The 72089-nt window shown below is 41.4% G+C and overlaps 1 protein-coding gene across 2 annotated transcripts; it reads right to left on the bottom strand.

The window, feature by feature from the left end:
* Positions 1-26139: 26139 nt before the first annotated feature.
* Positions 26140-48482, bottom strand: VRK1 (VRK serine/threonine kinase 1). Of its 2 annotated transcripts, none has more exons than XM_063440399.1 (13): positions 48381-48482; positions 45705-45878; positions 42654-42709; positions 40677-40746; positions 39709-39796; positions 38421-38529; positions 37541-37633; positions 33000-33132; positions 31920-32040; positions 31549-31607; positions 30453-30628; positions 27900-27993; positions 26140-26321 (listed from the first exon to the last, which is right to left on the bottom strand). In XM_063440399.1, the coding sequence occupies exons 2-13, from the start codon at positions 45865-45867 to the stop codon at positions 26239-26241; spliced, it is 1245 nt and encodes a 414-aa protein (XP_063296469.1). In that variant the 5' UTR covers positions 45868-45878; positions 48381-48482; the 3' UTR covers positions 26140-26238. The 2 variants fall into 2 exon arrangements, with proteins under 2 accessions (XP_063296469.1, XP_063296468.1); XM_063440398.1 differs by having other exon boundaries at positions 48357-48465.
* Positions 48483-72089: the final 23607 nt, after the last annotated feature.

Genomic DNA, 72089 nt, shown 5'->3' with positions numbered 1-72089 from the left:
CCAACAATATAATCATTCATAAACTACCCTGAAATATAAAGAAGAGGCAAGCATTGTCCGTGCTAATTATTAAACATAAATCTTAGAAGATTTCCCTATTATACCTTTTGGTCTGAAATTCAACTTGACCTAATCCCATATCACATAATAAGCTTACCATCTGTCTGTTGTGAGACCACTGGAGTACTTCAAATGATAGAGTTAATGAGTAGATACTTGACCTTGGCATACACACTATCTGTTCTTAATTATAGAACAAAACAACTTTTTATTTTCTGGATGCATGACTGGTGTCTTATTACAGACTTACACCACCATTTGAAGATACAGAATTGTTTTGTACAGATGGAACCAGAGAAGACCAGTGCTAAAGTTTTCATGAAAGGGGGTGAGAGAACATTATGGAATATTCGTGAAAAATCTGTAAAGTATATAATATTTATAGATCTTTATATTAGTTGATAGCAATTTTTCATTGTTCTAAAGCAAATATATTGACATTTGGACAACAAGGTGATGCTGTTTTATATTTCACAGAATTTGTCTTTCAACCAGTAGAAATGCAGTGCAAAATACACTGTACAGATAGCAAAGGATGGAGGTATATTTTAAGTATAACAATAACGCTTCCTAATACAATCAGTCTATATTCCTTTTCCCCCAATTTCTGATAATAAGGAACTTCTCTCTGGTCTTACAGTCACTTATTTAATAGGAAGCTAAGAATATTGGCTGCAGAGCTTCCCCTCAGTTACACAGAGCAGAGAAGAGCACCAAAATTGGTGATGCTTCATGGAGGCTAAAACCTATCTCCTTTTTCTCTCTCCAGTCCATTTTAAATTAGAAGATAGGACGAATATACTTATTAAGAGCTTTCTCTAAACAATACTAAAAAGGAAAGAGTTCTTGACCTTCTAAAAGAGGCATTTTTAAAAATATATATTTTCACATTTCAGGGTTTCCAAAACCTTTTGCCACTGTCACAGTGCCTGATCGGCACCTCAGTGTGACTCCTCCTGATCAGTATGGTCACACTATCACAGTGCCCGATTGGCACCACAGTGTGTCTGTGCCTGATTGGCGCGATCGCACTAAAGGAGGGAGAGGTTACTCACCTCACCCCCAGAGCCTCTCCCTTCATGCTGTTTGTGGATCAGCGGCCAGGTCCAGCGTTGGGAGGGACCCCGGCCACTGCAAAACAATGCTTATTAATAACGCCGCCCACAATGACATCACCAGTGACATGAAAGTGCGTGCATTGTCTCGTTTTCCAAGAGCGCGTTCCTGATTCTGATTATTGGTTTTTGATCTTGGCTTGACTTCCCGTATTGACTTCCCGTATTTCTGGTATCCCTGACCCTTTGGCTTTGTTCTTTCCATATTTTTTCCATTCTAAGGCCCGGTAATTAGTGATGTCCCGAACTGTTCATTGGCGAATAGTTCCTGGCGAACATCGCTTGTTCGCGTTCGCCCCGGATGGCGAACACATGCGCGGTTCGGTCCGCCCCCTATTCGTCATCATTGAGTAAACTTTGACCCTGCCTGTACCTCACAGTCAGCAGACACATTCCAGGCAATCAGCAGCAGACCCTGCCTCCCAGACCCTCCCACCTCCTGGACAGCATCCATTTTACATTTATTGTGAAGCTGCATTCTTAGTGAGAGTAGGGACAGTGTAGCTGCTGCTGATTTGATAGGGAAATTGATAGCTAGGCTAGTGTATTCAGTGTCCACTACAGCCCTGAAGGACTCATCTGATCCCTTTTTAGGGCTAGAACATCAGTCTGCTTTTTTTTATTTATTTTTCTGTGTAATATAATTGCAGTTGCCTGCCTGCCAATCTGTGTGTCAGGCTCACAGCATATACTGTGCCCACTTGCCCAGTGCCACCACTCACTCACTGGTGTCACAATAGCTTGCATTTAAAAAAAACAAAAACTTTTTTGACTGTAATATAATAGCAGTCAGTTTCCTTCACTAGTGTGCGTTTCAGGGCCTGCCTAGTGCCACTACTCACTCACTCGTGTCACAATAGCTTGCATTTAACAAAAAAAACCTTTTTGGACTGTAATATAATAGCAATCAGTTCCCTTCACGAGTGTGCATTTCAGGGCCTGCCAGGGCACAGTGTCACACCAGTGCAACTCATATCTGGTGTAACAGTAGTTTACATTTAAAAAAAATAAAAAATGTTTTGACTGTAATAGATTGAATAGCAGTTAGTTGTCTGCCAGCGTGTGTGTCAGGCTCACAGCGTACACTGTGCCCACTTGCCCAGTGCCACCACTCATATCTGGTGTCACAATAGCTTTCATTTAAAAAAAAAAAAAAACATTTTTGGGCTGTAATATAGTAGCAGTCAGTTTCCTTCACAAGTGTGCATTTCAGGGCCTGCCCAGTGCCACCACTCACTCATATCTGGTGTCCCAATAGCTTGCATTTAAAAAAAACTAAACTTTTTGGACTGTAATATAATAGCAGTCAGTTTCCTTCACGAGTGTGTGTTTCAGGGCCTGCCAGGGCACAGTGTCACACCAGTGCCACTCATATCTGTTGTCACAGTTGCTTGCATGCATAGTACCACTAATCGGAAAAAAAATGACAGGCAGAGGCAGGCCACCCTGCAGGGGCCGTCGTGGGCGTGGTGCTGTGATTCCCTTTGGCCCTAGAATAATGCCCAGTGTTCAGAGGACACGTACCCTGAACTTGAAAAGTTCTGAGGACATAGTTGACTGGCTAACACAGGACACCCAATCTTCTACAGCCGCTTCACTTGATCTATCAGAGGAGTTATTTACACATCAGTTGGAAGAAATGAGTGATGCGCAACCATTATTGCCAGAGGATGTAGATAACAGGGATATGTCTCAGTCAGGCAGCATTACACAGGTACGATGTGATGATGATGATGTTGTACCCGCTGCTGCTTCCTTTGCTGAGTTGTCAGATACAAGTGAAGCGGTTGATGATGACGATGCATCCGTGGATGTCATGTGGGTGCCCGCTAGAAGAGAAGAAGAACAGGGGGAAAGTTCAGATGGGGAGACAGAGAGGAGGAGGAGGAGATTAGTTGAAAGCAGGGGGAGGTCATGGCAAGGAGCTAGTGGCATAGTCAGACAGCATGCATCGGCACCCGGGGTCAACCAGACAGCATGCCAATCAACGCATGCTGTTGCCACCATCAGAATGCCGTCATTGCGGAGCTCAGCAGTGTGGCATTTTTTTTGTGTTTCTGCCTCTGACAACAGCGATGCCATTTGCAACCTGTGCCAAAAGAAACTGAGTTGTGGGAAGTCCAACACCCACCTAGGTACAACTGCTTTGCGAAGGCACATGATCGCACATCATAAATGCCTATGGGATCAATACATGAGTACAAGCAGCACACAAACTCAAAGCCGCCATCCTCCTCCTGGTCCAGCATCTTCAGCCACGTTAACCACTGCTGTCCTCCTTGCCCCCTCTCAACCATCCGCCCCTCCGTCTCTCGCCTTGAGCAGTTCCTGCTCATCTGCCCACAGTCAGGTGTCTGTCAAGGACATGTTTGAGCGTAAGAAGCCAATGTCACAAAGTCACCCCCTTGCCCGGCGTCTGACAGCTGGCTTGACTGAACTCTTATACAACAAGGGGTGTGCACAACGTGGAGGTGGATGTAGTACAATAGACTTTGGACTTGGGACTATTGAGTCTATCCAGTATTATCTGGTACAAGTACTTTTACTATTTACACTTTGTTTTTATTATCTTTGGAGTAATAAATCGTTTTCAAGATTCCTGATGCACTGGGCATTTATTTTCACTTGGAAACACCCAGCAAGCTGCTAAAGAAGGGTCTGGACAACCCCCAAATGGTCCAGAGGCTTATACTACTAGAGTCATATGAGGGTATGACTCCAGGCTTGTGAGTTTGATATATCTCTTATCCTCTATAATACAGTGTGTTATAGGCATATTGCACTATTTTCTGTATGTACTTTTTCTTACAGAACGTCAGTTGAAATTCGAAAGCTCCACTTGTTATTTGTATGTATGACTGAACTCTTAGCCCGCCAGCTTTTACTATACAAGCTGGTGGAGTCTGAGGCGTTCACAAAATTTGTAGCTATTGGGACACCGCAGTGGAAGGTACCAGGCTGAAATTTCTTTGCACAAAAGGCAATCCCCAACCTGTACTCGATTGTACAAAAGGAAGTAATGGCATGTCTGGCACACAGTGTTGCGGCAAGGGTCCATCGGACCACTGATACCTGGTCTGCAAAGCATGGTCAGGGCAGGTATATCACCTACACTGCGCATTGGGTAAACCTGCTGATAGCTGCCAAGCATGGAATGCGTGGCTCTGCAGAGGAGTTGGTGACACCGCCACGACTTGCAGGCAGGCCTGCTGCCACCTCCTCTACTCCTCCTACTCCATCCTCTTCCATAAACTCATCGGCTGAGTCCTCTTCTGCTGCTGCGTCTTGCTCCACATCAACGGCACCCCCCCAGCTCCCCAGGTACTGTTCCACATCCCGGATACGGCAGTGTCACGCCATCTTGGGGTTGACTTGCCTGAAAGCAGAGAGTCACACCGGACCAGCACTCCTGTCTGCCCTGAATGCACAGGTGGATCAGTGGCTGACTCTGCACCAACTGGAGATCGGCAAAGTGGTTTGTGACAACGGAAGAAATTTGTTGGCGGCATTGCATTTGGGCAAGTTGACACATGTGCCGTGCATGGCACATGTGTGTAATCTGATCATACAACACTTTGTACATAAGTACACAGGCTTACAGGATGTCCTTAAGCAGGCAAGGAAGGTGTGTCGCCATTTCAGACGTTCCTACACGACCATGGCGCACGTTTCCGATATCCAGTGGCGAAACAACATGCCAGTGAGGCGCTTGATTTGCGACAGCCCGACACATTGGAATTCAACACTCCTAATGTTCGACCGCCTGCTCCAACAGGAAAAAGCTGTTAATGAATATTTGTATGACTGGGGTGCTAGGACAGCCTCTGCGGAGCTGGGAATTTTTTTGACACGTTACTGGACGCTCATGCGCAATGCCTGTAGGCTCATGCGTCCTTTTGAGGAGGTGACAAACCTAGTCAGTCGCACCGAAGGCACAATCAGCGACATCATACCATTTGTTTTCTTCCTGGAGCGTGCCCTTCGAAGAGTGTTGGATCAGGCCGTAGATGAGCGTGAAGAGGAAGAGTTGTGGTCACCATCACCACCATAAACAGCCTTATCAGCATCGCTTGCTGGACCTGCGGCAACGCTGGAAGAGGATTGTGAGGAAGAGGAGTCAGAGGAGGAATGTGGCTTTTAAGGAGGAGGAGGAAGACCAACCACAACAGGCATCCCAGGGTGCTCGTTGTCACCTATCTGGTTCCCATGGTGTTGTACGTGGCTGGGAAGAAGAACATACCTTCAGAGAGATCACTGAGGATGAGGAACAGGACATGAGTAGCTCGGCATCCAACCTTGTGCAAATGGGGTCTTTCATGCTGTCGTGCCTGTTGAGGGACCCTCGTATAAAAAGGCTGAAGGAGAACGACCTGTACTGGGTGTCCACGCTACTAGACCCTCGGTATAAGCAGAAAGTGCCTGAAATGATACCGAATTACGGCAAGTCGGAAAGGATGCAGCAGTTCCCAAATCAATTAAAAAGTATGCTTTACGCAGCGTATAAGGGTGATGTCACAGCACAACGGGAATCTAACAGGGGAAGAGGTGAAAGTAATCCTCCTCCTCCCACGACCACGCCGGCAAGGACAGGACGCTTTACAGACGTGTTGTTGATGGAGGACATGTGGAACTTTATAAGTCCTAGGCATCGCCACAGCCCTTCGGGGTCCACCCTCAGAGAACGACTCGACCGACAGGTAGCAGACTACCTCTCCTTAACTGCAGATATCGACACTCTGAGGAGAGATGAACCCATTTACTACTGGGTGTGCAGGCTTGACCTGTGGCCTGAGCTATCCCAATTTGCGATAGAACTTCTGGCCTGCCCCGCTTCAAGTGTCCTGTCAGAAAGGACCGTCAGTGCAGCAGGTGGTATTGTCACTGAGAAGAGAAGTCGCCTAGGTCAAAAAAGTCTAGATTACCTCACCTTTATTAAGATGAATGAGGGATGGATCCCGAAGGGACTGACAGTGGGCGATACATTCAACTAAAAAAGGCCTGATGAGGGGGACTACTTAACACACCACTCCTATCTGGTGGCACATTAGATTGCACGCGCAGTGCCCCAAATTTGAAGTAGGAGGACCGACCAAGCATCTTTTTCCATCTCCCGCTTCCTGGGTGGAGGAAGAGAGACTTTCAATGACATCAGTGAGGACAAGGAAGGGGACATGGCTAGCTTGGTATCTTGTGCAAATGGGGGTTTGCGGTTGTGCAAATGGACTGCTTGCGGTTGTTTGCGGTGCGTTAAACGGGGAGTTTGGTCTGTCACTGTGAAGCGGGCGTAACCCTTACACTACCTGATCGATACAACATCATACCTTTAGTTTGGAAAAACGGCGCCTGAGAGGGGATATGATAACATTATACAAATATATTCGGGGCCAGTACAAACCATTATCTGGAAATCTATTCATAAACAGGGCTATACATAGGACACGAGGTCACACATTTAGGCTTGAAGAAAGGAGATTTCATCTAAGGCAAAGTATGAGCAATAAGGATATGGAATTCTTTGCCTGAAGAGGTGGTTTTGTCAGAGTCTAAACAGATGTTTAAACTGCAATTGGATAAATACTTGCAAAAACATAACATACAGGGATATCATTTCTAATTAGTGGGGTAATAGCTGCTTGATCCAAGGAGACATCTGACTGCTATTTTGGGGTCAAGAAGGAATTTTTTCATAGTTAGTTGCAAAATTGGAAGCGCTTCAGACTGGGTTTTTTGCCTTCTTTTGGATCAACAGCAAAAGCATATGTGAGGAAGGCTGAACTTGATGGACGCAAGTCTCTTTTCAGCTATGTAACTATGTAACTATGTAACTATAATGTTTTAAAGCACATTATTCCAAACAATTTAGGAATGTTAGGTGATTTATGCCCTTTATGGATTAAAACCAGACTCTGCATCAACTATGTAATTTTCCATGGGAGTTTTGCCATGGATCCCCCTCCGACATGCCACAGTCCAGGTGTTAGTCCCCTTGAAACAACATTTCCATCACTATTGTGGGCAGAAAGAGTCCCTGTGTGTTTTAAAATTCGCCTGCCCATTGAAGTCTATGGCGGTTCGCCCGGTTCACCCGTTCGCGAACATTTGTGGAAGTTTGCGTTCGCCCTTCGCGAACCGAAAATGTTATGTTCGCGACATCACTACCAGTAATATGTTTTTACTTTTTGTATTTGTTACATGTTTTACTTAATTCTGTGTGTTGGGCCACTGGTATGTCCTGACATTATGACAGGGACATGGACACATGTTGGCTTGCGAAAGAAGGCTGGAAGATAATGATCACCGTATGGATCAATTCGCCCAGGCCTTTCAGACATTGTTGACCCGTACTGCTCACCTCCAACCGGAGGATTAACAACCTCTTCCAGCCCCACCTGTTGCTGTTGTACCCATAGTATACAAGGCTCCATCTATATCCCTCTCACCGCCCCCTAATTTCTGTGGTAATGCTCAGGTTTTCTTAACCAAATTGAGTACCACTTTGAGGCCTCCCCCGGCTCCTTTCCTTTTGATAGATCCAATATTGGTTATCTCATTAATCAATTGATAGGTAAGGCATTAACCTGGGCAGATCCTTTACGAGAGAGCAACAAGTCTATCGCATATGATTATGCGGAATTCCTAGCTGAGTTCAAGCTAACTTTTGAACCATTAGGTAAAGAAAAGCATGGGGAAAAGGCCTCATGCGCATAAGACAAGGCATTCGCTCTGTTGCTTATTATGCAATTGAGTTCCGTAACCTCGCCTCAGAGGTGGATTGGACAAACAGTGGCCTCGTCACAGCTTTCACTGAAGGAGTGTCCAATACCATTCTAGATGAGGTTGCTGCCAGAGACTTGCCAGAAAAACTTAATGAGTATATAACTTATATGATACAGATAGATAACAGGCTAAGAGAAAGGGAAAGGATCAGAAACAAACCTAGAAGAAATAGCACTTTTCTAGCACCACGCTTCTCCAACCCTGTTGTACCCAAACCCCCTATTGTAGCTGCTGAACCTGAACCTATGCAGTTGGGAGTTATGAGGTTATCTGAAGCGGAGAGACAATTCAGGAGGAGTGGGGGTCTGTGTATGTATTGTGGCAAGAAGGGACATATAAGGGTAAATTGCCCGATTCATCTGGAAAACTCTTGCACCTAAGTACCATTAGGGGACCGGTCTTAGGTGTTATGTATATGTACCCCACTATGCCTCTTTCAAGACTTCTTTCTGTTACCATTCTGTTACACAACCTTGAGGTCAATTGCAAAGCCCTATTAGACTCCGGAGCACCAGAAAGCTTTATTGATGCTAACTTTGTGTCCACACACAAAATACTTTTAAGGGAGAGGTCAACACCTTTGGCCATTGAGGCCATAGATGGTAGACCTCTTAGGAATCTGCTCATTACCCATGAAACCTTACCTGTTTCATTGCAAGTAGGGTCCTTGCTTAAGGAACAAATTACTTTTCAGGTTATCTCCTCACCCTCTTGTCCGATTGTACTTGGTTTTCCATGGCTAATCAAATGTGATCCACATATAGATTGGAGGAAAGGGCAGATACTAAATGGGTGATGGATGTTGTAACAGATGTTTAAAACCTATAACAAAATAATTGGGTGCAATCAATGTTCCTACTGCCTCTCCATTGTCCACTACGGTTCCCACCCAATATGGGGAGGTAATGGAGGTGTTTAACAAAGTATATGCCGATACACTTCCACCGCATAGATCTTATGATTGTCCGATAAATCTATTACCAGGTACTATACCTACCCCCAAAGGGAGAGTTTATATCCTGTCTCCCCTGGAAAGTAAAATCATGGAGGAATAAATACAGTATGCGTTAACTAAAGGTCAAATACGCAGATCCTCTTCCCCAGCAGGGTTTTCTTTGTTTCTATAAAAAGAGGGTGATCAGCGGCCTTGTATTGATGACAGGGTGCTTAATAAAATCACCATAAGGAACGCTTACCCTATACCACTTATTTCAGAACTTTTTGACAGGTTAAAAGGGGCTAAGATATTTACTAAACTAGATTTAAGGAGAACTTATTAGTAAGAATCAAGGAAGGACGTGAATGGAAAACAGCCAGGGCCAGATTAACATAGGGGCTGATGGAGCTGCAGCTCCAGGCCCAGGCCCATTAAAAAAAAAAAAAGTTGTTTGTTTTTCCTTTTTTTCCTTTCCTTTCCTTTCCTTTTTTTTTTTTTTTTTTTTTTTTTTTTTACACACTACTCTTAGGTTTGCCACTTGACTTGTATTTTAAGGCACAGACGGTATTTAAGGCTGCCTGGAAGTGATGGTATTGCAGTAATACAGGAAATACAAATGCAAATATTTTTCTCAGTATAAACGGAGATTACTCTGCAATACCGGCACCAGCCAGTAGGGGTCACTGTGTATGGAGAGAGGCAGGGATAGGAAGTTACAGCATCTCCCTGCCTCTCTCTACTCACTGATCCGCGAGGGAGCAGCTACACAGCACAGAGAGTCCAGACAGCAGCTCCCAGCCTGCAGAGACAGACTACAGCTCAGTTAAGTGAAGGATGGAGGGAAAGGCAGCAGGAAGACATGGGGACACTGAGACACTAGGGGACACTAAGACACTAGGGGACACTGAGAGATGTGGGGACACTGGGAGACACTTGGGGACACTGGGAAACATAGAGACACTGGGAAACATGGAGACACTGGGAGACATGGGGATACTGAGACACTAGGGAACACTGTGAGACATGAGGACACTGAGACACATGGGGACGCTGTGAGACATAGGGAGACATATTGGGATATGGAGACACTAGGGACACAGTGTCTCCATGTCTCCCAGTGTCCCCATGTGTCCCTAGTGTCCCTAGTGTCTGTGTCCCCATGTCTCCCAGTGTCCCTTAGTCTCCCAGTGTCTCTGTCCCCATGTCTCTCAGTGTCCCCATGTCTCCCCATGTCTCCCAGTGTCCCAAGATGTCTATGAAACCATGTCTACCAGTGTCTACATGTCTCCCAGCCATTGTCCATAGTGTCTCAGTGTCCCCAAATGTCTCAGTGTCCCCATATCTCTCAGTGTCCCCATGTCTCTTTGTGTCTCCATGTCTCCCAGTGCCCCCTTGTCTATGTCCACAAGTGCCCCCATGCCTCCCAGTGTCCCCAAGTGTCTGTGTCCCCATGCCTCCCAGCCAGTGTCCCTAGTGTCTCAGTGTCCCCATGTCTCCCAGTGTCCCCTGGTCTCCCAGTGTCTGTGTTCCCATGTCTCTCAGTGTCCCTAGTGTCTTAGTTTCCCCAAATGTCTGTGTCTCCCAGTGTCTGTGTCCCCATGTATCTGTGTCCCTAGTGTCTGTGACCCCATTTCTCCCAGTGTCCCCAAATGTCTCAGTGTCCCCATGTCTCCCAGTGTCCCAAGGCTCCCAATGTCCCCAGGTCTGTATCCGCAAGTGCCCCCATGTCTCCCAGTGTCCCCAAGTGTCTCAGTGTCCCCGGGTCTCTCAGTGTCCCCATGTCTCACTGTGTCCCCATGTCTCTCAGTGTCCCCTAGTATCCTAGTGACCCAGGACACACTGATACATGGGGACACTGGGAGAAATGGGGACACAGACACTGGGAGACTAGGGGACTGGGCGACATGGGGACACTGACACTGATACATAGGGACACTGATGCCAGACTGGCCTTCCAGTTCTTTGGACAGACATGCCCTTTTTTTTAGGCATGTTAGCCCCTTTTGGCAGTTCTGATCACGTGATTTGCATCAGTGGCCCACCATTTTACCTCGCCCATCGACTTCCTGCTTCACTGTACACTGCTGTTAGGGGGGTATGGATTTACTTGAAAGATGAAAGCATAAATTAGAGAGAGATTAACAGAGTATTCCCTCCAACACCAACTCAGATACATGACGCTTGAGAGCTATGACTGTTTTAGTGTTTTTGGTCGATAAGATTCTGTAATTAGGCCCCATCATAATGGGCTCTTAATCTGGCCCTGAAAACAGCGTTTAATACCCGTAATGGGCATTACGAATACCTAGTCATGCCTTTTGGGCTATGTAATGCCACCGCTGTTTTCCAGGATCTCATCAATGATGTATTGAGAGATTTTATTTATTCCTTCATGTTAGTATATGTAGATGATTTACTGATATACTCACCTGAGATAGACATTCACCATCCACAAGTGAAACTAGTTCTACAGACCTTACTCAAGAATGGTCTGTATTGTAAACTAGAAAAATGTCTATTTGATCAAAAAGAGGTACAATTTCTTGGCTATACGATATCTGCCTCAGGATTCAAGATGGATCCCAAGAAACTAGAGGCAGTGTTGCAATGGCCTCTATCTCATGGTTTAAAAGCTATCCAAAGGTTAATCAGGTTTTCAATTATTATCGTAGATTTATTAAAAACATTTCTACGATAATAGCCCCAATTACCAACTTGACATGTAAGACGGTTAAAGGTACATTATGGCCAAGAGAAGCCATTAATGCATTTGAACAACTCAAGACTTAATTTCCTTAGCCACTATACTTGCTCATCCTGAACCCAGCAGATCTTTCATATTAGAAGTGGATGCCTCTGAAACAGGGGTTGGTGTTATTTTGTCCCAGAGAGACAGTCATGACAAACCCCTGCACCCATGTGGCTTCTTTTCTAAAAAGCTATCCCCAGCAGAAAGAAATTATGACATAGGACACAGAGAGCTATTGGCTATCATATTGGCACTTAAAGAGTGGAGACATCTAGTGGAAGGATCCAAAGACATCCGTATTTGTTTCTTTCTGTATTCCTGACCTCGGCTCATGACTGTTTATTCTATTACGCTAATTCTGGCCATTCTAAGGCCTGGTAATACTGTTTTTATTTGTTACGTGTTTTACTTAATCCTGCATGTTGGGCCACTGATTCGTCCTGACAGCCACAAAACCGGTACATAAGTATGGTTGTGAGGTTGTGTTACTCGCCTATTTTTCAGCTCCCTACTGTGTCTCTCCCCTGTACACCAGTCCCCTAGTTGTCTCTCATCTTTATCCCAGTCCCCTAATAATGTTTCTCCTCTATCCTTCCCACCCTGTCCTTATCCACACACTTGTGCTTTAACTACTGGTAATGGTTAGATGCAGGTTAAATGCTGACTGGGATGCTCAGGTTTAACCTCATCTCTCAGTCAGCAAACAGGTCCCATGTGGGTTCTGTGTGGAGGGATGGGGATAGGACAACTGAACATGAACTAGTTATGAGTTAGTACAGGAACTAAAAAGGTAAGCTAAAACAAAATCCAACATTTTTACGCAGCCTGATTGGACATTTTTTTCTGACACTAAAATCTGCATTTTCTAGGATATATGACAACCCTAGTTTCTTCAAATATAACACATTGTTTAAACATAAATATGGAAATTATAGGGAAATACATGGAAACTGCCCAACAGCTGACAGTTTAGCAAATAATCTTGATGTTGTTCATTCGCTAAATCAGAAATTGTGGAGATTCGACAAGGCATTTACAAATTTTAGACCAAAATATTCAAACTGAAAATAAAATACCTAAGTTGGACATTTTTTCAGTTTAGCTATTTTGGCCCTAAATTTCCAAATCCCTTGCCAGTTTTCCACAATGACATGTTTGGTGAATAAATACAATAGTGTTTCTTTTTCTATCCAGGTACTGATTTTGTGCGCCATAGAGACGTTTTACATTTCTTTACTAGGATAATTTTTCACCCATCAAATTCACTTATCACTTTATCTATAATTTTCTCATTTCACAAAGTTATAAATAACTGACACTAATATCCCATCAATCTGTACAATATACACTACAACCCACTCATTCCCAATGGTACCAAGGAATAATGTCAAATGATTTAGTAATCTTACTAAAAAGAAAAACACATATTAACACTTAATATATTTTAAACCAGCACGTGTTTAACTATAGGAAAACACTAACCGCATAAAATGCAGTCATATTAACAACAGATCACACAAGCAAACCAAGTCTTGCATCACACTAAATAAATACATTCACAATAATTAGCCAGACAGGCAGACAAGTCACATCATTTACAAAAGCAAAAATATCTTGTTATTGGGCAGATGCACCCTTAGATGGCAGCAAGAAAGTACTCAGAAAGTAACAGATTTGTTGTTCCAGCACATCCAACAGATGTTCAATCTGATTAAGATCTGGGGGATTTGGAGGCCAGGCCAATACCTTAAACTATTCCTGAACAATTTTTGCAGTATGGTAGGGTGTATTATCCTGCTGAAAGAGGCCATCACCATTGCTCAATGGACCAGGTATGACGCTCACATCCACACTGAAGGTGCTTTCTGTGGGATACATGAGTTTTAATGGGCACTCTGACCAGTTTGCAGCAAACTGAGATGACACCTTTCTATCATGGCCAGCGTTAGGTTTTTCAGCATCTGACCTACAGTAGCTCTTCTGTGTGATCGGACCAAATGGGTTAGCCTTCATTAACTTCATGCATCAATGAACCTTGGGCTATCGTGACACTAATGTCAGCTCACCGGTTGTCCTTCCTTGCACCACGTTTGATAGGTACTAACCACTCCATACTGGGAACACCCCACAAGCATCGCGCCCAAATCCAAGATGGCGCTGACCGCGTGGTCGTGTCCATCTCAAGCTCCGCCCCCGAAAATTATACTAACGTGTGCGTGACGTCAACGCACACGCACGTTTTGGGGTCAGAGGTCGCCCTCTGACCAATCAGAGCATAGAGAGGGATATTTAAATCCCTAACTCACCCCAGTACCTTGCCCTGTCGTGGTTTCCGTTTCCTGGTTTCCTGAGAGTGCTCTATATTCGTGTATCTGATTTCCTGGTATCCTGATCTTGGCTTTTCCCTGGTTATTCTGAATTCTGGTTTCCCTGACTTGGCTTGTGTTTACGGTATTGTATATTTTCTGCCTTCCTTGACCTCGGCTTTCCCTTTGACCATTCTCTGTCTCTAGCGTATTAGTCCGGCCATTCTAAGGTCCAGTTTACGCTCTGTCCTTTTATTTTCCTTTCCTTGAATATGTATATGTTTACATAGTCGTGACAGTAGTTCAGTGCCAGAGATCGTCTCCGGTATTCCTTGGACCCTCAGGTTCTGTGCCTTGTGCCTATCTTCCATGACAGCCAATTGTGCTTTGTTGGTCGGCACATTGCTTGTGCAGGGAGTTTAGTGCAACGTTGGTGGCGTTTTGCGCCAGTGTAGTACCCCTCATGCCCTCTTCTACTGCCACCACCCTGTTAGTGAGGGTGGCAATATCTTCCCTCTTTAGTGCGTCTCCGCTTGGAACATGGACTTAATTTCTTTCACCAGGGCTTTAATATCAGCTTTGGTGGAGGGTGCAGAATCACCCAGATCGTGGGGTCTCTGAGGTGTCTGTCGCACGGTGTAAGTGCTATCCTCGTCCGAGGACTGTGAGGAATAGGTCTCAGACGCCATCTTGGTGAGTGCAGGCCATGAGGCTGCTCGGAGAAAAGCCCCTATATCTCCGGATCCCGTGCCCAGATCTGCACGCTGTTTTTTGTTCTTCTTCCCCATGGTGCAGGGAGCCTGTATTCCGTCTTTGAAGCTCGGTAAGCCAATATGTATCATCTCCGGGCGGTAGATTGCGGGTTAGCGCACGGAGCTGCAGATTTGTGCGACTCTCCCGCTCGGGTGCTGGCTCCGCCCCCATTTTCAGCAATTTTTATCTTGAGTTTGAAATTTGCTTTAAAGTCACTTCGAACTCTCACTTTTAGAAAAACATGTTTAAGTGAGAGTTTGAGGGACCTCATTCTGACCTGGAGGACCTCGATAATAAATGGTTCAAGTGATTCAGTTGTTCCATCTCATCTGAAGGCCAATGTGATTGGTTGGAACTTCTCAGCCAATGGCATTGAGATAGTTCATATCACACAATGTATTCATTTTTTAGAGATAAATAATTTTTTTAGCTTTTAATTTTAGGATTTTAACTCCTAGATGAAATACATAATCTATTACAATGTTATTTATTTATTGATTGATTTTAAGTTGGCTTTGGAAACGATGATCGTTAATATGTTATGTATTAATTTTTTTAATAAATAAATAAATAGTCCAATTTGCTTTGAATCTTCCAAATCTGGTTGCTTCACATAAATTCGCTGGCTGTCTAGCACAAACATTTTCTCCCACCGTTTACATTTTGAGAAAGACATGAAAGAAAGATTTCAGCCGTCAATGACTGTGAGAGTACAGCTGCCCATGTGCTAAACCATTTGTTAAAGCCTCATAAACGGCATGTTGGTTTTTTTAATTAAACACATGGTAACCCAAAGGGTGGATTCAATTTGAAAATTGTTTTTTTTTTGTTATTTTACAGAGTGAAGGCCTAAGGGGATCTCTGTGAGACACTGAACACACAGTTCTGTAAAATAAATAATAAAACATTATTAGCAAAATAAATCTGGATTTTCTATAAATTTTAAATATTATGTTCTTTCAAGAACATAAACTGATTTTTTTTAAACTGCAAAAAACTTGTAATTCTTTATCATTCGTGATTAACAGTCAGTACGTAGTACAAAAGTATATTTTTACATAGTATAAAACAGTATATTTGTATAGAAAGAAGGAGATATATATATATATATATATATATATATACAATGCTCAAAAAATAAAGGGAACACAAAAATAACACATCCTAGATCTGAATGAATTAAATATTCTTCTGAAATACTTTGTTCTTTACATAGTTGAATGTGCTGACAACAAAATCACACAAAAATTACAAAATGGAAATCAAATGTTTCAACCCATGGAGGTCTGGATTTGAAGTCACACTCAAAATTAAAGTGGAAAAACACACTACAGGCTGATCCAACTTTGATGTAATGTCCTTAACACAAGTCAAAATGAGGTTCAGTAGTGTGTGGCCCCCACGTGCCTGTATGACCTCCCATGCTCCTGATGAGGTGGCGGATGGTCTCCTGAGGGATCTCCTCCCAGACCTGGACATGATGTCCCAGATGTGCTCAATTGGATTTAGGTCTGGGGAATGGGCGGGCCAGTTCATTGCATCAATGCCTTCTTCTTGCAGGAACTGCTGACACACTCCAGCCACATGAGGTCTAGCATTGTCTTGCATTAGGAGGAACCCAGGGCCAACCGCACCAGCATATGGTCTCACAAGGGGTCTGAGGATCTCATCTCGGTACCTAATGGCAGTCAGGCAACCTCTGGCGAGCACATGGAGGGCTGTGCGGCCCCCCAAAGAAATGCCACCCCACACCATTACTGACCCACTGCCAAACCGGTCATGCTGGAGGGTGTTGCAGGCAGCAGAACGCTCTCCACGGCGTCTCCAGACTCTGTCACGTCTGTCACGTGCTCATTGTGAACCTGCTTTCATCTGTGAAGAGCACAGCGCGCCAGTGGCGAATTTGCCAATCTTGGTGTTCTCTGGCAAATGCCAAACATCCTGCACGGTGTTGGGCTGTAAGCACAACCCCCCACCTGTGGACGTCAGGCCCTCATGGAATCTGTTTCTTACCACTTGAGCAGACACATGCACATTTGTGGCCTGATGGAGGTCATTTTGCAGGGCCCTGGCAGTGCTCCTCCTGTCCCTCCTTGCACAAAGGCGGAGGTAGCGGTCCTGCTGATGGGTTGTTGCCCTCCTACGGCCTCCTCCACGTCTCCTGATGTACTGGCCTGTCTCTTGGTAGCGCCTCCATGCTCTGGACACTACGCTGACAGACACAGCAAACCTTCTTGCCACAGCTCGCATTGATGTGTCATCCTGGATGAGCTGCACTACCTGAGCCACTTGTGTGGGTTGTAGACTCCGTCTCATGCTACCACTAGAGTGAAAGCACCGCCAGCATTCAAAAGTGACCAAAACATCAGCCAGGAAGCATAGGAACTGAGAAGTGGTCTGTGGTCACCACCTGCAGAACCACTCCTTTATTGGGGGTGTCTTGCTAATTGCCTATAATTTCCACCTGTTGTCTATCCCATTTGCACAACAGCATGTGAAATTAATTGTCACTCAGTGTTGCTTCCTAAGTGGACAGTTTGATTTCAAAGAAGTGTGATTGAATTGGAGTTACATTGTGTTGTTTAACCCCTTAAAGACGCATGACGTGTGACATGTCATGATTCCCTTTTATTCCAGAAGTTTGGTCCTTAAGGGGTTAAGTGTTCCCTTTATTTTTTTTTAACAGTGTATATAGTGGGGTCGTAGGGGTCACAGCTGCAACCGGGCCCCTCACTCCATGTGATCCGGCTGCAGCCAGGACCCCAGCGACAGTGGGCCACCTAGATACCTTCTGGGCCGGTGCACAGCTGCACTGGCCCAGGTCTGCGGCTGTCTGGCAGGAAGGGAGAGCTGTGCTGCTCCCCTCCTGGCTGTGTGTAGCGTGGCCGAGCGGTCTGTCATGAATTCTTGCTCTGAAAATAATAAGCTATAGCTTAGATTCCATAGTGCAGGGGTAGGCAACCTTCGGCTCTACAGATGTTTTGGACTACATCTCCCATAATGCTTTTACAGCCATATTGCTGGCAAAGCATCAAGGGAGATGTAGTCCACAACATCTGTAGAGCCGCAGGTTGCCTACCCCTGCTAGTGGATGTTTTTGCTTTTAAAAACAACAACAACTATTAAAGCCATTTGGAGGCCATAATTAACAAGGCAATAGAACATTATAATTAATATTCTAAAGGATTTCAAACGGTTTTAAAATTTCCAAGATACGACAATATTTTTATGTAGTTATAGTACAGATGACCAATAGACAAAGACACCTTGCATAGGTTGTGCTGGGAGTCATGAAGATACCAGTTATTTAGATTTATAATTGATAGCTTTAGAACATTTCATTTTATGTGCATTTTTATGTTCTAGCAAGGAACAGTACAATTCTATAGACTTTAGTTCAATTTCCAATTTATAGTTATTGTTTTGACATGCTTTCACATATAAAGAAATGAACCCGAGACAAATTAATGGTATGTATTCTATTTTTTATTTCAGTGAAGTCTCATAAATTTCTTATTACGACTGTTGAATCGACTTCCTCTTGATAAGCTGCTGCTACTGCTTCAACCTTCTTTGTCTACAGAGACTGGGTTCATATGAGCGTTTACTAAATCTGGCCATGGGTATACCATATTCTCTGTCCGTACTCCCACATCTGATGCTCGCCTTCAAGACTTCTACAGGGCTGCACCTTTTCTGTGGAACTCCCTTCTCCGCTAAACTTTCACTCAGTGTCCACTCCTTCAAAAAAACATTGAAAACCCACTTCTTCAGGAAAGCATATCATTTAAACTGTTAGCAGATTTTTACCCCCCTGTCCCCAATGATTCCCCTTCTGCAACTGTCAAAATTGCCTACTAAACACTCAGTGTATACTTTTCTAACATCCTACTTCACACCCCTACTTTTACCCTTTGTGTCACTATACCCCATTCCCTCTAGCATGTAAGCTAATTGAGTAGGGCCCTTAACCCCTCTGTTCCTGTACGTCCACTTGTCTGGTTACAACTACATGTCTGTTAGTCCACCTATTGTACAGCGCTACGGATTTTAATGCCGCTATATAAATAAAATAATAATATAAGCAACGTAGTAAACTTAAGTCCTAACAAAATGTTTCCTTTGTTTTTATTTTCCATCTATGTTCATCATGTTATAAGCATCATGGGTCCCTGATTTTCCTCCAGACAGAAAAATATGGAGAAAATTTCAGAAAGATGCAACCATAGTACCCACATACCTAGCACAGGAATCATGTGACTTACTGCATCATGGTATAATATGCAGCACAATTATGATTACAATTGCCAAAGCAATGTTATACAAAAAAATATGCATTCCTACACACATATAATCATCTAGTTTGGATTGTTTGATGGTCATATTACAAAATTTGTGTAAATGTATCTGACAAGCAAAAAACATACTACCACACTGATTAAATTTTGCTGAATTTACTCAATGTTAGCATCAAATATAGTGTTCAGTGTTTATTACCAATCCAATCAAGATTATTCACTTAACCATTAAATATGAGGAATAGCAAATTTTACCCCAAACTGGCAACATTATCACAAGTCAGCTATGTATTATATAAGAAATACAATCTATAAAGAGTGTAGTGGCTAAATTGCACTCACAAGAATAAAATACATTTTAGGTGTGAAAAGGAATATTTGAAGTTGAAAACTTTTTCTTCACTTTTTATCTTTTATTTAGATTACACTCACAAGATGGATGTAATGTTCTTGCATATCATAATGTAGATCCTCTGGGGCCAATATGACAAATAGGATCCCTCAGATTTCAGGAAGAGGGATATGGACAAGATGAAAATTCACCAACAGTTAAAAACAAGAAGTCAGCTATTTTGTCAGATTAGCTGTTTGGTCACAAAATTCACAGTTTAATGAATAGCCATCTCAGGGTTTCTTAAAATAGTTACATTTTGCCGTGTCAAAGAGAACCTGCAGCAGACAACTTAATATCGCCTGAGATGGAAAATAATTAAAAATCCTGAAAATGTAGAATGCCACCTACACACTACTATCAGATTGAGATTGCCTGAGCAACTGGTGATGCAGAAGTTAAAGGAATGGCATTTTGGACAAAGACATTTAATAGTTTACCCATCCCAGTATAAAAAGCTTACTCCAAAATGTATGTACCCAATGAATGATGGTTAGGGAAGAGATGACCTTTGTCATCTTTAGTCAGTTCATTGGATTTCAAAATTATGGATGGATTAACTAAGCATCCAGTCTACATATTAATTGTTAGTGTTTCTAATCCAAAAATGGTCTCCCAAAATAGGTTAATTGTTGGTCCTAACAATTAATTAGTCCTTCCAGTTAATGTAATACACCCTTTTGTGGGGGATTTATCAATGTAGCTTAAAAAAAATGATGGGAAAAGACAACTTGGTGTGGAATTTAGAACTGAACGAACCATTGCTTCCTTTATACCCTCAAAATAACTAGTTAAATTATTTGTGCCACAAATATGTTTCTTGGGATACCATACATTTGCATCAATGCAAGCTTGGTTATAATAATTTGTTGCTTACAGGGGGTAAGAATTAAATAGTTCGAGAAGATAGTTCATGGCAGCAGTTTGTGTACTGTTAGACAGACGCATTTAGAATTCATGAGACAGATGACACTAGCTGGCACTAGAATGCACGTCTCAAAGTGCTAAAATGAAAATTCAATTAAAGATATGTTCTACTGTTGCGTTCTATGCCCATTTTATAGTACACACGCACATATACCATGTAATATAACTATACACACGCACATATACCATGTAATATAACTATATTACATGGTATATGTGCTTGTGTACTATAAAATGGGCATAGAACACAACAGTAGAACATATCTTTAATTGAATTTTCATTTTATAGTACACACGCACATATACCATGTAATATGACTATATTACATGGTATATGTGCTTGTGTACTATAAAATGGGCATAGAACGCAGTTTAAAGGGAAAACACATAGTGTTACTTTAAAAGATCACTCCAGGCACCAGTACAGCTTTAATGCATTTGATACGTTTTGGCTACACTACTGTGCTGCACTTTTGTATGCTCAAAACTTTATAGTTTGTTTTTGTTTTTTATAAGAAAAAATGCTTTGTGGCATGCTGCAATATAGGCCTGCCTCCTTTGCCACGCTTCTAACTTCAGCAAAAGACTTCCTTATCAAATGTACGTACACAGCTCAATTAATGACAGTACTAAATTATCTGTACTACAAAGTAGCCTGCATTAGAAAGAGAGGACACCTGGAGAGATACATAGTAAGGTTTGTTTCTAGTTTTTTTTTGTCTGCTGCCTGGTTGTATATTAAAAGTAGCTCACTTATTGCTGTTAGTGGCTAAACTGTGTATTACATTGAGAAGGAAGTTTTTGTCATGACAGTGACAATGTCAAGAACTGGGGCAGTGATTGTCTGAAAGCACTCAGCTCATGCTCACAGCCAATCAATTACCCCTATCCGTGTTACGGTAGGAAGCAGCATTGGAGGCAAAGCTTAAGGCTGCCAGGGCCTTAGAATCGCTACTGTGAGTAAACCATTTAGTAATGATGCAAGACCCAGCACCCATAGATCCTAGGCAGCTTAACTACTTTACACCAATGAACTGGTTATGGTGCATAGTGTTCCTTTCAATCCATATTCTTTTCTTCCACCACAGTTAAATAAGCACTATAGGGTCAGGAACACAAACATATTTCTGACCCTATAGTGTTAAAACCACCATCCCCCTGGTCCCCTCTTGCCTCCCTAAATATAGTAAAATCTGACTTGTATTCAAGTCTGCAGCTTCTAGCTTGGCCAGTTTGCCTGTGACCTGCTTCTGTCTGCTGACATCAGAAGTGGTGGTCTGAGCCAATCACAATGCTTCCCCACAGGATTAGCTGAGACTATCAATGAGGCAGATCAGGGGCAGAGCCACACAATTCAAACACAGCCATGGCCAATCAGCATGTCCTCATAGAGATCAATTGAATCAATGCATCTCTATGAGGAAAGTTCAGTGTCTGCATGCAGAGGGTGGAGACACTGAATGGCAGTGCTGCACAATAGGCAGGACTGCCCCAGGAAGCATCTCTAGCAGCCATCTAAGGAATGGCCAGTGGAGTTATCACTAGGCTGTAATGTAAACACTGCGTTTTCTCTGAAAATACTGTGTTTACAGCAAAAAGCCTGAATGGAATGATTCTACTCACCAAACAAATTCAATAAGCTGTAGTTGTTATGGTGACTATAGTGTCCCTTTAATCTGATTAACTTGATCAGATGTTAGACACTCTCAGAGTTATTTACTAAAGCGAGAATTCAAAGTAAATTTAAGATCAAAATAGCTTAAATAGAAAAATTCTTGAAGTCCACAATGCTTTCATTTTGACTTCTCTAGTCTTAAATTTGAAATTTGCTTTGAAAAACCCTGTTGAAGGTTTTTTACCAAATTAATACATTTCAGAAAAATGCAAACTAACACCATATTCACCTATGAGGGAGCCTCTCAGAGGAGGTTTGGGCATGTAAAGCATGCATCTGCTCTGCAGCTATTTGCCATTGAATCCCCTTTGATGTATGTCTGCCATTGGGTTTGCTTGGCTTTGCTTATAGCTGCAGTGATTTTTTTCCAGGATAGATCTATGAATCCAGAACAGGTTATGATGACCAGCGTGCCCCTTTATGTGCTCTGAAGAGCCCACATTCCTGAAGAATACTAAATGTTTAAAGCGTTAAAGTGTATGCAGAGAGATAATACAGATTGTGAGCCTTTAAATATACAAAGCCAAAGAGCGAAGGACATGTAGAAACACGGACAGCACACATAAGATTGGCACTTATCAAGCTGGTGAGGCTGTTTTCACTAGGAGAGCTGGTGGCTGCTGGCAGAGAGGAATAATGTTTTACAAGCTCAGCCCAGCAAGATCACTGGTATAGCAGAAGGTACCTCAGATGGTTTTGATAATTTTGATCAGCTGAAGTAGAGAAAGCATAATTTCGTTTAGATGCCTTTAAAACCTGTCAAACAAAAGCATGACTAAACATGTCACTCATTTGTAGTGTCCTCTGTTCCCTTCATGACAGTGCCTAGCTTTATGGCCAAATAATTTAACCAGAATATTCATGACAGCCTCAAAATGAATTATCCCGAACAATAAAAAATAAAATAAATGCACATTTGTAAATGTGAATGATTACATGAAACGCAGGTTACGATGCATTTTATTAGACATATGCAGCTCTGTAATATGGGCTTTGGTTTAATAGACGTAAAACCAACTTCGTTAATGGAGTGAACACAAATTAAATCTAGGACTTGGCTAAAATCTTGTTTCAATTGGCTATTACACTTTAAGAGCCCAGTAAGATAGCTAATTAGAAAACAGCTCTAGCAATAATGCTAAACAGAATTAGTAAGAGCAAATGACAGTCTGTCTACTCCTATTCCCAAAGAGAACGAGGCTTTAAACAAGTCAACGAAACGCTTTGTAAAACAAATCTAAAACAATTTTATTGGGGCATCAGTTTGCTGGGTCAATTCAAAGTGAACTCAGCCATGCTGCAACTTCTATCACACGGACTAGCCTTTTTTTTTTTTTTTTTTTTAAATGGTTACTGCTTTCTTTAACAGGATGAAAACTGAAATACAAAAGTGCTGAATATGGCTTTGCCCAATGGGATAAATAAAGTTGCAGAACTGTAAAGTCATTTACTGGATGTACATCTGCCTTTGGGTGGTTCCGAATTACACAGACTATTCTCTTCATTATCGATACCCTCATTAAGCCATCAGCTGAAAAGCAGACTAGTTCCCCTGTGAAGATTTATCATGTACAGTGGCCACTTTGAAACGCAGGTAGTAGAATCTTTAACATTCCCTAGTCAAGTATCTCCCCGCTGTGCCTGTAAATGTCAGTCCAGTTTTTTCACGGCTGTGCGCACTGATTAGAAACAGCAGGAGAGCTTGGGAGTATGACTACAATACCAGTAAGGACACTTGTCTTTGTGGCACCACTCAAGTGATTCTTAGAATGCAGGACCCTGCTGTTTTCTAATATTTACACACAACTGGAGTCATCAAGAGCTGTAAATGCATTCTAAAGGCTGCTTGCTTCTTTTGTGTTAAGGACCTACATACAAATAGAAAGGAATCGTAAAATTCCCTTACACGCGTGAGTACTGAGGCTGTATTGTATTCTAGATATATGAAGATACAATTTTCTAATGTCAAAATCCATAAATAAGAGGGTAGTATTTGCTATGTAAGGTGGGACGTCCATACTCGGCATTGCCATGCCAAGGAAGTGAACTAATCTTGTCACTGATTTGTGGAATATTTTAAAGATTTTGGAAGCTTTAGGCCAAGATCTGCTCACATGCTTCATTTCCCATTAACTCCTTCAGTACCAAAACACACACAGGTATGAGTTGGCTACACCTCATCCCCCAAGCCATGTATACACTGAGTTGGCTTCATTTTAAAGGGGAAGTGAAAAGATAATTAAACCGAAGTTATCACTGGACTAGTGCAGCTCGTGAACCCAAACAAAAATATACTCTGGTGACTCTCCTATCTCTGCAACAGGCCTTGATGGCATTTTTTTCATCTTCAGCTGGCAGCTTGGGATTCTGCATTCCCAAAAGTACCAGTAAATTAATTTCCGTTTAAGTATGATATAATCACATTCTGTGGTTTAAATCTGATTGTTGCCCGTCTATTGTAATCAAGCAATATGACATCTCAGAAAAAATACTGATCTGTAATCGGATTTTTATTTTTATTATTTCAAAAAGTTGTTTTTTTCTAATCGATATGATAATCATACATTCAATAATTAACGGCAAAGGGCGTGCTATTCTGCCCTACAATGAAGACTGCCTAACAGGGGCAGTACCCCTGCAGCAAATCCTACCCATCCGTGTAATGTGATCACGATAATGCCACAATCATATGACTTGGAGCAGCTTGATTAGCACATTAATCTCCTTGGTTGTCAGGCAAATATGCCAACCTATAATTAATAAAAAATAATGTCATACACAAAAAAATAAAATCTGTTTGGAATACATATGTATATATATTAACCCGTCTGACAACCCAGGCAGAAATTCTAGAGAAGTCCTATATTTGACCCTGTAACTTTCCAAAACCACATAAAACCTGTACATGGGGAAGGGGAGTGTACGGTTGTACTCATGAGACATCGCTGAACACAAATATAGGTGTTTTAGAGCAGCAAAACGTAGAGTTAATAACATCAGTGAAAAGGCAGTTTCTGTGTGTAAAAATGCAAAAGAAAAAGATGAACACTAACTTTGTATATATCCCATTTTGAACACCCTGGGTTGGGGGTAATTCTCATTCTTGGGCTGTGGTCTCAAAGGCAGCACAGGCACAGTAAACCTGGGAAATTTCTATGTATAATAACTAAATGGGAAAGCTCTTGACCCTGTAGCTTTCCAAAACATCATGAAATCTCTACATTCATATGTAAAATTTGATGTGAAATGAAAGCCATATGCCTCCCTAGCAGAATGATATATAATAAGTTTGGGTGCACTTAATATGAAAGAGATTAATTATGGTTGAACAGACATATAGCTCAACATTATAGGTTATGGTCAGTACTATTGCCTTAGTACTTAAGGAGTTAAAAATAAATGTTACACTACATTCCGTAAGTATGTAAACTTGAATTGAATGATTTAGGAGGTTTGTTGGGTGAGGGGGAGAGGTGGAGGGCAAAATGCTTAGATAAAAGAAGCCAATATATGGTTACAGGTTGTTCTATAGTAGAACAGCCATATCTCAGGTCAGTTCTAACAAGTATTTAATATGCTGGATATGTATTAACAGTCCACAGCTCACACAAAGCATATGGACTTCAAAATGAAATTAATAACTTACTTGCACAGAAGCATCTCGCATTTTGAAAGATTTTAGGGAGCTTTCCAAGTGATTTAATATTTTTGGATAAGCTTTTAACAAAGCTTTACAGCTGCTGGGCCCAGTAGTGAGCATTGCAAATCCAAATAGTGTTCCTGATTTGCCATTCACAATATGGACAGGTTACACTCAGTGGAACTGCAGGCACTGGCTCCCAGGAGCTAGTGCCTGCAATTTCTTCTCAGGTCAGCATGCTGTGTAAGAAATTCCTGGTTCTCTGATATTAGCAGGACAACTAGACAGATCTATGGGTTACACAAGCCTGTTTTGCAGTCTGATAAATAACTGAAAAGAGAGCAAGTGGGTAACTTAATCTGAAGTTGTTTTGGTGCCTTATGTCCCTGAAAATCTGGTTTTCCTTCCACAATGTTTTGTGTTTTATTTTTAATTATGTGTAGCTTGCAATTTTATCTTACTACTGGTGAATCACTGGTTTGTGATTCTAAAAATATGAAGTAGCTTTTTATTTTTAATAAAATGTTTATTCTAAAAATACAGAATGGAAACAGCAACTATATTTCTCTAGACAATACAAAACAAAAATGTAAATACAAGACCATAAAAGCTATTTTTTTGATGCTCTTCCTCGCCCTCTTCCCTTTGGTGGCCCTCCTTTATCAGAACATTTAGATGCGGCCGACGCACGACCTGTACAAAAAAAAAAGTACAACAATTGTATATAAGCATAGGTAATGGTGGACAGCGATGCTAATTTACTTTTTTACTAATATAGTCTTGTTCTGTTTATTTGTAAATGGATTGTAGTAAGCGATTATGGAATGCCATATCATTAACCCCTTAAGGACACATGACATGTGTGACATGTCATGATTCCCTTTTATTCCAGAAGCTTGGTCCTTAAGGGGTTAAAAAGCAAAATTAAGTTTTCAAAGCTAACAGGCAATATTGCACTATGTTCTATCCTTGTTTTTAAGTACACTAGCAGGTTCCAACTCTCAACATTGCATAAGTTTACAAAGCTACCTGATCTTACCTTTATATGAATATAAATAATATAATATTCAGACTGGAGTATCATCATAATCACCACAAAAAAAAAAAAAAAGTATTCCGTTATCATTGAGTATTCATAAAGATGACTACTTTGCCTCTGTACATTTCCTCCGCCTGACACTTCTACACACTGGGCGTTGCTACCTTTAAAGGACATTAAACACCACGGCAACGTTTGCTTTATCAACGTTTGCTGTTTTGGTGTATAGATCATGCCCAGGCTATAACCACTCAGTTATGTGGCATTTATGAGTTACGGAGGCAACCTAAGCGAAAGAACCACTACAGCTTAAAGGGACTCTCCAGTGCGAGGAAAACATATCCGTTTCCCTGTCCCTCCCACCCCCCGATCCCATGTTGCTGAATGATTTAAAACCCCTTCAGTGACTTACCTGAATGCAGCGATGTCCCTTGGCGCTGTGTCAGGCTCCGTGAGCTCGGATTACACCTCCCCATAGGAAAGCATTATTCAATTCTTTCTTATGTGGATTCCAGCGGGGCTGGAGGTCCTCATGCATTGTGTGAGGACGCCCAGCATCGTTTAAAACACTTTTCGGGTTTTAAGAACCTGGAAGTCCATCTAGTGGCTGTCTGATAGACAGCCACTCGAGGAGGACTAAACCCTACAAGGTAATTATTGCAGTTTATAAAAACTGCAATAATACTTGCAGGTTTATGGGTTATGGGAGTGGTCTGGGTGTCTGGAATGTCCCTTTAATCTGGCCTATGCAGGCGGACAATTGTAAACATTGCCTTTTATCAGAAAAGAGATTTGTCCTTGGAACCAGGTCTAGTGGATGTCAGTCAGCCAGAAGCCTGCCCTGGAACCTATGCAAGACCGACATTTAATGTATCCATGCAGCATGCTCCCCATAGAGATAAAGTAATCTAATGCATCTCTATAACGATATGCTGACTGGTGCAGCAATACCTATGCATGCACATTAGGCAACCCATTTTTCCTTACGTGTATGCATTGGAATGGTTGAGATCACCTCTAATGATGATCTCAGCCGGTTAATAATTAAAACTAACCTGCAATTAATGAGTCCTCAACAGTCATAAGAATAATCCAGTTACTAAGCACTATGTAATTCTTGCATCCCATGAACATTCTTGCCAACTTTAACATGTATGACAATATTTACGACACTTGTTTCTTATTTCATAAAATGAGTTTAAGGTCTCCAATTGTACATTTAATGCACTCACCTCTCGCAGGTCTCTTGCTCTCTACAATCTCTTCCTCATCATCATCATCATCATCATCAATCGCTGCATCTTCAGCAGGCCTGGTCTGCTTTCTCTGTAGAATAAATATCAAGAATTGTAAGTCTAACTCTTTAATGGAACCAGGATTCCAAATGAGCACATTAAGATGAGACAAGCTCCAGTATGTTACAGGGAGAAGAACAGATGCATACATCATCAGCAGATCAAGTGTCACTTGAAAGGCTGGACAAAAACAATATTCCTTCAAAAAGTATATGAACTACTTTTATATTTATCTAAAGATTGAATCATATATAATCTTTCATCATGGAAGGCATAACTTCCTCATGACTGTTTTGGTTGCTACATCAAATTACTGAAATTGCAAACTTGATTTTTCCACAAATGTATCTAGCATGTTGTATATCAAACCAACATGAAGCACGTATATAAATTAATCAGGTTTAGTACAATCCACCAATTCAAAAGCCACTAGTGATTTTACAGATAAGCAGAGTAAGGAACATGAAAGTGAAATTATACATTTTAATAACCTGGTTTGTTACTCCATTTCACTTGTTGTCTTTGCTATAACAAAATATAAATGTTATTATCCTCTTAAGAATAAATGACAAAACACTAATTTAATTTAAAAAAGTTAGAATACTGAACTAAGGTTTACGTTAAATACAGACAAAATATATTTACTATATGATACGATAATAATTTGCTTACATCTAATTAACAGCCAACAAGTCCAATAGACAATCAAGACAGACATCAGGTACATTTTTATTTCAAAGACTTCACATAAGTCTTGTTTCTTGTTTTTTTTTTTTTTTAAGTATTTTAACAGCATATATTTATAGGATGTTAATGGATTACTGAAGAATGAAGAGTTTTTTTTTGTTGTTGTTTAATAAAAAGCTGAACATTTCACATGCTCTGGCTATAATTTTGAACTACAGAAAATTGCTTGCAGAACCGTTCCTGCACGGTGCACCAAAAAGTTCAGAATCCTCAGCAATACTCAAACAATTATATAAATTATAGGAATATAACCATTGTACTTCCCATGAATGTGGCAGCATTGATGCTAAGAAAGCAGCAGTATAGATACAATGCTGATGGGGATAGTAGGTGAGGGTGAAGCAAATGCAATCCATTTCTCATCCAAAGAGCATAGCTTCCAGATTACCATCTAAACCCTGCTGGGCTGAACAGATTGGTTCGATAATTACATACAATAACTGCAATGGGCAGGTAACCCTCAGCTGGCACAGGGCAGCTCCCCCGTGGGAACTTCCATATGCAAACTGCATTGAATTAGGTAGAGCTTTTCTGCTGCTGCATAGGCCTGATTAACGCCAGCAAAGGCTTGAAGGTTAGCATGTCAGCAGATTTGTGATGCATTAGTCAGAAATACACACAGACATTTCTGTTCACTCTGACCAAATAGACAGAAAGAAGCTCTCATTGTGCAGCTTGCAGTGATGTTATGAGCAAACCACAGGCAAGACTAACAATAATTCAATGTTTCAGTTTTAATATAATAGAAGACACAATATTTTAGATAGAGGGTAAAAGGTTCTTTTGACACATTATAGCTAAAAACAAAAGCCTTGGTTTAATATATAAACATATGCCTTCACAAAAAAAAAAAAGTCTTGCATTTATTCAAAGGCAAAAAAAAAAAAAAAACAAGGACCAAAATTAAAACTGAACACCAGGTCAGTCAAATTAGTAAATACCCCCAACAGGAATCTGCACAGACCAAATTGAAGAACGTGTTTCTATATCTGCAGTTTAATGGACACTATTCTGTCTTTAGATACTATGCAACATAAAACAGGTAAAGTGTTTTAAGAAGTTTAAAAATCCATTTCTACTTATCCTCTCATACAATAAAAGGAGCGTGTACACAACAATTTTAATTTTATAAACCATTCACGTCACCATGTTTGGAAAATTCCTCTATACCATAAATGCACTGGTAAAGAGTCCTTTGGGCAAATATGCAGCAATTCTCCTTAAACTGGAGACATTTTAAATACTGAATATGTAGTTACTTACATGCCGCAAAAGTATAAAAATTAACTACTTTAACAAAATGAGAAAGTCTTCACTCACAATAATTTCAGACAAAGTGACAGGCATATTGATCTAGTATTCAATATGCAATTGTAAAAAAATCCTTTATTCTTTGAACTTTGTCTAGACTAACAGTCCCCATGCAATAGCTGTTGCTTAAATGCCAAAGTTGTTACCAAACATGGATACCCAAAAAATCTCATCAACTTGACCAAAACTCCACTGTGTGGATATTAAAGTACATTTCAGAAAACCTGCATAGCATTTTAAGCCATGTTCTACCAAAGAAGCTTAGACATTAATCATAACCCAAAAATAAACTGCAAGAAAACAATTTAACAAAAGTCAAATATCTTCTAGTAGAACACAATGAAAAGGTATCGATATGTAACTGAAATGCTGAAGAAAACTTCCATTGAAAGCATTGACTTATGGCAAATATGTAACTTTAAATGGAAATACCTTTCGCCCATTCGGAGCAACACTTCCATTCTGTGCCTGAGAGAAGTCCAGCTTCCCATCATCCTTACTGCCAAGAGCCTTCAGACCTTGTGAAAGTATATCTCTTAATCGTTGATACGGTGGTTTAGCACTATAATTCAATTCCTTAACCGCTTCCAAGTACTTTGCAATTTCGACTGCAAAGAAGCAAAATATTACAGTGAGTGAAGGAAATATGCATTACTCCATGTTAGTCCCACTAATTCCTACTGCCTGAAGGCAAGATATAGTGTGATAACAACCAGCAGGCTAGCATGGGAGGCAGGTGGAATGCAACCACTGAGCCTACTACTACTGATGAGCAACATGTGACTCCATAAAAAAAAAAAAAAAAAAAAAAATATATATATATATATATATATATATATAATATTTAGAGGCATTTTGCTCCATAAGGAACAAATATAAATTGCCATAACAATCTAGCCTCTATAGATCTTATGGCACATCATTGGGGTGTAATTGCCTGCACTTGAAAGGGACACTCTAAATGCCAAAATGTCTTATTTAATCATGGTACCTGGAGTCCCCTGGTACTGTCCCACTGTTTAGTGTTAAAACAATTTTCAGCAGTGTAACACTGAATAAGGGGACCCATGGCTCTTACACTTTGGAATAGGAATATTAAAGAACAGATGGGTGTAATGTCATAGACAGACACTGGCCTTTAAGATAAAGCTATTTAATTTTGCAGTGACAGGTTGTTTTGTACACCTATTAAAATGTTTGTATAAATACTGTAACATTATAAATACCAGGTATTACTTTTAGTGGTCTACAAACCCACAGTACACCTTGTGCATTTACTGTAATGTAACATGTAAAGGCCCGAGTACACATTGGCAGTATGCAAATATGCACACACTGTTTACCCATTGCAATTGCACTACTTATATACTTGTCAGATGTATTTCATTACACACAGTATAATAAGAAAACATTTTAAATATGCTGTAATGGATTGCCAGTTGATTTAATATGATTATATATAAGCTTCCTTTTTTTCCTGTAAAACACAAAGAGTCCCAAGAAAATCTGCTCAAAGAAGATGGCATACCTGGTTTCTTTTTCCCAGGAAAACACTTTTCAATAAATGTAGGGATTTCATCACCATAACTAAGAGAAATAATATTTGAGACAAATCAGATAAACATCAGGCAGATTTGTCACATTCAATATGCACATTTGCAATTTGGTACAAAGAAGGTGTGTGTGTGTGTGTGTGTGTTAGTATTAAAATAACTACCCCACCTCTATCTCCCATAGAGCTGGGATAACCAACCCAAAATGTTCTCACCAAATAAATGCATTCCATATTGGACAGAATTGACAATTATGCAATTCTGCATTCATGATGTGGAAGAGCAGGGTGCAGGCCTGCTAGATTTGATTACGTGAGACTGCTTGTCTAGTGAGCACTGTGCATACCTTATTTTAGAATTGGTAACATAGTTTGGGTCCGCTAAGTTGTCTTCCCAGGGTAGTGTGCCGCACAGCCACTGAACCATACAATAGCCCAGGATTTCTAAATCCCCCCTTCTTGAGGGACCTGTAAGTAAACGTTTAACATTACAATTCAACTACATACAAATATAGAAAAGTGCCAAATATTTGGTGTCAAATGTAGAGCAATTTTACTATTCAACTTACAAATTTTTCCATATGGCTCAGAGTACACATTTGAAAATAGGGGGATATCAATGTATTTTTGCTGGCAAAAGACTTGAAGTTAGTGTACTGAACACGGGGAGGGGGGTATAAAGCTTAAGACAAAACTACATGTTTTACAGGTGTACAAATCCTCCTATATTCCCAAATTGCGATTTCAGTCTAAACTTTACAAAATTGGTCTTTTTAATTCAGAATTCATGGCCTCATTATTAAGCTTACTCGATTATTTTAAGTACTGAAAGTATTTCTAGCAGGTATGGGGTTAATTAGCCAACAATTATTGCACTTCAAGTCTCCTGTTTGACTCTTCATAGCTGTTTTAGGATCCACGTTTTTGTATGAGTTTGTGCGCTGACAATGAATGATTTTTTTTTCTGTCTGGATGATATGATTTCTAAGAATTTTAGGGATGTCATATTCAAGTAGAGTGCCAAGTAAATTTGCATACTGTATGTAGGAGGCCTAGCAAGTTGTTTGGACAGAAATACAAATTACTTCTTCAATAACAGCACCTCCCCCCTCGCATACAGTAAATCAACAGCTGAGCCAAAACACTTCAGTTCGATGTTTAATAAAAAAAAAAAAGAAAGAAAATCTAGTTTTAAAGAAGACTGAAGTTATAAAATAATCATTTGAGAAAAAAAAAAAATAAGTATAAAATTGTTTAACCAAATAATATAATCCAGTGATAGATGGAGTGAATTTTAAAAAATATACACAAAACTGTTCAATGAATGCATAAGTATGTGCAGAGAGTGAAACAATACAGCCACTATTTAACAGATACATGTTCTGTCTGAATGAGATTAGGCCAAAGGAAACAGAATATGTTCTTACTGACTCCCTTGTGGGCATCAATACTTGTAAACTCTATTGTGCCATTATGACATTTCCTGGGATCTTCTTTATATTCCTTGTGTACGCCATCTGGGCAATATCTGTAGGCAAGGCCATAATCGACCAAGTATACCTATTAAAAAAAGTAGCAATGAGATGATCCAAGTAAGAGAATCAGCACACATATCGGCATCTGGCAAAATCATTAAAATAAAAGGGGAAAAAAATAATCCAACAATATAAAGTCAGTGGCAATAACTTGAGTGTAATGATTACTACTACAAAAGCCAACTCATCTGCTTTACACCATGTGGTACCACAAAAAGGTTGGGCTCCCGAGCTTAATAACCAGTGGTACCACTAAAATAGTGGTTTTAATTGATTTATATCCAATACAATATCACATATCCTCTGAAGATCTTCACATGTAAATTGAGCAAGAAGATACTTCATGCACAATGTAACAGCTGATGGAAAAAATCATCACCTACAAAGACTATTCTTCTGAAATCTTAAGAGAAATAATATAAGGCATTCACTCTACATGTAGGCAAATGCACCTATACTTATAATAGACTGTTCATAATCTTCACATTTGTAAACTTTATCCTTAAACCATAATTGTGTATGCAGAGTTATAGCTGTTGGATGTACAAGTAGGAACTACAAAATAAAAGGGAATAATGTGAAGGGACAGAAAGTACCAATAGCATTGCAACATTAAAACCATATAACTATTAAAACATTCACATAATAGAAACTATGTTAGAAATTGAATCTCACATTACGACGTTTCTCTGCTTCTCACGGACTTTGAGAAATTGGAGGGTGATAAAGACTCGTGTTGTTGCATCTCATTGGTCTGCTGCTGTCTCTTGAATCTTTCTTGATCCCGGTCTCTGTATTTGTCCTGTCTTCTATCACTGAAAAGTTCTGCCAAACGTGTTTCGTCACAGTGTGGCTTTATCAATGTCTATAATCCTAATGGCTAGTCCCTCCTTACTTAACAGGAGGGAGATTCCATAGCCTGCAGGGAACCAATGAGGTGCAAAAACTGGAGACTACCAATTACTCAAACGCACAGTTTGGTGAAAGCAGAGAATCCAAAAAGTCCTTTGAACTGTACTCATGATACAGTTATAAATGTGAGTGTCTAGATCTAATATTGTTTCTTTTATGTGAAAGTTTTAACCCCTTCAGGACCGGCCTATTTTTGCGATGTTTGTACGTTAAGGACCAGAGCAGTTTTAACACTTTTGTGGTGTTTGTGTTTAGCTGTAATTTTCCGCTCTCTCATTTACAGTTCCCATACAAGTTATATATTGTTTTTTTCAGGACAAAAGGGGCTTTCTTTACATACCATTATTTGTATTATGTCCAATATTGTATTTAAAAAAAATAAAATATGGTGAAAAATTAAAAAAAAAAAACATGTTTTTGGACTTTTACTTGAAAAATCTTTTACTTATCTACAAAAGCTAATGAAAAAAACTGCTAAATAGATTCAAAATTTTGTCCCGAGTTTAAAAACAGTGTTTACATGCTTTATTGCTTTTTTTTGCAAGTTATAGGCCTATAAATACAAGTAGGAAATTGCTGTTTCAATATATATATATTTTAAATGTATCAATAGTGACCTTGTAACACAGTTATCTGTCATAAATCCCCGAAACACACCTAACATGTACATATTTTTTTTAAAGTAGACAACCCAGGGTATTCAAAATTGGGTATGTCCAGTTTTTTTTAGTAGCCACTTAGTCACAAACACTGGCCAAAGTTAGCATTTATATTTGTTTGTGTGTTAAAAATGCAAGAAACGCTAACTTTGGCCGGTGTTTGTGACTAAGTGGCTACTAAAAAAGGATGAACATACCCCATTTGCAATACCTTGGGTTGTCTTCTTTTGCAAATGGTATGCCATCATGGGGCTAATTCTCATTCCTTGGCTACCATACGCTCTCAAAGGCAACCTAACCAATCCGACAAATTTCAATAAAAAAAAAAAGTAAAATCAAGCCTTATATTTGACCCTGTAACTTTCACAAACACTATAAAACCTCTACATGTGGGGTACTGTTATACTCAGGAGACTTCGCTGAACACAAATATTAGTGTATCAGAACAGTAAAATGTATCACAGCAATAATATCCTCAGTGAAAGTGCTGTTTGTGTATGAAAAATGCAAAAAACTTCACTTTCACTGACAATATCATCGCTGTGATATGTTTTACTGTTTTGAAACACTAATATTTGTGTTCAGCGAAGTCTCCCGAGTAAAACAGTACCCCCATGTACAGGTTTTAGGGTGTCATAGAAAGTTACAGGGTTAAACACAGTGCTAGCAAATTAAATTATCTGGACTTTCGGCCTGGGTTGGCAGGCAGGTCCCTCAAATTGCAATCATTAAAATTACTTAATTAGGTAAAAATATTACATAAATACACATGTAGAATTTTAATATATATACATATTTATATATTTGACGTCTACGTGTATATTTATGAAATTATTTATGTAATTATGTATATGGACATATGTATATTTCGTATTGTTTTTATTTATTTATTTATACATAGATATATATATATCATTACATTCTAAGTATATTTTGATATAAATATATATATATATATGTATCAAAATACTGTTAGAATAAAATTGCATATATAAATATTTTTTATAATTATTAAAAAATTTTTATTTTTTGTTATTTATTTTTATTAACATATTATTTGTATTTTATAATAATATATATATACCATATATATAGCAATTATATATATATTGTATATATTCGTGTGTAATTTAAATATAAGTGTATTTTTATATTAATATACGTATATATAAATATAAAAATACACTTAATATGACATTATATATATGATACATATACATATATTATATATAGATATAATACATGTATATATATATCTTGTATATATATACACATATTATTTATTTATTTTTACACTGATTTTACACTGTTTTTTTTTTTACTTTATTTTTTGGATTTTTCACTTGCAGGGAGACTGCCTGTCAGCACAGACAGTCTCCCTGCAGGCAGATACACAGACACCTATTGCGGTCATGTGATCGAGTGATCACATGGCCGTGGGGTCCTGATCTGCCGAGGGGGGACTGCCCGGGCAGACAGGCAGTCCCCCTGGACCGGGTGGAGCACTGATCGCCGCCGTGGGACCGACGGCGATCAGGTAAGTAGCCCCAAACCGTTATGACGGTTCAGGACCGTCAGCGGTCCAAACGCACGTTTTACCGCTGACGGTCCTGAACCGTCAGCGGTCCTGAAGGGGTTAATAATTATTAATACTTTTTAACGTTGTTATGCTATCAGCTGTACTTCCTGTCCCTCTCTCCTCAGTATTCCCTTTTACTTTGTAGTTCCTATTTGTGGATCCACCAGACATTACTCTGCACGCACAATTGTGTTTTAAGGATAAAGATAACTGTGAAAATTATGAACAGTCTATTATAAGTATAGTGACATTTTCCTGTGCAGTCCTTATTTTTATTTACATTGGTATACCTATTATGTTTAAGGCTCTCTAGCCTAGAAATAGAACTGGTGCCCCTAGAGGCTAACTGTACACAGTACAGCATGAGTAGGCAGTCTTTGGCACTTTAGTTTTTATGGGCTACATATCCCCTGATGCTTTGCAGCATTATGGCTGAAAGAATTAACGGAGATGTAGTCCACAACACCTAGAGTAACAAATGTCTATCCCTGAAATACAGTATAAATATTTTTGCACAGGAGCACATGACTCAAAGGCAATTCCATATGAGATACCAGTACAGGCGTTTATTATCCTGACGTTGGCAAATCAATAAAGGATCTCAAGTGTACGCAATGAGCTTTCAATTCAAATGATCTAGCAAAGATCTTCTTGCAGAGTTTATCAGTCACAAAATAAAAGATTAAGCTAAAGAGATTATATATTTACTATCGGCCATGCAATACTAAGGAATAATTCATAAACCCAGGCAAAGAGCAGTTCAGAACAAGGACATTGCAAGAAACATAACATATGTTTAATGAAATAAAAAACGCAAGTATTAAAGGACCACTATCTGTCCCTCTAGTGCCCTGAGGGTGCCTCCCCACCCTCAGGGCCCCCCTCCCGCCAGGCTCGGGAGGGGGGTTAAACTCACCTCTTTCTCCAGCGCCGGGCAGGGAACTCTCCACCTCCTCCTCGGCTGAATGTGCATGCGCGGCAAGAGCCGCAGGCGCATTCAGCCAGTCCATAGGAAAGCATTCACAATGCTTTCCTATGGACGCTGGCGTCTTCTCACTGTGAAAAATCAATGAGACAGCCACTAGAGGCTGGATTAACCCTATTATAAACATAGCAGTTTCTCTGAAACTGCTATTTTTATAGAAAAAAGGGTTAATCCTAGCTGGACCTGGCACCCAGACCACTTCATTAAGCTGAAGTAGTCTGGGTGCCTATAGTGGTCCTTTAACATTTAAGCAAGAAGCTGGATTACATCTCAGTGTATTGGAAGTCACAGTACATACCTGGTCAGGATTCTTATGATGAAGGATGAGATTAGAGGCTTTAATATCTGCATGTACATATTCGTGTTCATGCATATACTCCAGAATATCTATCTAGTAGAAAAAAAAAATAGATTTCAAAAGGCTTAATACATAGTTTTTTTTACCAACACCAGACACCTATAACTGAATGCAACCCCACTATGTTCAACCTGTATCTAACCTCCCTTTATCTTCTGTACCCCTTGTTTCGATATTCCAAACTGAAAATCAATAAACCGTAATTAAACAAAAACACCAGACACCCTTTACAGGTTTTCTATGTTAAAACACCTGTATGACATGTATAGAAACTAGGCACTGAAACATTGAAGCAAATTCACATTATAGAAAGAAAACGGTATTGTCGGACAAGTTGCAAATCAGAATTAAATTATCCTTATAGCATACAAAAGCACATACTGTGGTACATAAGGAAAAGTCATAAACAAATTAAGAGTGGGAAAGGATTGCCCCATCTGCCAGTGATATCCCACCAGTGCCCCTTTAAAATAATTTAACCTTTTCAAACCCAGGTAACCACTATATTGGACACACCCCTGGTAATGATTGGATGAAATGCCCATAAAATGCTCAGTGAAATTCTCAATGTGAGTGCTGTTGCATGATGTTCCTTGCACAAATAGGTTAATTAAAAAATAATAGATTTTGTTTTTGAGCAGCAATGGTGGTTGTTCACACTTATCCCACATTAATACATTGCCAAATTTAAAGGCACAAAGTGAGCAATTGTAAGGAAGGGAGCACTACATAGCATCTAAACAGCCTCAATGCGCACAAGAAAATGATTTTAGAAGGAGATTATTCATAAGAGGAACCTTTAAAATATGAAGAGTCTTACTAGTCTCAGACCCAGCTGCAGGACAGTTTTGTGTGTAAACCTCTTCCCTGCACCTTCAAAGATTTTTTGGAGGTCTTGTCCAAATCGATCCATGACCATAAACCTGTAACTGAAATTACATAACATACTTTTAGTATTTGAGCAATGTCTGTTCAACAATAATTTACCTCTTTCATAAAAGGACCACTATAGGTATCCAGACCACTTCAGCTCAATAAAGTGTTCTGTGTGCCAGGTCCCCCTAGTTTTAGCCGTGCAGCTGAAAACAGTAGTTTCAGAGAAACTGCTATGTTTACACCGCAGGGTTAATCCAGCCTCTAGTAGCCGTCTCCCTGACAGCTACTAGGTGCCGCTTCCGTGATTTACTTATTTGACGCTGGACGTCCTCACGGAGTGTTACTCAGTGCTTTCCTATGGGCGGCTTTGAATGCGCTCGCGCCTCTGGCTGCGCATGTGCATTCGGCTCCACCTGGGAGCCGACTTCGGTGCTGGATTGACGTGTCTGAAGAGGTTTTAACCCCTTCAGCGCCGAGGGAGGGGGCCATTTCAAGAGCCTATAGTGCCAGGAAAACGGGTTTGTTTTCCTGGCACTATAGGATCCCTTTAAGTACACCTACACATATATTATTTTGTTCACGAGAAATAGGGCTTTCATTTCACATCAAATATTTACATATGGAACACAATTTAACAAGCATTAAAAAAAAAGTATTTTCCAATTTCAGCATGGCAATTTAACAGTGAATGTTATAATACTGTCGGCTTCATTGCAATAAAACATACATATCTGTATGCCCCCCCCCCCCCCTCTCCACATGTATAGTTTCATGGTGTTTTGGGAAGTTGCAGGGACAAATAAAGAGCTTGCCCATTTCAGTTTGAACACAATGAAATTTGCCAGTGTGGTTTGCTAGGGTCTATATTGTCTTTGAGAACATATCTCAGCCTAGGAAAAACAATTGCATTTGCAAAAGTAGACAAAATACAAAATAGTATTCAAAATGGGTTGTTCGGCAGTTGTCGTCATTTCTCACTGAATTTGTCCGATAAATTAGACGTTCTTGACAGCTGCACTACACCAAAATGCAAAACAGGGTTTTTTTCTTAGAGATTTACAGCAAGTATCTCTGTCATATGGACAGCAGACCAAATTTCCACTAGACTCATTGAGCATGCACTTCTAAGCAAAGTTATTTTACCACAACCTTTAATATGCATGGAAGTTGTCTAGGTTCCTCAAGAATCCCTTTAAGCCATTTACACAAATTCCAATGTCTATAAAATGTACCTGTTTCCATTCTTTTCATGAAGTCCAGATCCCCAATATCTAGGTATGCCAATATATTTCAGTTTATGTGAGCTAGTCCAATGCTTAACTAAGATAAAATAGAAATAATGCGCTATAACCAACTCCGCATTCAAAAATAACATTTAACATAACGTTTAAGAAAAGGTATGTACAATAAATTACACCTGCACAATAATCACTTGTGACCATTGGGTAAAAAGGGTAGTACAGTATTCTTCTCTTGGAAAAGTTTTCCTGAAAGGGACAATCAACTACCAAAATATAAATTACTGTTTAGAAGATATACCCAAAATAAGAATTTGTATTCATTAAATTATGCATTTTGGGGGTATATCTTAAAACAGCTTTCAAGACCTGCAGCTCTCTTGCCTGCTGCCATTGTAAATCATTCCCTTCTACCCAATCCCAGACATTCCAATGCAGCTCAATAAGAAGTCTTTGCAAGGCAGGTGCTCTGAGCCATAGCTGCCTTGCGAGTTTAGCTCCACTGAACTAACTAAACCAGGAAGTAATAGTAACCTGTTGTCCGCTTGAATGTCAAGGGAGGTGTAACCAGGTTAATTTATAAAAAAAAGTGTCAATTTCTATTGAAATTTGTACCTTTTCCAAAATTAAAAAAAATAGGACAAATAGAGCTTTTCAGCAAGCAAACGTGCTTTAGGGGTCTTGGGTGTCCCTTTAAGTGGCAAGACAAGAAGAATTGTTCCTATCCACACCTAGAACATATGAATTCTGAGACATGAAATAACATCACCACTATTTAACAAACATTTGTATATTGCCACACAAGAACAGCATTGAGATTTTCCATTAAACACACACAACACATTAAAAAAGATATATATATATATATATATATATATAAAAAACATGTTTATCTTTGCTATAACAGTGGCATTTCAAAATAGATTTATGCCCCAAAAACTCAATGAATGTGTTCTACTTACTCAATTCAGGTTTAGCTGCTCGCATGTAGAACTTGAGCTCAGAAAAGAGAGGTCCATTATCACTTGGTTCCTATAAATTTAACTTACATTATTCTGGGTGCATTTGGTATACTAAATATATATAACAAAAGTAATGGTTTTCAAAAATACTAATAAGTAAAGAGCACCAAAATCATTCATTGACACCGTCTGGGCAGTCTTGCTTTTTAAAGCTCACTATCTTTTTGACCAAAGATGTGAATAATGTAAACAATATAATACGGTGCCAGGAGTATCCTCACACAATGCCATGGTACACAGTCAAACCATTTAAAGAGGCACTGTCATGTGCCCCCCTCCCGCCTCTTTTCTTACAACTCCTGTATATTAAATATGTGTATCAGATTAACAAGGAAATGTTCAATAACGAAGCAGTTAATGCACCAAAATCCCTATAGCTTGCTGTATTATGGTGCAAGGAGTGCCCTAGCACTTTCCAAGGGAAAACTGACAAACTTGAAAACTTATATGGGGTCGGTTGGCTGCGGAGTTCTGCGCTCCAGGAAGCGTGCACTTCGGCCTGACGTGCAGTGCCGGCTGAGCTCTCTCAGCTAGAGGAGCCAAGCCCTGCAATGGAGGTTTAGCTCAATGTACAAGCATTAAGCAACAAAGAATGTAGCAATTGGCAGACCCGAGGTAAGTTGTCAAAATATCTGGATTTGACTACTTACCTTTGGAGAAAGCTAGGGCATTCCTGGCAAGATAAAGACTACAGCAGAAGTTAATGCTTGGAATGAACATTCCTTTTATGAACATTTCCTTGTTACAGGACCACTATAGGCACTCAGACCACTTCAGCTCAATGAAGTGGTCTGGGTGCCAGGTCCCTCTAGTTTTAACCCTGCAGCTGCTATGTTTACACTGAGGGTTAATCCAGCCTCTAGTGGCTGTCTCACTGACAGCCACTAGAGGTCGCTTCTGCGATTCTCACTGTGCAAATCACAGTGAGAAGACGTTGAAATCCATAGGAAAGCATCGAGTAATGCTTTCCTATGGGCGGTTTGAATGTGCGCGCAGCGCTGCATGTTGCGCTGACGGCAGGAGGAGAGTTTCCCAGCACAGAGGGAGCCTGGCACTGGAGAAAGGCAAGTGTTTTAACTACTTCAGCCCAGCAGGAGGGGGGCCATGAGGGTGGGAGGGACCTAAGAACTACATAGTGCCAGGAAAACGAGTTTGTTTTCCTGGGACTATAGTGGTCCTTTAAGTAAGGAGAAATTAAACTTGTTTTCCTGCCACTATAGGGTCTTTGGGTCCTCCCCACCCTCAGGGTCCCAATCTCACCAGGCTGAAGGGAGAGAAAGGGGTTAAACTCTCCAGCGCCGGCCTCCCTCTTCCGACGTCAGCACTGAATGCGCATGCGCGGCAAGAGCCGTGCGTGCATTCAATCAGTCCATAGGAAAGCATTTCTCAATACTTTCCTATGGACGGAAGCGCCTCTAGCCGCTGTCAGTGAGACAGCCACTAGAGGCTGGATTAACCCTATTGTAAACATAGTTTCTCTGAAACTACAGCTGCAGGGTTAAAACCAGAGGGACCTGGCACCCAGACCACTTCATTGAACTGAAGTGGTCTTGGTGCCTATAGTGGTCCTTTAAATGCGTGTTTTCTTTTCCAAGCATGTCATATTACACAGATTTATAAATGTTACTGTGTGATATATGCAAACAAAAATATATGGGCCATGTTACTTCAGTTTTGTTAAATCACATCCTGTTCTGAAAGCTTGTAGAGACCACAATTTGTTTAACGAATAAAGGTATCACTTCTGATTATTTTCCTATCACAAAATTACCTCTAATGCAGAAATATATACACTATTTTTTAAAATACTTGCTTAAAGGAGTAACAAGGTAATGTAACCCAACTGCATTTTAAGGCAGCTACATGAGAAGAACTGAGAACCAATCATTGCAAATTGTGTCAGACAACGAATCTTACCACTTTTATTACATAAGGAGCATCAGGTCCAACCGTTTTGGAAGAATTGACATCAGCTGAGAAAAAAAATAGGTAAAAAAAAAAATCAAAACTGTTTCTATACAATTAAAAATGGGAAAATAAAACTGCGAGCTTGACAATATTTACAATTAGAGATGACCACATCCTCTTAGCGTATGCGAATAAAAAGCTTTAACAGGAAACCACATGCTGTTGCGTGCAGTCAAAACAGACAATTAGAACAAATTGCAATGGCCAGCATACTTACACACATCACTAACATGAAAAAAAAATAAAAAAAATGTTACATTGCAACAAGTGTATACAGTTCTGTAGGTAAGCAACAAGAGGGAAAACTGCCCAATAACAGATATTCCCCAAAAATAAACGACTGTAATAAGAGCAGAATGTCATAAGATGGAGTTTTTTTCCCCCCCAAGGCATATTTTTACTGACACCAACTCGACTTTCCAGCAGTTGGACAATAATTTCCAATATGCTCAACCTAGAATTAAAATAAATAGTTCAGCAATGCTTCATGACTAAATATTCCCTTCATTGTGACACAACATAGATCAGTTTAAAGGAATAATATAGGCACAATAAAAACAACGTCAGCCTAATGAAGTGGTTTTTGTGTATAGCTCATGCCTATGCAGTCTCACTGCTTAATTCCTAAAAGGAACATAGATATTCTAAGTTCCTCTAGTGAACAGTCTGTTTAACCCCTTAAGGACCAAACTTCTGGAATAAAAGGGAATCATGACATGCCACACACGTCATGTGTCCTTAAGGGGTTAAAGGATCATTATAGGGTCAGGAACACAAACATGTATTCCTGACCCTATAGTGTTAAAACCACCATCTAGCGCCCCTTATGCTATAGACATAGATAGATATAGATATATATATATATATATATATATATATATATATATATATATATATATATATTATATATACACATATACATATACACTAACATCTTACTGTATTCAAGCCAGAAGCTGTATATCTGCATGCTGTTTCGTCAAAAAAAACAAAAAAAACAAGCAGTCTGTTGACATCAGAAGTGGTAGGCTGATCCAATCATAGTGCTTCCCGATAGTGCTAAGACTGACAAAGAGGCTAATCAGGGGACAGAGCCATTCCTCTATGACGAAAGTTCAGTGTCTGCATGCAGAGGGAGGAGATGCTTAATGTTTGGATGCTTTTTAAGCAGCCATGACCCAGGAAGGATATCTAACAGCTATCTGAGGAGTGGCCAGTGAAGTTATCACCCGGCTGTAATGTGAACACTGCATTTTCTCTGAGAAGACAGTGTTTACAGCAAAAAGCCTGAAGGTAATGATTCTACTCACCAGAACAAATTCAATAAGCTGTAGTTCTGGTGACTATAGTGTCCCTTTAATCACAAATGTATCTCCTGCTCTGTTCATAGCCCTCTGGAGCCTGCAGGGGCATCCTGTGTGTGATTAACGTTCAATTTACAGATCAAGAGATAAAAACTTATAAAGCAAGTTAACATCTGCTTGAAGATGATCTTTCCTTTTTCTTGCAGGCTGTGTCAGTCACCGCCAAGAGAACAGAACAGCAACAAAAGTGATTTAAATCATAAATGGCAGATAATTGAGGAGTGGGAATGCAGGGGCATGATCTATACATTAAAACTGCTTCATTGAGCTAATTTGTTTAGATGCCTATAGTATCTTTTTAACTTGTCAATGCTTTCCGGGATTTGTCTCTTAAAATCTGTGGGCAGTGGCACACGTTACCCAATCCTGCTTCCACATTTCCATTTCATAAGAAATAATTTCTTTAAAGCATACTGGTCATAGGTACCCTAAAGTATGATCTAATGAAAAATCATATACACATAGTTCTAGAAAAGTGCTTTTATATTTATAGATTTCTCAAAAAAAAAAAAAAAACAGGTCTAGCCTTTGGAAATAACTGTTCAAATGAAAATAAAAATTTAATTCAGTAGGTCTCTAGAAAGGATTTATGCAAGCTGCCCACCAACAACTGGGATGTTGCAGGCCAACAAAGCAATTCAAGTAAAGCCATTGCTTGAATTGCCTTGAACAAAAGGCTCATATTCTAAACTAACCCCAAGCATGAAAACATTGGTTTTCTAAATTGTCAAATTGCTTAGAGAAGGTATGTGTGTTTCAATTTCAACCACTGAACATACTTAAATATTTAATGCTGCTGACGGAGGTGTAACCACCTCTAGCAACGTTTGCAGCCAGCCCAGAATACTCCAATGTCAATTATGTACATAATCCTTGCACAGAGGGTCATTCATTGGTTGAGAGTAGGTATTGACTGATTATCGGTTTTACCGATATTATGGGCCGATATTCGTTATTTTCGGCAATATCGGTATCGGCCAATATAGATACCGATAATACATACCAGGACCGCCGGGCCCATTACAAGCCCGGCGGTTCTGGGGGGCCCGCAGCAAGCTGTTACTTACCTTCCCAGCAGCTCCCTTCAGCTCCCCTGGGTTACCATGGCAACGCTCCGCACGGCACGCAGACTGCGAGATTTACACAGGGAGCTGAAGGGAAGGTAAGTAAGCGCTTGATGGGTTCCCACTACTCAGGACATGCCACTGGACCACCAAGGAATGCCACAGCCGCCCTCCCTTGCCAGGTAACAAGCAGGGAAATAAAATTAAAATAAAATATGCCTCCCCTCCTGCCGATTTTACACAAATTACATCCCTTCACAAAACACACACTGCATTCCCTATAAACACTACACAAACACACCCTGCATTCGTTATATACACACTGCATCCACTACACACACACACACACGGCTCCCCTGTCTAAACACACTGTATCCACTACACGTGGCATGTATATTTTGTGCATTTACCTTTAGAGTACTCTTAGCATAACAACTATAGCAACCTGTAGTGATAATGATGCTTGGAGTGACCTTTAAGAAGTATTTAAAGGTATTTTCAAAAAATACTTACATGTATAACAGTAAATCAAATGTACATTAAACAACTGACAACCAAAAAATAATCCTTACCTAGGTAAAGACAGCCAAATCCACCCTGTCCAATGGTTGACCCCAATTTCCATTGTTTTTTTGCAGAATCCGTTAGCACTTCACCAGGTGGAAATGCTTCTGCTAACTTCCTTTTAGCAGGAGCTTTTTTTCGGGCAGCAGGTGCTGCTTTTTTAGGGGGCATTTCAGTTGCTTCTGCACAAACAAATAACATATAAACAGCTATTTACAGAAGCAAACGTACAAAAATACAGCAAAAAAAAAACACACACCGGTAAACTGGCTTGAAAACTCTGGACATACACACTATATAAAGATGACAGTGAAGAGACTTCTGGGATTCCTTCACAAAATATATATATATATATATTTTTTTTTTTAATAATTTTGCTACTATAAGCCTGCTCTTAAGAGATGTTAATGTGTTGACTGCTTGTGTTAATTTTATGCAAGATTTCCACACCACACACAAAACTTAAGATTTCACGCCAAGGTGAGGCCGTAGCCATTGATTGTAGTGCTTACAGGAACACTCCAAACACAATCACTCCTACAGCTCCAAGTATGACTTAAATGTGTTACGCTCCTCCCCTGCACTACAATCCCGAAAGCTGGAAGTTTCATTAGTTCTACTGAGCCAAGCACTGCACATGCATTTTATAGTTCACAATATTTGCTGTTGCTACTGGAATTACTGTGCTTTCCCAAAAATAAAACACCCTTCGCAAATCAGCCCTAGCTTATTTTCAGGAGATGCTGAATAATAATAGTAATAATAATAATATTAACCCTACCTCGAAAATAAGCCCTAGTCGCTAATCTATGTTCGGGGCTGGGACTCCCCCTATGACAAGTCAGTGGCTGGCAGTGATGGGACTCCCCCTATGACAAGTCAGTGGCTGGCAGTGATGGGACTCCCCCTATGACAAGTCAGTGGCTGGCAGTGATGGGACTCCCCCTATGACAAGTCAGTGGCTGGCAGTGATGGGACTCCCCCTATGACAAGTCAGTGGCTGGCAGTGATGGGACTCTCCCTATGACAAGTCAGTGGCTGGCAGTGATGGGCCTCTCCCTATGACAAGTCAGTGGCTGGCAGTGATGGGCCTCTCCCTATGACAAGTCAGTGGCTGGCAGTGATGGGCCTCTCCCTATGACAGCCAGTGGCTGGCAGTGATGGGCCTCTCCCTATGACAGCCAGTGGCTGGCAGTGATGGGCCTCTCCCTATGACAGCCAGTGGCTGGCAGTGATGGGCCTCTCCCTATGACAGCCAGTGGCTGGCAGTGATGGGCCTCTCCCTATGACAGCCAGTGGCTGGCAGTGATGGGCCTCTCCCTATGACAGCCAGTGGCTGGCAGTGATGGGCCTCTCCCTATGACAGCCAGTGGCTGGCAGTGATGGGCCTCTCCCTATGACAGCCAGTGGCTGGCAGTGATGGGCCTCTCCCTATGACAGCCAGTGGCTGGCAGTGATGGGCCTCTCCCTATGACAGCCAGTGGCTGGCAGTGATGGGCCTCTCCCTATGACAGCCAGTGGCTGGCAGTGATGGGCCTCTCCCTATGACAGCCAGTGGCTGGCAGTGATGGGCCTCTCCCTATGACAGCCAGTGGCTGGCAGTGATGGGCCTCTCCCTATGACAGCCAGTGGCTGGCAGTGATGGGCCTCTCCCTATGACAGCCAGTGGCTGGCAGTGATGGGCCTCTCCCTATGACAGCCAGTGGCTGGCAGTGATGGGCCTCTCCCTATGACAGCCAGTGGCTGGCAGTGATGGGCCTCTCCCTATGACAGCCAGTGGCTGGCAGTGATGGGCCTCTCCCTATGACAGCCAGTGGCTGGCAGTGATGGGCCTCTCCCTATGACAGCCAGTGGCTGGCAGTGATGGGCCTCTCCCTATGACAGCCAGTGGCTGGCAGTGATGGGCCTCTCCCTATGACAGCCAGTGGCTGGCAGTGATGGGCCTCTCCCTATGACAGCCAGTGGCTGGCAGTGATGGGCCTCTCCCTATGACAGCCAGTGGCTGGCAGTGATGGGCCTCTCCCTATGACAGCCAGTGGCTGGCAGTGATGGGCCTCTCCCTATGACAGCCAGTGGCTGGCAGTGATGGGACTCTCCCTATGACAGCCAGTGGCTGGCAGTGATGGGCCTCTCCCTATGACAGCCAGTGGCTGGCAGTGATGGGACTCTCCCTATGACAGCCAGTGGCTGGCAGTGATGGGACTCTCCCTATGACAGCCAGTGGCTGGCAGTGATGGGACTCTCCCTATGACAGCCAGTGGCTGGCAGTGATGGGACTCTCCCTATGACAGCCAGTGGCTGGCAGTGATGGGACTCTCCCTATGACAGCCAGTGGCTGGCAGTGATGGGACTCTCCCTATGACAGCCAGTGGCTGGCAGTGATGGGACTCTCCCTATGACAGCCAGTGGCTGGCAGTGATGGGACTCCCTATGACAGTCAGTGGCTGTCAGTGATGGGACTCCCTATGACAGTCAGTGGCTGGCAGTGATGGGACTCCCTATGACAGTCAGTGGCTGGCAGTGATGGGACTCCAGATGCAGCCGACAGTGAGAGTAAAACACTCTTCGCAGAAGTTCCGGGTCTCTGCGTGAGGATGGACCCTGGTTATGGCTTTTTACCGGCATTGTGAACCGAGGAGGAGGGGGGATAGGACTATTACCAGGCAGCAGTTCCTGATACAGACCCTCTCAGCGGCTTCGGCGGGAAACTCGATTCCTACACGCAGGTTCGCGCTTCCTCGGGTGGAGCTTCGCTGCGTCAGAAGCGGGAGTGCGCGCGTAGCGAGCGTGATGACGGAGCAAAGTCGCGTGACCGGCCGGCTCTGCTGCTCGTGGCGGTTGAGAGAGTCTTCCCGCCAAATGTGATCTTGTGTGGACAGACTGAGTCACTCAGAGGGTTACATAACAGCCCAGACAGAGCTGTGTCCCAAGTCTTGCAGACATTTGTTATTAATACAAATCTTAGTAATGACAACAAATATAGCATCACACAACCCTAACCTTTTAAAATATCCCAGCAGTAAAATGTAGAAAATGGCAAAGTGTTTACTATAGACAAGGATAAATATCAGATATATTATTATTATTATCAGCATTTATCTATTAGCAACAGTTAACAAAATTAGACATCTCAACATGCAAAAGCTAATTTCAGGGCGGTGGCTTCACTAGCTGTGTGTGTTGCTGGTGCAGTCGTATTCCCTCGCGGTTCTGACGCTCTGATGACGTTAGAGCGCAGGCTGGGAAACCTGCCGCCTGCGCTCTGACTTACAGTGCGCCGGAACCGCAAGGTAGCTCAGCTGCACCGGCAACACAATGGACCAGCAGGAACTCCATTTCTAAGAGGGAGATATTTTGTATTTTGTTATTCTTATACTGGTTCAAGAAGGGGAGGCTGATCAGAACCAGAGATTATGGTTCCGCCTTCACATGGCACATGTGGCACTTTTACTTAGATCCCCCCTAGGTTAAAATGCGGGAGACTCCTGGAACTAGAGAGTTGAGAGGTCGGCAGAGTACTTTACAATTATACAATGGGAATATTTAACAATACGTAATCTAGGATTCCATAATGGATATAAAGCTGTATAACCCCTTAACGACGAGTGACGGACGAGGTCCGTCACTCAGGGGATTGCCATAACGACGAGTGACGGACCTCGTCCGTCACCCGTTAAAATTAACCCCAGAACTCCGCAATCGCGGCGATCGCGGGGTTAATGGTGCTCCGGTCTGCCTCTGTAAAAGAGGCAGACCGGGAGCACCGACTCGCGCTGTCCCAGCACATGTGCCCGCTCTGACAGCTGTGTATACTTACCTTCCGCCTCCCTGCACTTCCGGGTTCACTGTGAAGTGCAGGGAGACGGATCATCAGTGATCCTGCCCCCTTTTGAAAAAATAAATAAAGTTAAATTAAAATCCCACCCCCCTTTACCCATTTTAATAAAAAATGAATCCCTTCCCTGCCAATCGATCACTGACTAAAGTGATCAATTGGCAGGGATTACATTTTACTATGATCTGATTTTTTTTTTTTTTTTAACCCCTGAGGGTTAATTCTTTCTTTTTTTTTTAACCCTCAGGGGTTACATTTATTTTATTAATTAATTTAAATATTTTAAAATTATAAATTTAGCTAGCTGGGGAGGGTGGACGTTAGTGGGTAATTGGGGGGATTTAGTGTTAGGCTAACTAGGGGTTAACGTTAAAAAAGGTTTTAAAATAAGCTTTGAAAAGTTAAACAATTAAGTTAAAAAAAAGTTTTAATAACGTTTAAGTAAAAAAAAAAAAAAAATAAACCCTTTACCCAGTCCAAATAAAAATTAACCCCTTCCCTGCCAGTCGATCACTGCCTACAGTGATCAAAATACAGATCACAGTATAATACCGTGATCTAATTTTTTTTAACCCCTGACGATTAACTTTTATTTATTTTTTAACCCTCAGGGGTTAAATTTATTTAATTAACTAATTTAAATATTGTATAATTAAATATTTTGCTAGTTGGGGTGGGTGGGAGTTATGGGCAAATGGGGAATTTTCTGTTAGTGCTGCTTACTGCTAGTTAGGGGTTAACGGTAAAAAAAAAAGCTTAGAAAAATGTTAAATCTGTAAAAAAAAAAGTTTTACGAAAGTTTAGGAAACTTTAAAAAAATTAATAAGCAAAACAGAAGTTGAAAAATTTGTTTTAAAAAGTAAAAAAAAGTTTTAAAAAGTATAAAAATACATTTAAAAACGCTAATTACCACTATACCTGGAACAAACTAGAGAAAAAATTATCCCACGCCAAGGTTCAAAATATGCCTTTTGAATTACCCCAGGGTGTATTCTTTAATAAATAGTATGTGTTTGTGGGGAAGTTTCAATAACCAACCATCTAAACTACTCCAAATTGGAACATGGACACAGCATAAAACTTCAAAGTTAGAAAAAAACTGAATGGCTGCGTCTCAAATGTGCCCCTTCAACATCCACATATACCTGGCAAAGGTACGGGGGTATTGCTGTACTCAGACCACATAGCTGAGCAACATATGAAGTATTATACAGTGGTAGTACACATAAGGTTTGCAAAATATACTGTGCAAACTCACTTTGTGTGTCAAAAAGGCAGAAAAAAACGCTTATTACCACTACACCTGGTACAAGCTAGCGGAAAAATGATCCCACGCTAAGGTTCAAAATATGCCTTTTGAAATAACCTGGGGTGTCTTCTTTAAGAAATGGTAGGCCTTTGTGGGGTAGTTTGAATTTAAAACCTGCAAAGATGCTTGGAAATTGCACATAGGCCCAGCGTCAAAATTCAAAGTTTGGTAAAAACTGATAAGGCTTGGTCTCCTATATGGCACTGTAGCTTCACAAAATAGTGCCAAAGACATTCATTGTGGGTGTCTTTTTACTCAGAAGACTTAGCTGAGCATAATTTCGGTGTTTTGAACTTAGTGGCACATATGAAATATACAAAATGCCCAGCAAAAATGCAATCCGTATGTAAAAAAATGCCCAAAATATTTTTTTACCACATACTTTGGCATATATTGGTGGAAACATGGGGGCATGCTAAGGTACAATATGCACCTTATGAGATACCCTGGAGTGTCTACTTTTACAAATGGTAGGCCTTTGTGGGTTTTTTTTGAACAGTCAAACTACTATAATACCCCAAATGGCTCATTAAATCCGTCTCTCAAAACTCTACTGTGAATACTGAAAAGGACAGGTCTCCTATATGGCACTGTAGCTTCACAAAATAGTGCCAAAGACATACAATGGGAGTGTCATTTTACTCAGCAGATGTAACTGAATACAAAATAAAACTTTGTACAGGAATAGCACACACCAACTTTACAAAATACACATGAGAAGTTCTTTGTTATACGTTTGTGTTTCATAACCCCCAAAAAATAAAATTTTACTCCAATATTTAGCAGAGGTTGGCGGTGAAATGGCTACGTAGAAAGTGTCAAAACAACCTTAGGTAAATAGCTTGTGGTGTCTACTTTATATAGTGGAAAATTTATTCATACTTACCGTAATTTTCTTTTCCTGGCTATTATTCATGGCAGCATATACACATGGGTTAGCTCCTTCCCTACAGCCGATAGGACAGGAAAACCACCAAGGTTTTAAAAGGAGGCTCCATCCCTAAGATCCTCAGTCAGTTTACAAGCTCTACAGTACATAAATAGAGACATTAATGGGTGGGAAGTATATGATGCCATGAATAATAGCCAGGAAAAGAAAATTACGGTAAGTATGAATAAATTTTCCACTTTCATGGCTAATCATGGCAGCATATACACATGGGGAATACCCAAGCTTACAAAGGGAGGGACAGAATAGCCAATCAAATAATCAAAATAATTCAACATAGATAGAAGAATGAACTGAGTTAAGTACTTGAGTACTAAATTGTGCATCAGACTGTTTTAACGAACAGTATGAAATGCCAGACAAATGTGTCTAAAGAGGTTCAAATGCTAGCTTACAAAAAGTGTCAGCAGAAACCATTACCATGGCAACCCATGATGCTGCAAGAGCATGAGAGGAGAGTGCCCTGATACCCTCCAGCACAGGTAGAGAATGGACGTGACGTCCAAATTGTGCCTCATTAATTGCTTCAATGTCCAATATGTAATGCAGGACAAACTAGTTCAAAGAGGTCCAAATGCCAACTTTACAAAGTTTCAGCAGAAACCATAGCCATGGAATCCCACGAAACGCTGTAACAGCACTAGTGGAGAATTCCCCAAATCCTTTGGTACAGGTAGAGAATGGCATTGAAAGGCTCTCACTTTAGGCAAGATCTCTGGTGCTACATGCAAGACAACCATATCCTGTTGAAATTCAGTGAATGGGGGTACACAGGATCAAGCCTGAAGTTCACACATTCACCTTGCTGAGGTACCAGTTACCAGCAACAGCAACGCCTGTGCTAACATCATGGAAGCTCCTGCTAGAGGTTCAGTCAGAGTCCCTTAGACCAGTGGTACGTCACATATTGGTTTCAACACCCTCAGCGGAGACTTGAGTTCAATTGTTGCTTACATGAAGCAAAGCACCAGGGGCATCAACGCTCAATCAGTACCCTTCAGTACAGGTAGAGAATGACATAGATAAGCATTCACCATAGGCAGGATCTTCAGGTGCCAAATGCAAGACGACCATATCTGTTGAAAAGTAGTGAAAGGGGGTTCACAGGATCAAGCCTGGAGTACCAGCCACCAGCACTTTCTGTGCTACCACCATGGAGCTTCTTCTAGAGGTTCGAATAGTGGTGCAGTCAGGGCTCGCAAGACCAGTGGTACGACACATACATGTCCGTAAATAAAGGGAGCAAATTGCTCACGTCCTAAGGGCTGTAGGACAGGAAAAAGACTGAGGACCTTAGGGATGGAGCCGCCTTTTAAAACCTTGGTGGTTTTCCTGTCCTATCGGCTGTAGGGAAGGAGCTAACCCATGTGTATATGCTGCCATGATTAGCCAGGAAAAATATATACTTTTGTGTGGCAATTTTGTTTTCTTTTATGGCTATTAAGCTTACAAGACAAACATACCAAATTCTAAAATTGCTCCACATTAAAAGTTTATTTTACTCCTAGTGCTTTGTGACCTGTAACTACCAAAAAAAACTTAAAATCCCAGACACATTATATATTCTGTAAATCAGAACAACTAAATTAATTTATTTTTAATTACCTTCCTTAACCTGCACTAATTGTGCACACATTATTATTGCAAAAACTGTAAAACAAACTCAAAATGTTTCATTTTTTTGCATTTTTCTGTATTTTTTTTATAATAAATAAGCATTTATGTATATATATGTTACATCAAATTAAAGCCCTTTCTGTCCTTTAAAAAACGGTATATAATATGTGTCGGTGCAATAAATTAGTAAAATGCAAATTGCAGTTGAACGCAAACAGCAAAAAATGCAAAAAATGCCGTTGTCATTAAGACAAGCTTCTGAAGGTCTGTCCTTAAGGGGATAACATAGCATGTCCTCATATCATAATAACAACAACAATAAAGCCCATCAAACAGCAGCCATCTAATAATATAAAGTATAATATAGATCTATATAACACTAATAATGATACAAGTAGCATACAAGAATTCACTTACAGCTGCATTACATATCATAGTTACACAGTAATCTCTGTTGAATCAAGACTAAAAAATCCATCAGATTTAACCCTTATGCTGAAGTAAGCAAAAGAAAACATTTGTAGCCATTTTTAATTGTACCACAAAAACAGAAAAAATATTTTTTGACTCTATAATGGCAATCAAATTTCTCCTTGGATCAACCACCTATTCACATACATAGTAATTAGATTCTTAAATATTATGTTTATGCAAAAAAACATCCAGGCCTTTTTTTAAATATATCTGTAGAATTAGTTAAAATTGTACTGTAGTGCCAGGAATACAAAGCTGTATTCCTGGCACTACCCATCCCGCTGCCTCCCCACTCCCTTGCGCCCTTACCCCCGCACGGGTAAATAAAGGGTTAGAAACCCTTTGTTTACTTCCCTTTTCCCAGCGCCGGTAGACAGCCACTGAGGGCAGACTTAGTGCTGCAATGCAGTTCTCTGGAACTGCAATGTTTAACATTGCAGCACTAGGTGCAAAAGGGACACATCACCCAGGCCAACTGAATAAACAGAAGTGGTCTGGGTGCCTACAGTGTGTCCCTTTAAGACAATATATTTTGGAAGATAATTCCACATTTTTATTGTTCTTTATGTAAAGAACCCTTTTCTCTGCTGTAAGCGAAACCGCCTTTCTCCTGGGTGACCTCTTGTCTGTTGTATATTCCTGCTAATGAACAGGTTAGAACATAGCGGTCCGTACTGACCCTGTTTATATTTGTATAGTGCTATCATATCCTCTCTGAAGCACATTTTTTCTAAAGAAAACAAATGCAGTTTTTCTAGCCTTCATCTTCATAATTTATGTTTTCCGCCCCCTTATTAATTTTGTAACTGAACTATTTTCTTGTTCTGCAATGTCCTTCTTTAAAACCTCAAATTGCACTGCATATTCAGTATAGAGTCTTACCATTCATTTATAAAGAGGCAAAATCATATTTTGGTTATGCAAATAATACATAACAGCACCTTACTAGCCATTGCAATGGCAGACAGGCATTACCTACTGTTGGCTAATTTGCTATCCATCATTGTTCCTGAGTCTTTATCATTTGACGTTATCCCTTACTCAACTCAATTTATTGTATAAGTGACTTGTGGGTTCCATATTCCAAGATGCATGCCTTTGGATCTCATCTGCTACTTGTCTGCCAAATTCTCTAATTTATCCAAATCTTTCTGTAGGAAAGTTATATCATGTCCAGAATGTATTTTCTTACTTAGGTTTGTTTCACACATGACAGACACATGACTTTCAATGCCGATTTCAAGATCATTTCTAAATAAATCAAAGAGAAATTGACCCAGGATAGTGTCTGAGGCACTCCACTTACCACTTTTGTCCAATTTGAAAATGTTTCCATTTACAACTATTCTCTGCACTCTTAATCCAGTGTTCTATCCAGAAACAATTTTTTTTCCATATAAACCAACTGATTTCAATTTTAGGATTAACCATTTGTGTGGAACTGTATTAAATGCCTTAGGAAAACCTGGAAGACCTGTCTTTCATAAAAATCGTGTTGCTTCTTCCTAATGATATTGTTGTTCAAATAATTTACCAACAACAGATGTTAAGCACGCAGGTCTGTAGATTTTATTTTGAGCTTTTGACCTCTCTTTAAATATAGGCACCAAATCTGCTTTTCTCCAATCATCTAGTAGAATTCCTCAAACAAAAGAATCTTGAAAGATTAAAAACAGTGGTATGGATATTTCTACACTAAGCTTCCCAAGTATTCATGGAGGAATACCATCACTTTATCGTAGTATTTTATCCTGTATCCTGTGTTAACCAATCACATTTTTCCTCTAAAGACATTTGTAACAGGGATTTGCAAATCTACAGCCATAGATTCTTCTTGCCTATATACTCAAGAAAAACAATATTTAGAATTTCTGCCTTGTCCTGTTCCTCCTTGATATTACATCATAGACATTTTAAAATCAATAATAATAATATTACACACAAGTCACAGCAGCCATAAAATAATATGATTCATAAAAACCTATACAGACCTGCATAGCATAAAAAAATCGTAGTCATATCAAAACAATAACAAAAGCATATCACACAGCATCCATAGAATAATATAAATAAAAATCCATGCAGAGAGCTTTATAGTGCATAAAATGTCAGCAATTTTAAATAATAAATAATTAAAACCCAAAGAGAGCTTATTAAACTGAACATATAATATAAATTAATATACAGCACAACAAAATGTAGCCAAACAGGAATACAGATAAGAACAATCCATATAGAGCAATATAATGATATGATAATACAAACGGTAACATAGTGCTCTGTAAAGTGACTTTGTTACCAAAAATTATTATTTTATCTGCATGGCAAGAGGACAACAACGTGGGCTGCAACCAGATATTCAGATTCAGCACAATGAAGAAAATATACTAAATATAAATAAAGTCAAGTGTCAAGGGTGAGAGTATAATCATTAAAGCAGCTCTTTAACCTTCATGGGGTCTTTGTATATTATGCAAAGATTGTAGCCCTGATCAAAAATAAAATAACTTAGAGCTAAAGTCAGAAAGATCAGTGAAAAATATGTTTAAAACAGAACCTTTATTAAGTCAAATTAAAAGCAGTAATGGACACAGACTGACAGAAAGTGGCCATCTAGCACGTGTGACACAAACTACTAAAAAGCCAAATCAAATAAATCATTAATAATATTTTAAATGGTGGATTTTCAAGCTAGAGTCAGGGTTAAAGGGACACTTAATCACCATAACAACATCATCTAAATGGCTTTGTTTGGTGCCAGAAGGCCCCTAGGAGCACTCTTATCTTCTCGAACAGTTTAACCCCAAAGTGTGCCTCCAATGCCGATCTACAAGTTCCCCAGGTGGCACGCAGCTTCTAAATCTCAATTTCTGGAAAAGCGTATTGCCGCCGGACAGGGTTGCCAATTAGCAGCTACCCACTGATAAAAAAGAAACACACTTTAGGTAAGCAAATAACTTTTCTTTGGTTTTTATTGTATTATTTTTTTGACTGATCAGCACTATAGTCATTGCTGCCGCCCAGGAGTAGTGGGAGTTTGAGTGCAGGGCTTAATTTTGTATGTTTGCATTTTCCATGTGGCACAGCTATGTTAGGGTGCTGCCACCCACCCCATGTGTTACCTGTTAAGGGATAATAGGTGTGTAGCAGATTTAGAAAAATTCCTCTCTCATTAGAGATTTTTACCTCATAGCTGAAGACAGCAAGGTGACTTGTGAGTGTAGGACCCACCTAAGAGGTATTGCCTTGGCGTGACTGGTGGGCTGACACTTAAACGGCCATTGGACTGATACTAAAAACCTCCAGTTATTTAAATATGCATATCAATTCGGGATAGTGCGCAAGTAACTATTTTCTTTGGTTTTTATTGCAAATTGATCATGGGCATAGTCATATGGAGGAGGAATAAAAAAGGGCACTATATCCATTAAGCCGCTTATTCTGGTTTGCTGTTTTTATTTCTCCACCCATGCGCTCCTTTACTACATGTGGTTGCCAAGTCCTGTGTCGGCTGTGACATCTCACAACCAGCAGAGGTTATTCCAGTAGAGTTCAGAGAAAACTGTTTCAAGATTTGATTAGTTAGTAACTGTTCAGGTTACACATTTCATTAAATACAGTATTTTGACAGTTATTTAACAGTTATAATATAGTAATATAGTGGCATATTTCACACTGACACCTGGTATAACGTTTTTAGCTATATTATTATTTTTCATTCTATTTTACTTTTTTTTCTTTGTGTCACACTTGTGTTAAATTGACTCACATTCTCTGAGTCTGCGTGCATTACAGGTTTGCTTAAAGATACAGGAGGAATGAAAACATGAAAACCAAAAGAAAAAAAAAATTACAGCACCAGTTTCTAGGTTGACTGCACTGCTTATCTTGTATTTTATAAATGAAAATAAAAACCCTTACAGAGTTGAATAGCACATCAAACAATATTCTTTTCATATAATTAATAAAGAATTGTATGTAGGTGGACAGCAAGTCGAATATCAATATCATAAATGTCGTAACTATATAGAGAGCACATGAAAAAGCCAAAATCTAATTCTATCTAATCACAGGCTTCCCTACTGGCCTTGCCGTGTAAATGGCTTTTCTGTCCATGCAACAGCATTTTACTTGAGCAAGCTTGGTTAGCTGGTGGGCAAGTGTCTTGCAGACTTGTCAAAGGTACTCTATAGTCAGAAGAACAACTGCAGATTATTGTTGTTTTGGTGAGTATAGTCAGTCGCTGCAGGCTTTTTCCAGGAATTTGTGGTCCTTCCAACTGCTTTCTACTTCCGAACTTCCCAAAGTTCAAAGGTACAAATATGACCAAGAAAAGTAGGTATGTAGGCAGTCACCAAACAATATAAGTGCTGAACATATGAGGTATTTAGAGAAAAATCAGTGTTTACATTACAGCCTAGGAACACGTCTAGAGGCCACTTCTCAGATGGCCACTAGAGGCGCTTCCTGGCACAGTGTGTAACACTGATGTTGAGTGTCTCCACGCTCTGTATGTGTCACGTCCCTCTCGCCTCCATACAGTGTGGTCGCCTCCGATCGCTGCGGTCACAAAATAAATAACTTACCTGAGTCAAGTCAGCTTGCCGTTTAGCACCCTCGTGGAGCGATCCCTGACTAGTGCGGCATTATAATGAACGCCGGCCGCTGAGGTCCCACAAAGCATTATAGCTCTGCCTCCTTTCTCAACAAAAATGGCGCCGACGTGGGTGTGATGTCTCTTCCCAAAACACACACAAATAGTCTCTATCCTCAACAACAAACAGACAAAAAGTCATTTTCTCCACAACACACACACTACAGCCACTTAATACTCATACTACAGCCCCTATACATAAACAGTGCATATCTACATGCTCACACATACTACACCACAAACAGTCCCATTCACATACTTAACCCGCACCCACACAAGCAGCATCTCCCCCCCCCACACAACACTACTAGCAGTTTATCCCACATGCACAACCCAACAAGCATCATCCCCCCACATGCACACAAACAACCACATAATCAGCATCCCCAGAAACAAGCAATGACACAAGCAGCATGCCCTTACGAATGCAACACAACAAGCAGCCACCCCACACATAATTGCAAACCACAAGCAGCATCTCAGCAAACATTTGTCAGGATCGGGACAGGGATCCAACACGCAGAGTACAAACAGTAGCCAGATACGTATACCGGACCTTAGAATGGCCGGACTAACGTAAGTAGTACAGTATAGAATGGTCAAAGACAAGCCGAGGTCGAGGGTAACAGAAGACAGGTAAGCGAGAGACAAGCCGAATCAAGGGTAACAGAGATAAGCAGAGTAAGGTAAACAAGCCGGGTCAAAACCAAAAGGGATAATAGAATACACAAGCACTGAGTGACTAGAACAAGCTAGAACCACGACAGGGCAATGAGCTAATGAACGAAGCTCTGTTAAATACCCTGTTCAGAGCAGTAACCACGCCTCCGAGGCATCCTGATTGGTCCTGCAGCAATTGAGTGACAGGTCGTTCCGGAGGAGTGTCCTGAAGACAACTTCCTGCCTAGATGTTGTAGCTCCCTCGCGGCCGGCCTTGCATGACCGGATAGACCGTGGGGAAGGGAGCCATCAGGCCGTCTGGATGGAGGAACAGCTAAGTCTCTACCTCTTTCGGAGGTAGAGACCGCAGGTACCCTGACAGTACCCCCCCTCTCAGATACGCCCACCGGGCGGAATACACCAGGGCGAGAAGGGAATCGAGAGTGAAACGCCCTGCGGAGAGGGTACCCAACTTCTCTCCTCAGGACCATAACCCTTCCAATCGACCAGATATTGCAGTTTCCCCCGGGAGATTCGAGAATCAACAATGGAATTGACCTCATACTCCTCCTGACCCTCCACCTGAACTGAGCGGGGAGGGGCGATCGTGGAGGAGAACCTGTTACATATTAATGGTTTTAGCAAGGAAACATGAAATGAATTAGGAATGCGTAAGGCATTAGGCAACTCTAAACGATACGCAACTGGGTTAATTTGAGACAGTACCCTGTAAGGTCCAATATATCGAGGAGCAAGCTTCATGGACGGCACTTTTAACCGAATGTTTCTAGTACTTAAAGGACCACTCTAGTGCCAGGAAAACATACTCGTTTTCCTGGCACTAGAGTACCCTGAGGGTGCCCCCACCCTCAGGGACCCCCTCCCGCCGGGCTCTGGAGAGAGGAAGGGGTTAAACTTACCTCTTTTTCCAGCGCCGGGCGGGGAGCTTTCCTCCTCCTCTCCATCTTGATCGCGACGTCATCGGCTGAATGCGCATGCGCGGCAGGAGCCGCGCTCGCATTCAGCCGGTCGCATAGGAAAGCATTTACAATGCTTTCCTATGGACGCTTGCGTGCTCTCACTGTGATTTTCACAGTGAGAAGCACGCAAGCGCCTCTAGCGGCTGTCAATGAGACAGCCACTAGAGGATTTGGAGGCTGGATTAACCCTCATTATAAACATAGCAGTTTCTCTGAAACTGCTATGTTTATAAAAAAAAGGGTTAATCCTAGAGGTACCTGGCACCCAGACCACTTCATTAAGCTGAAGTCGTCTGGGTGCCTAGAGTGGTCCTTTAACCATACTCTATCGCCTGGAACAAACACCGGTGCTGCCCTTCTACGTTTGTCAGCGTGTTTTTTAACCAGCGTAGAATTGTGCAGAAGGATTTGTCGAGTTTGATCCCACAACTCTCTTAAATTGGCAACATGAACATCCACCGACGGTATCCCTTGAGAAGAAGACTCCGAAGGAAGGATGGAAGGATGAAAGCCATAATTCAAGAAAAAAGGGCTAGAATGCGTAGAATCACAAGTGAGATTGTTATGTGCAAACTCCGCCCAAGGAATCAAACCGACCCAATCGTCCTGGTGTTCTGAAACTAAACAACGTAAATATTGTTCAACTTTTTGGTTAGTGCGTTCAGCAGCTCCATTGGACTGAGGATGATAGGCAGAGGAGAAATTCAATTTGATGCCTAGTTGGGAGCAGAATGATCTCCAAAAACGGGAAACAAATTGGGAGCCTCTGTCAGAGACAATTTGGGAAGGTATCCCATGCAAACGGAAAATCTCCCTGGCGAATATCTCCGCTAATTCGGGCGAAGATGGGAGTTTAGGTAAGGGAATGAAGTGAGCCATTTTAGTAAATCTGTCTACCACAGTGAGGATGACAGTCTGCTTTTTAGAGATAGGCAAATCAACAATGAAGTCCATTGCCAGACAGGACCAAGGCTTTTCAGGAACCTCTAAAGGGTGCAGAAATCCGCATGGAAGCGAATGGGGTAGCTTGGTCTTGGTACAAACTTCACATACCCCGATGAATTCTTTAATATCCTTGCGTAAGTCAGGCCACCAAAAATCTTTAGAGACCAGCGCATAAGTCTTGCGGATGCCAGGATGCCCAGCCACCTTGCTGTTATGGAGACAGCGTAGCACCTCCAGTTGGAGAGCGGCAGGAACGAAGTGTCGATCCCCAGGAGTCTGTTTGGGTGCCAAATGCTGAAACTTCATGATCTCAGAAAGCAATGGAGAGTGAATCCTGAGATTCGTGTTCGCGATGATATTCCCCTTAGGAACTATGGAGGACAGAAGTGGTTCAGTTATAGTGGATGGTTCATATTGATGAGACAAAGCATCGGCTTTAGAGTTCTTAGAACCAGGTCTATACGTAAGTACATAATTAAAGTGAGTGAGGAACAAAGCCCAGCGAGCCTGCCTGGCGGACAAGCGCTTAGCCTCCCCAATATAAGACAAGTTCTTATGATCCGTTAGGATAGTAACAGGGTGTAGTGTCCCTTCCAGTAAATGTCTCCACTCCTTTAAAGCCTTAATGACCGCTAACAGTTCCCTCTCCCCGATGTCATATCTGCTCTCAGGCCCAGAAATTTTTTTAGAGAAGAAACCACAAGGGTGTAACGGTTTATCCACCCCTAACCTTTGAGACAGAACAGCCCCAACTCCTGTCTCAGAAGCATCGACCTCGAGCAAGAAAGGCAGAGTCGTATCAGGATGAACTAGAATGGGAGCTGAGGCAAAAAGTTCCTTGAGAGTCTTAAAAGCACCAAGAGCTTCCTCAGACCAGAACTTAGTATCAGCCCCTTGTTTGGTCATATTGGTAATAGGCGCAATGATAGAGGAGTAACCCTTAATGAAGCGCCTATAGTAGTTGGAAAAACCAATAAACCTTTGGATAGCCTTGAGTCCTTTGGGCAAAGGCCAGTCTAAAATAGATTGGAGTTTACCAGGATCCATTTTAAAACCTTCCCCAGAAATCACGTACCCAAGAAAGTCTACCTGAGACTGATCAAAACTGCACTTCTCCAATTTGCAGTATAGACCATGTTGCAGAAGTTTGTGTAACACCTTTCTGACCTGTCTATGGTGAGTCTCAATCTCCTTAGAGTGTATTAGTATGTCGTCCAGGTAAACAATAACACAATCATGCTGAAACTCCCTAAGTACCTCATTAATCAACTCTTGAAATACTGCAGGAGCATTGCATAGTCCAAATGGCATAACAGTGTATTCGTAATGGCCATACCGGGTATTGAATGCCGTCATCCACTCGTGACCTTGCTGGATTCTCACCAAATTGTAAGCCCCTCTGAGATCTAACTTGGTGAAGATTTTGGAGCCCTTAAGACGATCAAATAACTCGGTAATCAGTGGGATGGGATAGGCATTTCTGACAGTTATTTTATTCAAGCCTCGGTAATCGATACAAGGTCTCAGCGTGCCATCCTTCTTCTTAATGAAAAAGAACCCCGCCCCGGCCGGAGAAGAAGACCTCCTGATGAATCCCTTTTCTAAATTCTCCTGAATATACTCCTCTAGAACCGAGTTTTCCTGAACAGACAAAGGATATACATGGCCCCTCGGAGGCATAGTCCCGGGTAGAAGCTTAATTTTACAGTCAAATGACCTGTGTGGCGGCAAAGAATCGGCATTCTTCTTGTCAAACACTGCCCTTAAGTCTAGGTAAAGGTCTGGTATTTGTCTTTCTGTGGACTGAGTAGGATTCTCCTGTATGTTAATATTAGCTAATGGAGAAACCTTGCACAAACACCGATCCTGGCAGCCCTGGCCCCACGAGAGTATCTCCCCTAACTCCCAATCAATAATAGGGTTATGTTATTTCAACCATGGGTACCCCAGAACTATGGGAACGGAAGGAGACGAAATGAGCAGAAGAGATAAATTCTCCACGTGTAGGATACCAACATTTAACTCAATGGGTATGGTCTCACGAAAGATAACAGGGTCTAGTAGTGGTCTACCATCTATGGCCTCAACGGCCAAGGGTGTCTCCCTTAGCTGGGATGGGAAATTGTTTTTACTAGCAAAGGCTTGGTCGATAAAATTCTCAGCAGCACCGGAATCTATCAAAGCCATAGCCCTTACTACTTCCCTCCCGCAAGTTAAGGAAACTGGTAGCAGAAGCCTGTGATCTTTATAATTAGGAGTAGAGGACAAAATAGAAACACCCAAGGCCTGTCCTCTAGAGAGACTTAGGTGCGAGCGTTTCCCGGGCGGTTAGAACAGTTTGAGAGTAAATGACCCTTAGCTCCACAATACATACACAAACCCTCTCTTCTCCTGTACTGTCTTTCCTCCTCAGAGAGGCGGGTATACCCTATCTGCATAGGTTCAGGAAGCAAAGATACCGTGGAGTCAGGACTTGGAAAAGCGGGGGCTAACCTAAAAGAAGGTCTCCGGTTCCTCTCTCGAGTGTTCTGTCTCTCTCTTAAACGTTCATCTATACGAGAGATGAACGAAATTAAATCCTCTAAATTCTCAGGGAGTTCTCTGGTAGCAACCTCATCAAGGATTACTTCAGATAAGCCATTCAAAAATACATCCATATACGCCTGCTCATTCCACTTGACCTCTGACGCCAGAGACCTGAACTCTAGTGCATAATCCACCAGTGTTCGGTTCTCCTGTTTCAGATGCAACAGTAATCTGGCTGCATTAACCTTTCTACCTGGAGGGTCAAATGTTCTTCTAAAAGCAGCTACAAAGGCGTTATAGTTATAAACTAATGGGTTATCGTTCTCCCATAATGGGTTGGCCCTTCTCAGAGCTTTCTCAATAAGTAGGGTGATAATAAATCCTACCTTTGCCCTATCTGTAGGATAAGAGCGAGGTTGCAATTCAAAATGGATACTAATTTGGTTTAAGAAACCACGACACTTCTCAGGAGCCCCACCATAGCGTACTGGGGGGGTAATGCGAGAAGAAGCACCCACTGTGGCTACCTCTAAACCTGAACCGACAGGAGAAACAGGGGTATTACGTATCTCCTCTGGTGGGTTATTGGCACGAGATAATAGAGCCTGTAGCGCAAGCGCCATCTGATCCATTCTGTGATCCATGGCTTCAAACCTAGGATCAGGAGAAGCAAGCTGACTGTTTGTACTTGCAGGATCCATTGGCCCTGTCGTAATGTCAGGATCGGGACAGGGATCCAACACGCAGAGTACAAACAGTAGCCAGATACGTATACCGGACCTTAGAATGGCCGGACTAACGTAAGTAGTACAGTATAGAATGGTCAAAGACAAGCCGAGGTCGAGGGTAACAGAAGACAGGTAAGCGAGAGACAAGCCGAATCAAGGGTAACAGAGATAAGCAGAGTAAGGTAAACAAGCCGGGTCAAAACCAAAAGGGATAATAGAATACACAAGCACTGAGTGACTAGAACAAGCTAGAACCACGACAGGGCAATGAGCTAATGAACGAAGCTCTGTTAAATACCCTGTTCAGAGCAGTAACCACGCCTCCGAGGCGTCCTGATTGGTCCTGCAGCAATTGAGTGACAGGTCGTTCCGGAGGAGTGTCCTGAAGACAACTTCCTGCCTAGATGTTGTAAAAGGCAGTCACTCCCTCGCGGCCGGCCTTGCATGACCGGATAGACCGTGGGGAAGGGAGCCATCAGGCCGTCTGGATGGAGGAACAGCTAAGTCTCTACCTCTTTCGGAGGTAGAGACCGCAGGTACCCTGACAACATTGCATTAATGCGTTCAGTCGCATGCCCCAAACTTTTGCATATACAGGTATGTACATGTAATCTATACATATATAATATATATATATGGAGGTGCATTGAGGAAACTGGCGTTTGGGCAGCAATAAGGGTATATCCGTCCCAGAACATATCTATGGAGCACACAAAGTAAAAATCACTATACACAGGGGTGAGCCTCCTGGCTCTTTATCCTGAGGGGACCGCAAATCCCTCCTCCAATTCAAATAACCAAAATATGAATGGGCTTTAACAGAAAGTGAAGTAAATCTTTTTTTTTAAGCATATTCCTTGGGAAGTTTTTGAAAATGTCTTATTGTATATTTTTGCCCTTCTTATGCATGTATTTACTCATTCATTTAAGTCACACATAATGTTATGTGTGTCACATGACTGTATATTCCTGTCAATTACCTGTCGATATATGATTATGTCACTGCACCACACGATAATTTGCATGAGATTTGGGTATAAACTGATTTTCATATGAGCCTTTAATTAAATGATTAATACCTTGTTGGCTGAAACGTTGTGATTTCATGCTCATAGGAACAATAAGTAAGTGAGGGTCTACCACATAAAACATATAAGGCGATGCTGTTGTTCATGTCACTCTGAGTGTGGTCTCCTGATTTTGAGTGTTGATGTGCTACGGTAAAGTAATTATTTTTGTCTTGTGAACCAGCCTTCTATTGGATGTCCCTCTAATTATAGCAGCCACGAATGCTATGTGTGATAAAACATCATTACTGTGTCCCTGTAACTATAGCTCTGTTTTATTATTTTCACATATATTTTTAACATTGTTTACAATATTATATTAAATATTACAGCCTGTAGCTTTACTTTCTTAACAGGCATCTTCATCTTTAAATGATGTATAAAACTCTTTCTAGAACTTAAATAGCTCCAGCCCCTACCCTCTGTGTTTGCACCAGTTATTGTTGAGAAACTAAATATATTTTTCAATATAAAATGAATAAAACATGTAAAGAAGTCCTGCTGCTGTTTTCATTTTTTTTAACTGAATCAAAGAGTTAATGATGTACTGTTTTACGCTTGAGCTGCCTTAGACATACAGTACTTGCAATAATAATTTAATCCTGGCTGACCCCATCGGTTGTACCATACAGCTGGCATTTCAGTATCTGCGGAGTGCTGACAAGCAGTTTACAAATGCTTTAAATTAATGAGCTTCTTACCTGCAACATAAATGCTTCTTTAACTATCCGTGACCTACTGAAATCCAGCATGTATATACACTGTGCACCAGGTGTGTTTGTGTCATTCTCTAGGCAAACTTTTAAGATTCTAAACAGTGACAAAACAGGTAATGAGCTCAAATACATACTTTATTTATTTACTGGAGAGTTTTCCATAAAAAAAAAAAAAAAAAAGAGATAACAAGGAAAAGTGTTTTACATAAATGATAATGTCTGTAAACTATAAATTGTTCTCTCACATTCAGAGCCACTTCAGAGTTTAAAGGCACCAAAGCAACTTCATCTAAATTAAGTTTATATGGTACCAGTAGGCCCCCGTGTGCACTCCCACAAGGGGTTAAACCATTCTTGAACTGTTCAAGCCCAAGGTTGCCTCCAGCACCGATCTCGGCATCAGGCATCTGAAATTACAGTTTTAAGGAAGCATGGCGTGGCACTGGGCAGGGGCGACGCTGATTGACTGAGAGCTATCACTCTCACCCAATCAGTGACTCCTCATTCACACAACTGCCTTGAAAAAGGTATGTTCACACAGTATTCTTTCGAGGGAACAAGACCTGATTCAAAAATTGTATTTTCCCCTTTACCCATTAGAAGCCACGCTCACTCACAGAATAACCCAGAGAAGCACACGGATTGCCTGCCACTGCTCCTTTACCTATATCACCAACAGTTGGGGAAAATGTATTACAGGAAGCTCTCTGACATGGAGACAGGCTTCCTCTACTACAACTAGCACACATGATGTTGGTCACATCAATCAGCACCATGTACTTGAAGACTCTCTTAATCCACTACTTTTTCACTGATTTGTCAATGTGACAGTAGTCCTTATGTCTGACACTTCATGTAGGTCCCTGGATGACTCTTATGTTTAAGTCACCTTGTGCTCATTATAGCTGTTGTTTCATAATGTTATTTGGGGACGTCTTGTGTATCCCCTGTTTGGCTGTGGAGCTTGTGTAGCACCACCTGTTGGTTGCAACAATTATGTGCAATACCAGAATAGCACTGCTAGTTAATTTGCATATTCAGGTATATTTGCATATTAGGGTTTATACTGGCTTTGTATGTGACAAACTGCCCTTTGCCCCTGGCTTTTGGAGGAGCATGATTGCCAGACTCCTGCCTTATGACTATGGCCCTGGTCATAGGCGTGCGCACGGGGTGTACCGGGGGTGCCTGGGCACACCCTAATCCCCGCGGCACGCCTATGTATTGAGACCGGCAGGGGAGATCTCAGGATCCCCCCTGTCGGCTCATGCAGAGCCGGCGCTATCTGAGCGCCGGCTCTGCTCTCAGCCTCCCCTCACCGGCTCACAGGCATGGAGGGAGGCAGGAGAGGACCCAGGGAGCTATTGCCAGCAGCTCCGCCGGGTTCCTCTCGCGAGATCTGAGCGTTGCCGCGGCAACGCTCAGCTCTCGCGTGAGTGAACTCTAGCCCTGCGGGGCTAGAGTTCACTCTCCACTGGACCACCAGGGATGGCAGCAGCAGAAAGGATCCCCCCTCCCAGGCATAAGGTAAGAAGGGAGGGGGGATAACTGATCTGCCCCTACCTCCACTGGACCACCAGGGAAGGCAGCAAGGAAAGATCCCCCCCTCCCTACATAAAGTAAGAAGGGAGGGGGGATATTAAGTAATGCACCCCCACCTCCACACACATAAAGCACATACACACATACAAAGCACCTACACACATACACAGCACCCACACACATACACAGCACCCACACACATACACAGCACCCACACACATACAGCACCCACAGACATACACAGCACCCACACACATACACAACACCTACACACATACAGCACCCACAGACATACACAGCACACACACACATACACAGCACACACACACATACACAACACCTACACACATACACAGCACCCAAACACATACACAGAACCCACAGACATACAGCACCCACAGACATACACAGCACCCACACACATACACAGCACCCACACACATACACAGCACCCACACACATACACAGCACCAACACACATACACAGCACCCACACACACATACAGCACCCACACACACATTACATAAACAGCACCCTCACACTCACACAGCACACTAACAGTACCCTCACAAACACAAACAGGACCCTCACACACAGTACATTTACAGCACCCTCACAAGTGCACACACACACACAAACAGCACCCTGACACACAGTACATTCACAGCACCCTCACAAGCACGCACACACAAACACCCTCACCCACATAGTACACTACCAGCACCCTCACACACACATCACACTAACAGCACCCTCACACAGCACACACACAGCTTTGTGTGTGTGTGTATATATGTGTATATATATATACATATGTACATACATATATATATATATATATATATATATATAATACCGCTTGTGCTTTAGGGTGCACACCCTAATGCAATAGGCTGCGCACGCCTATGGCCCTGGTGTGCATGGCCCTTTAATAACATTATTTGGGCATATGGGATTGTAACAAACTTTTTCTGCCCCTTTGATTCCATGGGAGAATGTGCCTCTCCCCCTCCCCCCTATTTCCTGTCCCATTGTTCTCCAACAGGGCGTTGTCCCAGGGACACTGCCAGACCAGTTTAAACTGGCTGATTTGTCCCTCATCAATCTCTCATCAGCCCTTGCAAAACTTTAACCCCATGGCAAATTTACTCTGTTCGTGGGATCTGAGCGCTGTTCACCTATATTGGGTGCTCAGATCAGAGCTATCTGGGAATAGGTTAAATGTTGGGGTTCTGTGTAATATAATATGAATTATGTATTTTTATGTATTTTTACTGTTAGTGTAAAATGGAGATATTTACCTGGAGATAATTGAGTTTATTGCAGTGCCTTAAGCCAATTATCTCCAGGATAGAGGGGAGGAATTTTACTGTGTATGTGGGAGTGTTATTTTGTTAATTAGTGTTCCCATTGGTTTGTGTCCCTTTTGTCACAGTTTACCACCACTTAAAACTTGTATAAAAGAAAATCCTTTTGTGTGCATTAAACAGTTCTATTTGACCCTCAACTCGCAGCTTTGACTCGTGTTTGGAGGGGACAGCTTTAATCACTACAGGGAAGCTATGCTCTTCATACTCCCTTAAGAACCCTTGTTCCTGATCCTGGTTCGCTCTACAGAAGGAAGAGGTTCACCCACTGTAACCTGGAGCCTGGTCATAGGTCCAGGGTGGATAGCATATGGCGAGATCCCAGCCCAGCAGCAGCGGTTCGTGGAGTCTGCAGTACTTATGGTGTCTATGGTGCTGATGGTCCTTTGGTGAGCGCTAGGAGCATCCTTTCTATGGTCCAACTTTCAGCTAGCCTGGAGGCAACCTTAACAAGGACATATTTCTTGTTAGTCTTTGTCTTCCCCACCCCTTCATAAATATTGTATTATTATGAGTGCCTGTATGTTTCTTCATATGATTTTGTTATATGTATTGGATTGTAATGCAGATAGGAGCTAGTCCTGAGTGAAATTAAAGTATTGGGTGCCAGTTCCATTGTGAATGGTGGTTCCTGTCTTATTTGTTCAGGGTTTTGTTCCAGGCTGCACTAGTCTCTAGAAAGAACTAGGCTCTAGAGCCACAAGTGCCTTTGTTAAGGCAGTAGTTTTAAGCAAGAGCAGACAAACGTGTCAATACCCACCACGGCAGAGGCAGGGCCAGTGCAAGGATTTTTGCAGCCCTAGGCAAACAAAAATTTGCCGCCCCCCCATATACTCTGCCAACCATGTGACATCACAATACCCCACGCATATGATCTGCCATATGAGCCAGCACCAGTGCTGCACACAGTGTCTTTTCTCTGAAAAGGCAGTGTGCTTACATTAAAAAGCATGCAGGGACAGGCTATAGACACCAGAACCACTACATTAAAAGCTGCAGTGGTTCTGGTGACTATAGTGTCCCTTTAATGTGAGGTCAATTATAGATTAGTGCCACTAATAATAAACTGGATTGCCTACTTACCACCAGTTGAGGACAAGAGGATGATGATGGGCTCAGGCTGCAGTCTCCACTGGTCTGGTGTTAAAAGAGGCTCTCTGGAGGCAGTGCTCACAGAAATCAACTAACAGGAAGCAGCTCCATTTTTGGGGGCCCCTTACACAGAACACAGTCTGGGCCACCAGAGCCTGACTATGAGTATGCCTACAAGGCCCAACCATGAGTTCGCTCACAGGGAGTGGAGTATATGTGTTATGTGTTATTGTAGAGGATGTAATGTGTGTGGGTTCTTATGGAATGTAGTGTATAGGGATACCAGTTTGTGTGAGGGATGTAGTGTGTGTGTATAGGGGATGCAGTGTGTGTGTATGTGTGTGTTTGTGTGTAAGGGATGCATTGTGGGAGTCTGTGTTTTTATGTGTAAGGGATGCAAGGTGTTTTTCTGTGTATGTAATGTAATGTAGTGTGTGTGTCTGTAATGGGTGCATTGAGTGTGTGTAAGAGATGCATTAAGAGAAGCAGTGTGTGTGCAGGGCTGGTGCAAGGATTTTTGCCGCCCTAGGCAAAACAAAAATTGCCGCCCCCCATATGCCCTGCCCACCATGTAACATCACAATGCCCCGCCCATATGCTCTGCCATATGGGCCAACGCCAGTCTGCACAAATGTCTTTTATCTGAAAAGACAGTGTGTTTACATTAAAAAGCCTACAGGCACAGGCTATAGACACCATAACCACTACATTAAGCTGTAGTGCTTCTGGTGACTGTAGTATCCATATGATGTGAGGTAAATTAGAGATTAGTGCCACTAACAATATATTGGATTGCCTACTTACCACCAGATGAGGACAAGAGGCTGATGATGGGCTCAGTCTGGCTCCACAGGTCTGGTGTAGAAGAGGCTCTCTGGAGACTGTTTGTAACAGTGCTCACAACAATTAATGAACAGGAAGCAGCTCCATTTTTTGGGGCCCCATACACAGCTCAAGGTCTGGGCCCCCAGAGCCTACAATGCCGACCCATAAATCCACCTACATGGCCCACCCATGAGTTCTCTCACAGGAGTGGAGTGTATGTGTGTAGGGGATGTGTTATTGTAGAGGATGTAATGTGTGTGTGTTCTTATAGAATGTATAGGGATACCAATTTGTGTAGGGGATGTAGTGTGTGTATAGGGGATGCATTGTATGTTTCTATGTGTGTGTGTAAGGGATGCAAGGTGTGTTTCTGTGTATGTAATTGAATGCAGTGTGCGTCTGTAAGGGGTGCATTGAGTGTACTGTGTAAGAGATGCATTTTGTTTCTGTGTGTAAGAGAATTAGTGTTTGTGTGAGCATAAGTGATGCATTGTGTGTTTCGGTGTGTCTGTGTGTGAGTAGGGATGCATTGTATGTTTCTGTGTGTGTGGGGGGATGCATTGTGTATGTGTGTAGTGTAAAAGAAAGGGTTTGTGGGGTAGGATAGGGGCTGAGAGGGGAGCAGCTCTTTAATTTTATTTTTAAATTTCATAGTGCTCTCCCCTCCTGTCAATTAGTGATCTCCCTTCCCTCCTGTCCCTCAGTGTTCTCACCCTCTCTCTCTTAGTGCTCTTCCTTGGCCCCCTGTCCCTCTGCAGTCCCCCCTTGGTGGTCTTCTCACTCCCCCCTCTCCCCATTAGTGGTCCTCCCTCCCTCCCCCTAGTGGACCTCCCTCTCCCAAACCCCTATTGGTCCTTGCCCTCCTCCCCCCTTTGTGGTCCTTCCCCTTTCCCCTCTCAGTGGTCTTTACCTTCTTTCCCCCCTCAGTGATCCTTCCCCTCTTCCCCCCCTTAGTGGACCTTACCCTCTCCCTCCCACCCCTGTTAGTGGTCCTTACCCTCCTCCCCTCTACTTAGTGGTCCTCCCTCCTTAGTGGTCCTTCCTCTCTTTCCCTCCCCCCTTAGTGGTCCTTAGCCTCTTCCACCCCTTAGTGGTCCTTACCCTCT

Source organism: Pelobates fuscus, chromosome 13, assembly GCF_036172605.1.
Source record: "Pelobates fuscus isolate aPelFus1 chromosome 13, aPelFus1.pri, whole genome shotgun sequence".
In the NCBI taxonomy this organism is placed as follows: domain Eukaryota; kingdom Metazoa; phylum Chordata; class Amphibia; order Anura; family Pelobatidae; genus Pelobates; species Pelobates fuscus.
The sequence above is the reverse complement of the archived record's forward strand: the minus strand, read 5'-3'. Positions and strand labels throughout refer to the sequence as shown.

Coding starts and splice junctions, on each gene's coding strand:
- VRK1 (XM_063440399.1), bottom strand. CDS start 45,867: ATGCCCCCTAAAAAAGCAGCACCTGCTGCCCGAAAAAAAGCTCCTGCT. Junction 42,710..45,704: donor ATTTGGCTGTCTTTACCTAG/GTAAGGATTATT, acceptor TTTTTTTCTCAG/CTGATGTCAATTCTTCCAAA. Junction 30,629..31,548: donor TCCTGGGAAAAAGAAACCAG/GTATGCCATCTT, acceptor GCTTCTTTGCAG/TCGAAATTGCAAAGTACTTG.